The sequence below is a fragment of the Geotrypetes seraphini genome, chromosome 10, assembly GCF_902459505.1.
Source record: "Geotrypetes seraphini chromosome 10, aGeoSer1.1, whole genome shotgun sequence".
NCBI lineage: Eukaryota > Metazoa > Chordata > Amphibia > Gymnophiona > Dermophiidae > Geotrypetes > Geotrypetes seraphini.
In genome coordinates, this window is record NC_047093.1 from 34,886,039 (window position 1) to 34,958,127 (window position 72,089).

At 44.2% G+C, this 72,089-nt stretch overlaps 1 long non-coding RNA gene across 1 annotated transcript; it reads right to left on the reverse strand.

The window, feature by feature from the left end:
- Nucleotides 1-6,255: 6,255 nt before the first annotated feature.
- On the reverse strand, nucleotides 6,256-43,057 carry LOC117368184. Its single transcript, XR_004540917.1, has 3 exons — nucleotides 42,972-43,057; nucleotides 14,562-14,691; nucleotides 6,256-6,960 (listed from the first exon to the last, which is right to left on the reverse strand). It is a non-coding gene; the product is annotated as an uncharacterized LOC117368184 (long non-coding RNA).
- Between the last annotated feature and the right edge of the window lie 29,032 nt (nucleotides 43,058-72,089).

Here is a 72,089-nt window from a genome sequence, read left to right on the forward strand (position 1 = left end):
CCATACCTTCTCGACTTGACCCCCTCTACAACTTCACGAAGATCAATGGAGAAGAAAGGAATTAAAAAGCTGAAATTCTGACTGTTTTGTAAAAGAAAATTAAATGCCTTTTAAAATGAATACATAAATCTTCTAAAGCCACCATTGCTCTGAAATCCAGAACAAACAGAGGAGACTATTTAAAGATAAAAATAGTTTCCTATTTGCTTTCCCGTTCACTGCAGTTAAAAGAATGTTCTTGTCACTGGAAAGTTTCAAGTTTATTAGGCTTTTATATACCACCTATCAAGGTTATCTAAGCGGTTTTACAATCAGGTACTTAAGCATTTTCCCTCTCTGTCCCGGTGGGCTCACAATCTATCTAACGCACCTGGGGCTATGGAGGATTAAGTGACTTGCCCAGGGTCAGAAGGAGCAGTGCGGGGTTTGAACCCCCCAAGCTCAGGGTACTAAGGCTGTAGCTCTAACCACTGCGCCATACTCTCCTCCAATACAATATTAGCAGTGAGCCAAGAATAGAACAATGAAGCCATTGTGACATCACTGATGAGGTTGGCTTTTATTGGTGGAATGAGGCATTATGACATCAGGGAAAGAGATTGGGACTTGTATACTGCCTTTTTGTAGTTTTTACAACCACATTCAAGGGGGTTTACATACAGGTACCATAGAAACATAGAAATAGATGGCAGATAAGGGCCACGGCCCACCAAGTCTGCCCACCCCAATAACCCTCCCCTAGCTTTCTCTGTGAAGAGATCCCACGTAGCGATCCCATTTTGACTTAAAATCAGGCACGCTCCTGGCCTCGACCACCTGCGGTGGAAGATCATTCCAGTGATCAACCACCCTCTCGGTGAAGAAGTATTTCCTGGTGTCACCGTGTAGTTTCCCGCCCCTGATTTTCCACGGATGCCCTCTTGTTGCCATGGGGCCTTTGAAAAAGATGTCCTCTTCCACCTCGGTACTTCAAGCATTTTTCCTATCTGTACCGGTGGGCTCACAATCTAGTGTACCTGGGGCTATGGAGGACTGAGTGACTTGCCCAGGGTCACAAGGAGCAGTGCAGGGTTAGAACCCACAACCCCAGGGTGCTGCGACTGTAGCTCCAACCACTGCGCAACACACTCCTGCTAACAGGTTGGGGTAAGTACTAGTGATCTTTGAGTGCTGCCGTCAGGGTTTCAGGATATCCACAAAAATATTCATTTGCATACAATGGAGATAGTACTTGCAAATGTATTTCATGCATATTCACTGTGGATATCTTGAAAATCCAATTGGCTTGCTACATTTGAGAACCAAAGTTGTCCATAGGTTGCAGGGCTTCTCAAACCTGCCCTGGGGATCCAAGTTTTTTCAAAAAATTTGATAAAATGCTTATATAATTTTGAAGCGATTTACATTAAAATGATATTTACAAAGAAGACATATAAACAATACTAATGTTAATACTGACTTACAAGAGAAACCAGGAAGAAAAAAGGGAGAGAATTACAAACAGCTAGATGGGTTTCAGTGTAACCTGACCAAAAATGTATGAGATAAATATGCATATATTGTTTGTTCAATGCATTCAGTTTTATGTTATGTATATTTATGGTGGATATGCTGAAAACCCAACTGGCTGTGGGGTCCCCAGGTCAGTTTGGGAAACCCTGTACTAGATGTACAGAGGAAGGGATTGTAGATGGTACGGATGGGCACTTAAAAGTGGCCTCAGCGTGCCCTTACTCAGGTCTTTACCACACTCTAAGATCATTTTTGGTGCAGCTGGAATCATTGGAATTGTCAGACAGCCAATTTTGGGTGGGCTTGAGCCCTCTCTCTCTTTCTCTCTCCCTCCCTCCATTCCTACTCCCCAACCTGTGCAGCATCTCTCTTTCCCTCCCCCAAACCTGTGCATCTCTCTTTCTCTCCCTTCCCATCCTCCCATCCCATGCATCTCTCTTGCCCTCCATTCCTACCCCCAGCCTGTGCAGCATCTCTCTTTCCCTCCCTTCCCTCCAGCATGTGCAGAATCTCTCTTTCCCTCCATTTCTACTCCCTAGCCTGTGCAGCATCTCTTTCCCTCCCTTCCCACCCCTAAGTCCGTGCAGCATCTCTTTCCCTCCCTTCCCTCCCCCAGCCCATGCAACATCTCTTTCCCTCCATTCACACCCCCATAGCCTGTGCACCATCTCGCTTTCCCTCCCTTCCCACCCCCAGCCTGTGCAGCATCTCTCTTCCTTCCCTTCCCACCCCAAAGTCCGTGCATCTCTCTCTCCCTCCCTTCCCCCCAGCATGTGCAGCGTCTCTCTCCCTCCATTTCTACTCCCCAGGCTGTGCAGCATCTCTCTTTCCCTCCCTTCCCACCCCCCAACATGTGCAGCATCTCTCTTTCCCTCCCCAAGCCCATGCAACATCTATTTTCCTCCATTCACAGCCCCATAGACTGTGCAGCATCTCTCTTTCCCTCCCTTCCCACCCCCAACCCATGCAACATTTATATTTCTCTTCAGGTCACTGGCAGTGGTTCCTACATGCTGCAGGCAGCTGACCCAGAAGCCTTCTCTCGGATGCAAAATGCAAGCATGTCAGAAGGTAGGTTTCCAGGTCAGCTACGGTAGCATGTAGGAACTACTGCCTACAACATGTGGCTGCTGGGTGGGCAGGTCTGAGCCTAAACTGGGTGGGCCAGGCCTACCTAGGCCCACCCCATGGCTATGCATCTGGCTGAAAAATGTCTGACTTTCCATTTTCCAAAGTAATGGCTATGTGCTACTATTTCGGTTTCTACCAGGTACTTGTGACCTTGATTGGCCACGGTTGGAAACAGAATACTGGGCTAGATGGGCCACTGGCCTGACCCAGTAAGGCTATTCTTATGATTTGTTTCTTGTGACTGGATGGACTGTCACTTTAACTAGTTTTATTTTCTATGTTTACTTTTCCTGTAGTTGCAAAATAGGAAAACACTTTAATAAACATCTGATCCCCCTAGTTCAATAGTTCCTCACTCGGCCTTTGAGGTATATGCAACCAGTCCGTCTTCAGAGACTCCAGGACTAGCCCAACCATTAGGGATGATCAGGCAGTCACCTAGGGTGGCAGATTTTGCAGGGTAACAAAGAGCAACTGTAATCAAAGCAAAACCAGCCCCACAAACTCAAAGAACCATCAGTGCATACTTTATTGTATTTACAGTACATACCACTTATAACCTAAGTGGTTTACATTTAGGTACTTAAAGCATTTTCCCTATCTGTCCTGTGGGCTTACACTCTATCTAATGTACCTGGGGCAATGGGGGGGATTAAGTAACTTACCTAGAGTCACAAGTAGCAGTGTAGGATTTGAACCCACAACCTCAGGGTGCTGAGGCTGTAGCTTTAAAAACTGTGCCACACACCTCCCTTGCATTTATATAGGATTTTTGCATGATGATGATTACTGGGTTTAAATATCATAATCTTGGGAGCTTCAGGCTAGGAACATGAAAATTAATGGGGGTGGGGGGGAAGGCTGAAGGTGTGCCTGGGAACCCACTGTGTCTGTAAGGAAAATACATTAGATAGATTTTCAGGCATTGCCATCATTATCTGAAAATACATATTTATTGTAGATAACCTGGAAACCCAACTAACTGGGGGGATGGGGGAGGACAGGTTTGGAAAGCCTTGTCCAACTGCCTTTTAATTGCATCATAGTTACATTACATTACATTAGTGACTTCTATTCCACATATACCTTGCAGTTCTAGGTGGATTACAGAAGAAGATAACTGGACATTTCCAGGAAAAGTTACAGGATAAGGTGTTAATTACATAGCTGAGAATTTGCTTGGAAAATTACAAGATTGGGAACAATTAAGGAGATGTTTTAGTTTTTCTTGACAAATTTTCTGAATAGCAGGGTTTTAATTTCCCTTTGGAATATTTTGTAGTCGGACGTAGTTGTCAGTATGTTTGAGAGCTGGTGGTCTAGTTTCGCTGCTTGCGTTGCTAATAGGCTGTTGTATATCTTCTTGTGCTGTGTGCCTTTGACTGGGGGGGTGAGTAAATGGGGTCTGAGTTCTCCTAGGTCTGGTTGATTTGTTCCAGTTTAGGCGTTCAATTAGGTAGGAGGGGGCGGTGCCGTTCAATATTTTGAATAATATACAGTAAAATTTGAAAAATATTTGTGCTTGTGTGAGGAGCCAGTGTGAGTCTTATGCGGTGGAGATGTGGTCATATTTGCTTAGTGAGTCGATCAGTCTGAGGGGCTATGTTTTGCACTGTTTGTAGTTGTCTTGCCATTCTTGCAGGTAGAGGATGTTGCAGTAGTCCAAAAGTCCCAGGACTAGGGATTGAATTATGAGTCGGTATTGCTCCCTGTCTAAGAATTTTCTTATTTGTCTCAGGTTGCGCATGACTCCAAAGGCTTTCTGGATGGTCATGTTGATCTGAAGTTGCATGGTGCAGCATCTGTCTATCATTACCCCATAGTTCCATCTTATATGAAATTTGAGAAGAAAATTTTAATATGTATGTCTTGATTTTATTTTGTTAAGATTGTGTATGTTTTTGTAACCCGCTTAGGTTTACGTGGGCTATACGTTTTATAAATATTTGATTATTTGATTGTGTTTAAAAGATTTCTGAAACAGCATGTTCTGCTTCAGGTATGATATCACAATGACTGTGGATAGACTCCAGATGGTTCTGTTATGTATTGTTTGTTATTATCAGAGGTCCTTTATTTTAAAATTTCTATTCCGTTTTGAGCTTAAGAGGATTACAGTAAAAACACACATAAATCATTACATACAAACTTCATAACTCATATTGCTTTATGGTACGGCCATACCTCAAATACTGTGTGCAGTTCAGATCACCATATCTAAAAAAAGATATAGTGGAATTAGAAAAGGTACAAAGAAGGGCAACAAAAATGATAAAAGGGATGGGACCACTTCCCTATGAAGAAAGGCTAGGGCTAGGGCTCTTCAGCTTGAAGAAGAGGCAGCTCAAGGGTGATATGATAGAGTTCTATAAAATAAGGAATGGAGTGGAAAGGGTAGATGTGAATCCCTTGTTCAAGCTCTCCAAAAATACTAGGACTAGGGGAAATGCGATGAAGCTATTAAGTAGTAGATTTAAAACAAACCGGAGAAAATATTTCTTCATACGATGTGTAATTAAACTCTGAAATTCATTGCCGGAGAATGTGGTGAAATCAGTTAGCTTAGCAGGGTTTAAAAAAGGTGTGGCTACTTTCTTAAAAGAGAAGTCCATAGGCCATTATTGAGATGGCTTGGGGAAATCCATTGCTTATTCCTAAGATAAGCAGCATAAAATCGGTATTACTACTTGGGATCTAACTAGGTACTAGGTACTTGGGACCTGGGCTGGCCACTGTTGGAAACAGACTGTCCTAGAATGGCAATTCTTATAATAATAACAGCAGCAACACTTCATCTATCTCCTCATCTTCTTCCTCCATACAAATATCTAATTACACGAATCTCATGGACATTCCACTCTAATAAAATGCTTGCACAAATAAATGAGTTTTCAATTCCTTTTCAAAAGGCCTGAAATCCTTACTCGATCTCAGACAACCTGGCAAACCATTCCACAATTGGGGGCCTGCTACCGAAATTGCCTTTGCTTGAATTCTTTTGTCGTATGTTTCCCTTACTGACTCAACGGACAATCTCATTGCTGACTGTGAGCGTAATGGCATATACCACCTCAGTCTGCGCCAAGTACCAAGGTACAATTCCATAGATTACCTGAAGGATAATGGTCAGAACCTTATATTCCAGGGGTGTCCAATGTCGGTCCTCGAGGGCCGCAGTCCAGTCGGGTTTTCAGGATTTCCCCAATGAATATACATGAGGTCTATTTGCATGCACTGCTTTCATTGTATGCTAATAGATCTCATGCATATTCACTGGGGAAATCCTGAAAACCCGACTGGACTGCGGCCCTTGAGGACCGACATTGGACACCCCTGTTATATTCAATCCTAAACTTAATTGGTAACCAATGTAGTTGCTTTAGCACCAATGAAATATGCTCTTGCCGAGCTACCTCTGTGATCATTATTGCCGCTGTATTTTGCACAACCTAATTTACCTAATTTATCCCCCCCTTTAAAAAAACCCCCATAGTATGGCTTATAGCGCCGGCCACGGCGGTAACAGCTCCAATGCTCAAAGTGGCCAGTGCTAAAATAATAATAATAATAACTTTATTCTTGTATACCGCAATACCATGGAAGTTCAATGCGGTTAACAATAGAAGAGACTGTACGTATACAGCGATGTTACATGTTATAGCGGGGGTAAAAGCCATGCTACGGTTTTGTAAAAGGTGGAGGGGGGGAGGGGGGTTACTGAATTTATTATGCATGCTTATTTTTGTAATCCACTTTGGAGAAAAGTGGAATAAAAGTTGAAATAAATGAAAAAATGATAAATGAGCGAAATGAAATGATTAACAATTTGTAGATTTTGAAACTTGTATTAGCTGTTTGGAAGTTTATCTACCTGAAAGATTAGACTCCTTTGGAAACTTTTGTATTAGTGAAATGTAATTTTTAGATTGTGCTTTTAGACTGCAAACCGCCTTGAACCTACGAGGATAGAATTGGGTTAGAAATGCTGAAACCAAATGAAATTAAATAAGCCTCTGTGCGTTTGTACCAATTTCCAGTGCATACTGACAAAAACTCAATTTTTTTTTTATGAGTCCAGTTATGAAGTTCAGCTTCAGTCCTGGGATTATTCCCCGGAATCTAATTATATATGATATGATTCACTTGTTAAGTCCGGATTCCATCACAGACTGTGATAGCTTTAGACAAACTGAAAAATGATCCAGACAATGGTTTCTTCTTCACCTACAAAAAGGGCTCACGCAGGATGCTGAAAGGTCATGTATTTTCAATCATTTCTGGGCAGCTCTTCTGTTAATTCAATAAAGGGTACTTCAGCTGGTTTAAAAAAAAAAAAAAATCCACTTTATCTGCAGGAAAAAAAACTATGACGGCGCATTTGCAAACATGAAATAGTTAATACATCTTTGAGGAAAATACCCTTCACCTGAGTCATGTACTCCATCATAGAGTCCTATCAAATGAGCTTTACTAGCTCATAAATTACTGAGCAAACCATTCCAAACAATAAAGGCAACTTTACTTACTGAACCATTAAATTTACATACTTAAATTAGACCCAACCAGACATCTCAGAGCCAGACAAACAATGAATTTAGGGAAAGCACTACAGTGTAGTACCCCACCTCTCACATTAAATTAATGAAGTGCTTCAATTTAATCATCATTAAGATTACATCTTTATTTCGTTACGTAGCAGAGATTGACCTGCAGCTCAGGCGAACACACTGGCCTCCTGACACCGCTTTCTTACAAGGAAATAACGCAGAGAGGATTTTTTACAATGAGGTCTCCAAAGTTCTTCTTGAGAGGCAAGGCTGGCTGGGATTTTAGTAGTTTCAGTTTCGCCAACTGGAATGAGCAGCTCTTGCACTGGGTGCCATTTTATTTTACTTTCTTGCCCCTGAAAGTGGGGTGAGATTAGGGTTACCAGATTTTTTACTTTAGACCCGCCCCCCCAGGCCCGCCCAGTTTCACCCATCCCAGCCCTGCCTCGTTACGCCACAGTCCCTCCCCCAATCCCATCCTAGTCCCGCCCCCCCACTGCCTCTTGTCCGACGTGATTTTGAGGAAGCTTTTCAAAACCCGGACAAAGTGCTGGGTTTGGTAAAGCTGTCTGTACCCCCCCCTCCGGACATGTCCTCGAAAAGGAGAACAACTGGTAACTCTAGGTGAGATGGAGGTTAGATCTTCAAAGAAGCTTTAAAAGAAGGCTCCTAGTAGAGCTTAATACTATACTCCCCCTCTAGATCTCTATGTTCTGCCGAACAAAATCTTCTATGAATCCCTTCGATTCATCACATATTCTACGACACCTCCGGGAAAACAATCTTCTCTGTTACAGCCCCCAGTTTATGAAATGCTCTTCCCACTTACCTTAGAAAACACTCTCTAGTATTTAAAGATGCTTTCGCGACTTAATTCTCAAACAATTTTTCCCATTCTGCTCAGACATAGTCTCCCTTCCAATTGTCTCACTTCCTTTTTTATTTTTTAATATTCAAATGTAACTAGTATCTCCCCCCCCTACCTCTATGTCTATTATACGTATTAATTAAGCCCCTCAACAACTATGTTAATCTTTTAATTTTGTATGTACACCGCCTAGATAGGTTGATAGGCGGTATATCAAAATTAATTTAAAAAAAAATAAACATTGTTAATGTAGTTCTAATACATTCAGGCCTGGATTCTATAAACACCGCTGTCATTGTTGGCTGCCTTGCAAATGGCCGTCAATCGTGTGTCAATCACGTGATGGCACAATTTACAGAATCACACCTTCATGAAAGGTAGGCACCGGAAAGGTGGTTCATAGACATAATTGCGGAAGACAAAGGCACGCGCCGACAACTGAGCGCAAGACGGAGGTGCGCGCCGAAGAAAATTACTGTTTTTAGGGGCTCCGACGGGGGTTTTTGTTGGGGAGCCCCCCCCACTTTACTTAATACAGATCGCGGCGGCGTTATGGGGGGTTGTAACCCCCCACATTTTACTGGAAACTTAACTTTTTCCCTAAAAACAGGGAAAAAGTGAAGTTTTCAGTAAAAAGTGGGGGGTTACAACCCCCCAAACCCCCTCCAACGCCCCCACAATGCGGCGCAATCTGTATTAAGTAAAGTGGGGGGTTCCCCCCCCCATGCCCCCCGTCGGAGCTCCTAAAAACAGTAATTTTCTTTGGTGCGCGCCTCCGCACTGCACTCAATTGTCTGTGCGCGCCTTTGTCCCGGCGCGCTTTTGACCTGACACAGGAAAGGTAGCGCACCTTAGCAAAAGGAGCCCTTAATCTCTTATTCAAAAAAAACCTCAGATATCAGGCCCTACATTAAAGATCCCTTTTATTCCTTTTGTTTTTTTACCTCCCCTTTCTTTTATTTTAAGCAATGTATCCTCCCCATCTGCCCATGTGAATCATGCTATGTCTGTAGCCTAAATGTGAATTTGTTCCCTCTATTTATATATATTTAAACATTTTAATACTTTGTATAAATTGGAAACCACTTTGCTTATAAAAGCGGTATATCAAGACCCAAATAAACTTGAAACTTGAAGGGAAAGGCAGACAGTTTCTGGAAGAGGCATAGAAAGAGAGCAGATGCCATATGGAAGAGGCAGAGAGAGGGCAGACAGTAGAGGGAAGGAAGAGAATGATGAGAAGAGGAAAGCAGAAACCAGACAACACAGGTAGAAAAAAATTATATTTCTTTTATTTATTTCTTTTTGCTTTAGGATAAAGTATTATTGTAACTGTGTTGATAAACGTTTATAAATAGAAATGGAAATAAGGTGATCCTTTTTATTGGACTAATTTTTTTTTTTTTTTACTAATTCAGAGACCAAAACTCCCTTCCTTAGCTCAGGACAGGGATACTGTAACAGCAGTATAGTTTACTGACCTAAAGAAAGAGGTTTTAATCTCTGAAAGCTAACTGAGACATGTATTAGGCCAATAAAATGGCGGGCACTAAATTTTCTTCCCGCCATGCCCCATGCCTCCTATCCATCTGCAAAATATAAATTGGTGGGCTTCCCAAATCCCTGCCGACTGAAGATCTCTTCCTCTGGGAAGGAAGGGGGGATTTGTTCAGAGATGTTTTTGGGAGTTGCATAGAAGAAAAACTGTACATTGGTAACCTTTGTTATTTGTTTTGAATTTTAAAATAAAAGAAAAAAGAAATCAAGTGGAAATAATGAAGTAAATAAGAAAACAGGTCAAAAAATGGGAGCGGGGCAGGGGGAAGGGCAGGGTGGGGTGAGGTGGAGCAGGGGACCCGGTGCACTTGTGTGTCTAAAGGCCCTTGAAGAATTAATCCTGTCCTGATCATGAATATTCATGAGATTATTTTGCATACACCGTCTCTATTGCATGCAAATTTCTTTCGTGCATATTTGTTGTGGATATCCTGAAAACCTGACTGGCTGGGGTTTCCCCAGGAGAAGTTTGGGAACCCCTGATATAAGTGCATGTTTACCAAGATAGGCTAAGCAGTCAATGTGAGGTGTAGCATGAGCTAAACTGGTAGTGCTAACCCATGCTAACGTCTAGAGCAGGGGTAGGCAATTCCGGTCCTCAAGAGCCACAGGCAGGCCAGGTTTTCAGGATATCCACAATGAATAAGTATGAGATGGATTTGCATGCAGTGCCTCCTTGAGATGCAAATCTATCTCATGCATATTTATTGTGGATATCCTGAAAACCTGACCTGCCTGTGGCTCTCGAGGACCGGAATTGCCTATCCCTGGTCTAGAGAGTTAAAACAGTCAATGTACAAAAATGTCCAGCACCAACTACTTAGCGCAGGATGGGCCAAGGTCTGGGAAGGGAGATTGGGTATGAACTTGAAAATTATTGGAACCAGACGTCATGACATATTTTCAGTAATGGCCCCTCTTATCTGGAATGCCCTGCCTTTATATATAAGAGAAGTTAAAGACCTCAAAATATTTAAAACCAATCTAAAAACTCTTCTCTTTAAAGCTTCCTTTAATCTTTAAACAAACTCTTTTTTAACAATTTTATCCCAATCCTTATGTTTTTCCCTATTTGGCTTTTCTTTTCTTCTCGTCTGAAGAACAACAATTTTGTAACTTTATCCCTCTCTTTTTCCTTCCCTTATGTACCTGAGTATGTCTGTTTTGTCAGTTTGTTTTTCTCCTCTTTTAAAGCTGTATAACGTATATTTTATTGTTACTCGCTTAGTATGTAATAAGCGATTTATCAAATTTGATTAAACTTGAAACTTGAACTGCATTTTGCAGTCAACACGCATTAGGTGCCATGCTCTGTCAAATGCATAGTTAACTGGGGTTCACCTAATGCCACCTCGGGCGGGTCTAGGGGGCCCAGATTTCCCATTTGGAAAATCTGGTAACCCTACTCTGGTAACCCTACTCATAGGGCCTTTAAGTAATGCGTGTTAGAGAACGTGTCTGTGCAGGGTGAAAGCTGGACACCTCCCCAGCAATTACTATAGAGCCTTTGCACTTATGGCATGTTACTTTTGGCTTTTAACCCACATGAACTGCAAACACTTAACGCTTTTTTTTAGAACACGTGCTCGGGAATGAGGGGGCACAGGATGAAGATGACAGGGGACAGACTCAGGAATAACTAGGGTTACCAGATTTTCCATCTGGAAAATCCGGCCCCCCCCTAGACCCGCCCACAGGCCCACCCCGTCCCACCCATCCCTGCCCCGGTTACACCCTGTCACGTCCCCAAGCCTGCTCAAAAAGAGGACATGTCTGGGGATGTCTGGTAACCCTAGGAATAAGGGTGGTGAATTCATGGAGCAGCCTCCCAGTGGAGGTGGTAGAGGTGAAAAGTGCATCTGAACTAGAGGTCTGCACGGGAACGGGGATCGCGGGAATCTCGCGGGTCCTGTGGGAGCCCCGCGGGAATCCCTCCCTAACCCACGGGACTCCCACGGGGACCCCCCAGTGGCCCATGGGACTCCCACGGGAACCCCCCTCTGGCCCACGGGACTCCCACGGGGATGGAAGACTTTGGAAGAAGAGTTCGTCCATATAATATAATGGACACGTCAGCCTTAGTAAAAGAGGGGGTTTATAAGTTAATTACCTGAACAGAAAACAAAAAAAGGGTTACACCTAAGAGATTCCACAAGGAAAACAGCAGCGCAAACACAAAAGAAACTGTGGAATTGATGATCCTGTCAGAAGTAATTGCTGCTTTTTATGGGGACGGGCGGGGATGGAGGTAATTCCTTACGGGGATGAGTGGGGACGGAGAGGATCCTGGCGGGGACGAGTGGGATTTCTGTCCCCGAGCAACTCTCTAATCTGAACTCGAGGAAGCATGAGAGAGGTACATGGGATCTCGAGGGGAGAGGCAGGGATCGTCGACAGCATGGATGGGCGGATTGGATAGGCCATGTGGTCTTTACCTGCTTTCACTTTTCTGTTTCTATATTTTGACTGATAAATGCCTTGTTTTCAATATCTGATTACAAAAACACAGGAAGATAAAGGGACTTCACAATGGTTGCATCAAGAGTCAGTGGCAGAGGCAAGTCATAAGGCATGACCCAGGTCAAGGTTGGTATTACAGCTCAATGTTCTAAACACCAAACTACTTTATACCTTTGCCTTTTTTTTAAAGTTAAAGTATTGATTGCTATTCTGGACCCCTAGACCCGCCCCCAGCCCCCCCCATACAGTTCTGCCAATCCCCGCCCTGTAATGCCCTAATCCCGCCCCCAGTCCCATCCTAGCCCAACCCCCTGCTCTTGTCGGGCAGGAAGGAAGTCCGCGTATGCGCAGATGCCATGCAATGATGTCACGCATGCGTGTGACATCATCATGAGACATCCACGCATGCGCGGACTCCTTCCCTGCCCGACGCGATTTGAGGAGGCTTTTGAAAACCCAGACAAAGTGCCGGGTTTTGAAAAGTCGTCCGGGGAAATCCAGACGTCTGGTAACCCTAGTTGTGACAGTAGCAACACATATATGCTCATCAGGCTCTCTTTGTCTATTTGACAGGTTTCATGATGCCCACTTTGAAGGGTGTGAGTGGGGGGGGGGGAAGGGAGGAGAGAAGAGAGGATATATCCTAGGGATCAGGAAGGAAGATATGTCCAAATAAGAGATATAATGTTTAGTGTACCCTATATGTCATGTCTGTCTGTCCAAGTTAGATTGTAAGCTCTTCCGAGTAGGGACTGTCTAAAAAAGTCAAAATGTACAGCGCTGTGTACGCCTTTCAGCGTTATATAAGTGATAAGTAGCAGTAATAATGTGGTCCAGAACAGTGGCAGAATTTGTAAGCTACATAAATTCCAGATACATGAAAGAACCGAGATACACAACACCCCCACAGCCATATTCTTTTAAACATAAAATGCAAATATTTCTATCCCCAGCAACCCATGAGCATCTCCATGCATACATTTTCACACACCTATGAATTTCACAGAATTCAGCCTACTGTGATTAATGACTGCGTGTATATATATATACTAGCTGATGGCCCGGCGTTGCACGGGTATTTAATTATAGAAATAACACTGTAAATGGATTCAAATAAAGATACTTTATAGTGGTGAATGAAAATATTTTTTTACTTTATAAAAAGTACAATATTCAAATTATAATGTGAAATATTTGACAAAATGAATACAATACAACTAACAAAAAACTTGATTATAAAAAACATTTTTAGTTTCACCTCCAGGAGCAAGAACATGTACATTATTGGGTGAACCCACCCTTCCCACGTGTGCAGGTGGGCCGCGAGACCCCCAGAACATATCACCCCAGGTAGTGAGGGATCTGCATACCAAGTTTCGTTCAAATCGGTCCCACAGCTTTTTACATTTTTTCCATTGACTTGAATGGGTGAAATCTGATTTTCTGTTTGTAGCTCCACCCACGTGTGCAGGTGGGCCGCGAGACCCCAAGAACATATCACCCCAGGTAGTGAGGGATCTGCATACTAAGTTTCGTTCAAATCGGTCACAGTGAGAATGGCAGCTTTTTACATTTTTTCCATTGACATGAATGGGTGAAATTTGATGTTCTGTTTGTAGCTCCGCCCACGTGTGCAGGTGGGCCGCAAGACCCCCAGAACATATCACCCCAGGTAGTTGGAATTACTGTGAGAATGGCAGTTTTTTACATTTTTTCCATTGACATGAATGGGTGAAATCTGATTTTCTGTTTGTAGCTCCGCCCATATGTGTAGGTGGGCCGCGAGACCCCCAGAACATATCACCCCAGGTAGTGAGGGATCAGCATACCAAGTTTAGTTCAAATCGGTCCCACAGCTTTTTACATTTTTCCCATTGACTTAAATGGGTGAAATCTGAAGTTCTGTTTGTAGCTCCGCCCAGGTGTGCAGGTTGGCCGCGATACCCCCAGAACATATCACCCCAGGTAGTGAGGGATCTGCATACCAAGTTTCGTTCAAATCGGGCAAGCCGGTTTTGCGTTGGCAGCTGTTTTACATTTTTTCCATTGACATGAATGGGTGAAATCTGATTTTATGTTTGTAGCTCCGCCCACATGTGCAGGTGGGCCATGAGACCCCCAGAACATATCACCCCAGGTAGTGAGGGATCGGCATACCAAGTTTCGTTCAAATCGGGCAAGCCGTTTTTGCGTTGGCAGCTCTTTACATTTTTTCCATTGACATGAATGGGTGAAATCCGATTATCTGTTTGTAGCTCCGCCCACGTGTGCAGGTGGGCCGCGAGACCCCCAGAACATATCATCCCGGGTAGTGAGGGATCTGCATACCAAGTTTCGTTCAAATCGGTCAAGCCGTTTTTGCGTGATCGCGGCACATACATACATACATCCGATTTTATATATATAGATATATATATAAAAAAGCTATCTAAGCCCCCCTATCATTTTGGATACTGACAAAGTTATAAGAATGCTGAAGGACATACATAATAAAGGCATTACTCCTAGTTCCTCTGCCAGCATGGTTAACCTTGAGGGCACGGCTCCCTGGAAGACCACTGATCCATTTCTAATCGCACCGCTACAACTCAAAGAAGTTGTGGTTGCCAGTTTTTCCTATCAAAGAAAGACAAAGACACACATCATGGGATTTTCCACAATACCAAATTAAAAATAACATTCTGGACCATGTTCTGAACGCCAGATGGAACATCTTGGTCAAAAAAAGCGATATCCACCAGGGTAAGAGCTCTCTGATAATTAGGCTGTTTATTGGATCGCAACCCTACACAGTATTATCTTAGTTGTTTATGGGTTTATTTATAATGAGGGCAATATTCAACCAGTGGTCAGTGTTTCATTAAGCGTTGAAAGTCACCTGCTAAATTAGCCCTGGATATTCAGGGCCAGTCCTTATCTGGAAAACCAGCACTGATTATCTGGGTAGCTGGCAGGAGTTACCCAAGTACCACCGATATTCAGCTGCGCTACCTGGATTAGGATTACCATATGGCTCCAGAAAAAGGAGGATAGATTCAGACATCCGGGTTTTACTTCCATTACTTTCAATGGAAGTAAAACCCCGAAGTCTCAATCTGTCCTCCTGACTTCCATCGCTTTCAGTGAAGTATATCCTGGATGTCTCAATCCGTCCTCCTTTTGCTGGAACTATATGGTAACCCTAACCTGGAGAGCTACCCGCATAACTTAGGACAGCCTTTCTGTTCTCAGCAAATATATGCAGTATGCTGGGTAACTTCCAGCTCTGCCCGGACTGAGTGGCATAGCGAGGGTAGAGGGTGCCCAGGCCACACTCACGCCCTCCCTTCTCCCCCGTGACTTTTTAAATCTTTGCCGGCATGAGCAGCTTCTTCGGCCTGCTGTTCACGCCAGTGCTGGCTTCCCCTCTGCCCTCACTTCCTGGCCCCGTGACCCAGAAGTGATTTCAGAGGGAGTCAGGCTAGCACTAGCAGCAGGCCAGAGTAGTTGCTCGTGCTAGCGACGATTTAAAGAGCTACGGGGGGGCAGGGAAAGAAGGGTGTGGGCGTGTCATGGGAGGTTCAAAAATGTGCTGGCAACCCCACTAAGACAACACCCAGGGCGGGTCGCCCCCCCCCACCTCCCCTTTCCATTCCACCACACTGACTCTGCCCCTGATAATTACCCGATAATACTGCAGCAGTGTGCCTGAATAATTGGCAGTACTCTCTGGGCATGTGCAACTGATTATCTGGGTTTGGATCGGTCTGTGTGATTTATCTGGGCAGGATCCTTTACTAAGCAGTATTAAGCGCTAATTCATGCTTAAAGCAGAAAAAAAAATAAATAAATAAATTCCTACCATGTGATGCACTAAAGCATTCTTCATTGGTTTGGGGTTGTATGCGTGCTAACCTTGCTCTAATTAAATTTTCCTAATAGTTTTTCAGGGGGTGTTTCTGTGCTAACCAGTTACTGGCAAATTCTATATCAGGGGGTGCCCAACCTCAGTCCTGGAGGGCCACAAACCCAGTTGGTATTTCAGGATTTCCTCAATGATTACGCACGAGATCTATTTGCACGCACTGCCTCCATTGTATGCAGATAAATCTCTTGTGTACTCATTGTGCAATTCCTGAAAATCCCAACATGGTGAAGGCCAAGGTTGGACATCCCTGTCCTATGTAGTCCACCCAGGACAGGATTAATTCGTCGAGGGCCCCTAGGCACGCAAGTACACTGGGCCCCCCTGTCCCGCCCCACCCCACCATGCGCCCAGGCGGAAACAGGAAGCTGCGTCAGAAGGAAGCTTTGGGCAAGCAGCACCGCTTGCACAATTACAGTTCCCGTTGCCTTTCTTACCCGCATTGCTTGCTTGTCTTACTTTCTGTTGATGGGGGGGGGGGCTACGTTGTTGATCGGGAGGGGGGGCGTGTTGGCGATCGATGCTGGAGGGGCCCATCGCCATTTGGAAAAAACAATGTTGATGCCCTCCTTCATCAGGCACCCCTGACCATTTCGGGCCCTAGGCACGTGCCTACTGGGCCTACTGATTAATCCTGCCCTGAGTCCACCTAATGTTAGGTGCCTAAATCGATGTGCCTAGCTGATAAAGACACTTAATTGGATAATAGGCTTTATTGGCACAATAATTGGCACTCGACCCCTCATAATTACCGTTAATTGGGCTTAATTGAAAGTTAGGCGCCTAACTCAAAAAACGTGATTCTATAAAAAGTGGACGCCTAGTCCAAAGCGCCTATCAAAAACTAGGCGCAGTTATGGGCGGATCATGGATGTGTTTTCAAGTAAGGAGCCTCGTTTTGAATTAGGCGCCATTAGGCGCCTAACTTACCCCCCCACCCCTTTTTTTACTAAGCCGTGGTTGAGGGTTCTATCATGGCCTGTAGGGCTAAATGCTCCGATGCTGCTCTGATGCTCAAAGAATTCCTACGAGCGTCGGAGTATTTAGCGCCCTGGGCCACGATAGAAACTTCTACTGCGGCTTAAATAAGAGGGCCTTGGCGCAGGAACTTATTTATTTATTTTTAACATTGCTCGACCGTCTATAACTAAGCGGTTAACAAATACAACATTTACAATGGTTCAAAGGCCAACATAAATTAAAATACTTTCAATACAACACAATCATATAATTTCAGAAAACTATTAAAGACGCAGTTATTTGTTCATGCATTTTTCTAGGAACTGATCTTTGCGACTGTTCTTTTGATGGGAACTTTACGTGATTTTCTGATGATTACATGTTAATGTTCGTTTGATTTTATTTGTCTTACCGGATTATGTATGTAACGATATATAAACCGTTTAGGTTTAAACGGTATATAAATTTTTAAAATAAATAAATAAATGAATTAATTTCATTAATTATAGAACAGCAATCATAGTTCAAGTTTCTCGTTAGGCATCCTCTACAACAAAGCTTTTAAAGAAAAGCCTCCACATATAGTTGGGTTCTAAACATTTTTTTAAACTGTAACCGGTCCGAACAAGTCCTCAAGATGCCAAGCATAAATACAGTGCGCCTCAAGTGGGATGCCTAGCGAAGCCTAACTTCTTTCAACATTTTTATAAGCAATATTATGAAAAGGCTATCGGGAAAGGCTTGCCTCCTTGAGGATAATACTTCTCCCTTCTGTCTGTGCTGCATATCTCCCCCTTCCACTCCCCCCCTTCCCCCCACACACACATTTGATACTTGGCCTAACAGCAGAATCGCTTCTTGCAATAGTTAATAAATCAACCCAATTCCATTCTCCATACTTCCTCTCTCTTTCGATCCTAGTTCAGTAGCATTTTGACCCAGTAACTCCAACTGTAAAGCTTATATCTACTTAACCAAGATGAAAATAATCAGTATTAAAAGGTCTTTGAAACAGTCACTTTGCAAATTCTGGATCAAGTGTTAGGAGAGCTCTCAAGGGCACCTTTATATTGGCATATAGAGAGACTGGCCATCGCAGGCGATCTTGAATTTATTGCTGGAAGAGACGGCTGACAACTTTTGAAAGCCTGACCCTTCTGTTTTCTAAGATAGACAACATGGTTTTTGCTTCTGGAAATGTTTCTTGCAACATTTATGGGAGTGACAGCACTGGAGCTGATAGCATCCAAGATATTAAATATATAAACATGCTAGATAGCTTTCTTTGGGATGAAACGAGGAGCTGCATTTCTATTTGTGGTAGTTTGTGCCATTAGCAATCTGTGCTTGCATGCAACACAGCTGTCTTTGACAGACTTGATGTATGCCGGCCAATCAAAACATACACAGTGCGAAGACAGACGGCTCCAGTCTTTAATTGTCTAATGGCAGTGTATTAGAGAAATATCCTCCAAATGCTATTTTTGTCTTTTGGTTCTGATTCTTCATAGATTTTTCTATGTTTGGACATAAAATGAAGCTGCAAGGAGGGAAATCTAAAAGCAAGATCAGGAAATACTTTTTCACTGAAAGGGTGGCGGATGCTTGCAGTGCCTTCATGGTGAATATGGCGGGGACAAAAACAGCGATGGAATGCTAAAAAGCATGACTAAACACAGACGACTACAGGAGGATGGAATATGATACGGGACATGAACCATTCTCATGCAGCTTTGAAACTGTGGATTGGCTTTTTAAAGATGTGATTAGCAGATCTGTGATCGGTAGGGCATGCGTACACCCTGTGCGTACACCCTGTGCGTACACCCTGTGTTGGAGGCAAGAGGAGGAGGTACCAGTCTTTAAAGGCTCAGGCTTGTGAAATAACCTCATGCATCTCCCAATTATACTACCTTATATACTCAAATATAAATGGAGATTTGGGGGCCAAAAAATGGCGCAAAAATGGGCATCTTGGTTTATATTTGAATCTTCTCCTCTCCACAACCGCCAACCTCCCCAAACCAGCAGACTTCAAACCATACATATGCCCCCTACCCCCACCCCCACCGGTGACGGGACAAAAGCACGCGAGGCAAACATGCGCCGACAAACGAGCACCGACAATTCAGCGCAAGACTTTAGCGCGCCGCAGGAAAACCTTCTTTTAAAGGGCTACGATGGGGTGTGTGTGTGGGGGGGGAATCCCCACTCTACCGAATAGGGATCGCACTGCCTCGTGCTGCCATGTTGGGGTTGTGTGGGGGGTGTAACCCCCCCCCACATTATACTGAAAACGTAACTTTTTCCCTAAAAAATAGAGAAAAAGTTAAGTTTCCAGTATAATGTGGGGTTACAACCCCCCAACGCCAGCGCGATCCTTATTAAGTAAAGTGGGGGGGAGTTCCCCACTGACACCCCCCGTCGGAGCCCTTTAAAAGAAGGTTTTCCTGCGGCGCGCTGAAGTCTTGCGCTGAATTGTTGGCGTTCGTTTGTCGGCGCGCGTTTGTCTCACGCACTTAAGACTATGAGCCCCCCCCCACCGGCTGGTAGCTAGTGTTCTCTCCCGAGAAAGAGTGATTTCTCACAGGCCTACTGTGATTTCCTGGTGGTCTAGCGGCTGTTAGAGAGGAACGATTCTTACTCGCTCCCGCCCATTCTTTTTACAAGCCTGAAACTTGGAATTACTCTTGCTCCAACATGCTGCTAGACGGCCAGGAAATTATGGTGGCCTGGGGTGGTTTTTACTATTGCTTGGAAAGGAGGGAGGGAACACTAGCTACCGGTAGGTGGGGGGGTAGGGGTGAGGGTGTGCGCTGAAGTCTTCTTTCGGGGGACTTAATGGTGGCAGGGGGTTGGTGGAGGTAGAAGGGGAAGATTACCAGGAGGGTGGGAGGGAGGATAGTAGGGCACCACAGGGAAGGCAAGGGGAGGAACCCTCCAGGTTTATATTCGAGGGACCATTTTTCCCCTAAGAAAGGGAGGCAAAAATGGTATCTTGGTTTATATTCTGATAGTTTTATAGTTGAGTACATATGGTCAATGTACTACTGCCTAGAATAGATGAAAGCCTTTGACAGAGATTCCTAGCGTCCCAGTCCCAGGGAAGAGGCTTGAGGCCAGTCCTTGGCTTTCTGACAGCCTTTTCATGACACACTGTGGGACCACCCGTACTGATTTCAACGGGTAGAATGAGGGACTACAAAGACCGTGCTGCTAGCCCAAAAAAGTCTCCCTCCTGGAACTGTGTAACTTGGCAGCGCTGCTTATGTCAGGGTACTTCACTCATTTCTTTATTTATATGCAATTATTTATAGTCCACTCATCCAGGAAAATGTTCTACCCTCAATGGATTGCAGAAGCCTATAACTGATGTGATTAAATGGTCTGGCATACAGCGCATTTCAAGCTAGTACATTCCATTCAGCAAATGAAAAGGCAAAAAGGCCATGAATTCTACAAAAAATATCACATCCAAAAAATATGCATACACTAGGGCTTTTTTTTTCATTAATCATTCTCTGGCCCAAGACATCCTTTGGAGTGGGGTTTTCCCCTAGTCCAAGAGGAAGATGCCAACTTCATACAGGCTATGGATTCTTCTCCTTGGAAAGTACCTCCTGATCCAGCACAGCTGAGTTCCTGCTGACACACTTTTAACAGCAACTCTGAAGACCTAAGATGGCGTCAGACTTGCCACCCACTGAATGAGCCATTTTTATCTCTTTGCCCTGTTCTCTTGTTTTCTTCATGTTGGCAATGGGAGAAAGGAAGGAGAAAACTCAGGTTTATCCTCCTGCACCTAGTGGAATCCCACCTCCAGTGCAAGCTACCTTAGGGAGCTTTATTCAGTGAGTTGTAGAATCTTATAGCTCTGGGATCAGCTTTGGAGACTTGTTCGCTCCAGATGGATTGGGCTCTAAAAACAGTGAGCCTATTCAGGTTGAAGATGAAAAGAGTCCAGAGAACACTGGTCCTGTCCCAGATATAGAAACCACATTGTTGGCTTAGACCAGCAGTCTCAAACTGGCAGTCCCCCAGGTCCCGTGATCTGTATGCGATTTTGCACACTGGGCAGGAAGAGATGCTCCGGCGCCAGCGTCAGCTGACTTGAAATTTTCTACTGCCGTCGCGTATGCCGGGACTCCTGCCTTCACATATCTGCTGGGACTCATTACCTCCTTTCTCTAGCCTGCCGCTGCTGGTCCGGGGGTGCGGAGACAAGATGAAGGCAGGAGTCCTGGCAAATGCGACGGCAGTAGGAAGTTAAAGGAAAGATTTATAAACTATAAAGAGTTGTACCTCATGCAAAATTGACATTTCTTTAATAAGACATCTACTATTTTTTTCTGAGGCCCTCCAAGTACCTACAAATCCAAAATGTGGCCCTGCAAAGGGTTTGAGTTTGAGACCACTGGTTTAGACTGAAGGAGGAGGCACCATAGGTACCAGCTCTGTAGGTGCCTGAGCACCTTCAATATTTTTGGGACCTCACTTGACCAGGGTTGGTGTGCAGTCCAGGCATCTCTTTCCCTTCTGTCTATATTCCTCTCTCCCTCTCTTTCCTTCATCTTCCCAGTCTTCTTTCAAAATCTTCTTTTCCAGAGAGCTCCGGCGCGGCAGTCATTCTCTCAGGCTGCTGGTGCTACCTCAAATCTTTCCATCATACCAAGAGTGTGTGTGGGGGGGGGAAGGGGGGGCAATGTCATGAACTCCTTCTGGCAGCAGTAGCATTCACAATTTGCTGCTCTTGTTGGCCTCGGGTATTTGTCTCTGCCAGTTCTACCTTTGTGGAAACAGAAAGTAGGTGGCACCCAGCAGAGGAAGGCCTGATACCAGCAAGATCAGCAAGTTCTGAACGCTGTGCTGCTGGCTGGGGAGGGGGTGACAGAGAGAGGGAGAGGGGGAGAATTTCTGCACCTAACTGGCTAGGGAGGGAGAAGGAAGACTAGGGAATGGAGAGGAGAGGAAGTAATGAAGTGAGCGAAAGGAAAAAGGAAAGGAGATGCCAGACCACGGAAGGGGAGGGAGATATGCCAGGGCATGGAGGGAAGGGAACAGAATTGCCAGATCAAAGGGAAAGGAAGGAGGGCGGGAGGGAAAAGAAGGAGAGGAGATGCCAGAGCATGGAGGGAGAGGGATAGATGGATGAGAAGGAAAGGAAAGAGATGTCAGGGCATTGGGGGAGGAAAAGAAGGAGACAGATGCCTGACCAAGGGGAAAAGAAGGAGAGGAGATGAACATGGGTCAGTCGGTCCTAAGAGATAGGCGAGCGCCGTTCGGAAGGGACGGGCGATGGCCTCCGTCGCCCTCGGCCGATCGAAAGGGAGTCGGGTTCAGATCCCCGAACCCGGAGCGGCGGAGACGGGCGCCGCGAGGCGTCCAGTGCGGTAACGCGACCGATCCCGGAAAAGCCGGCGGGAGCCCCGGGGAGAGTTCTCTTTTCTTTGTGAAGGGCAGGGCGCCCTGGAATGGGTTCGCCCCGAGAGAGGGGCCCGAGCCTTGGAAAGCGTCGCGGTTCCGGCGGCGTCCGGTGAGCTCTCGCCGGCCCTTGAAAATCCAGGGGAGAGGGTGTAAATCTCGCGCCGGGCCGTACCCATATCCGCAGCAGGTCTCCAAGGTGAACAGCCTCTGGCGTGTTAGAACAATGTAGGTAAGGGAAGTCGGCAAGTCAGATCCGTAACTTCGGGATAAGGATTGGCTCTAAGGGCTGGGTCGGTCGGGCTGGGGCGCGAAGCGGGGCTGGGCGCGCGCCGCGGCTGGACGAGGCGCCGCCCCGCGCGTTAACCGCACGCGGGGCGGCGGCGACTCTGGACGCTGGCCGGGCCCTTCCCGTGGATCGCCCCAGCTGCGGCGGGCGCCTCTCCCCCCGCCTCACCCCCTCACTCCCCCCTCCGACCTCTTCCCTCGCGCTCGCTCTCTTCTGTCTCTCTCTCTCGTGCTCTCTCTCTCTCCCTCCTCCCGCCCTTCGCAGCGCGGAGCGTGGTGGCGGGGGGGTGCGCGCGGAGCAGGGTGGGGAGCGTGGGTGCGGCGGGGAGGGGGCGAGGGCGTGGGGGGGCGGCGGGGCGGGCAAGGAGGAGGAGGGAAGAGATTGAAGGGGATGAGAGGAGAGAGATGCCAGGACTTTGGGGGGGGGAGAGAAGGGAAGAAGACAGAGATGCTAGATCATGGAATGGGGAGGGGGAGAAGATTAATGAAGGAAAGGAGAAGAGAGAGCATAGGGGAGGGGGTGGAAACAGAGAGAGCAAAATGGAAAGGGAGTAAAGCTTAAATGAATCATGTACAAAAGAGAGAAGGTGCAGAAGACAGACAGTTTTTGGAAGGGACATAGAAAGAGGGAAGATGCCATATGGAAGGGGGAGAGGGCAGAAAGTGGATGGAAGGGGTACAGAAAGAGGGCAGATGCTGGATAAAAGGGGCAGATGCTGCATGGAAGGGAAAGGACAGATGCTGGATAGAAAGAAGAGAGTGAAGAAAAGATGATTAAAGCAGAAACAATAGAAGTTAGAAAAAAAGATTTTTTTGTTGCTTTAGAATAAAATAGTATTGTAGTTGTACTGGTAAACGTTTATATAAAAAGAAAATGGAAATAAGGTAATCTTTTTATTGGACTAATTGTAATAAATTTTTTACTAACTTTCGGAGTCCACATCCCCTTCCTCAGGTCAAGACAGGATACGGTAACAGCAGTATAGTGTACTGACCTGAAGGAGGTTTTGTTCTCTGAAAGCAACTGAAAAATGGTATTTTCTTATTTCCATTTTTTGTTTTATTTCTATTTGCTAATTTGTAAATTGGTGATTATTATTTGTCAGTTTTTTCATATTTACATGTGCTATTTTTATATTTTGCACAGTATTAGGGGTCATGTATCACCTGAGTTTGAGCTCCACGTTCCTCAAGTTATTCAAGTTACCTGCTGATGCTTCCTATACCCCAATGGGGAAGAGGAAGGGAAAGACTTGGGGATTCCTCCTAACTCCAGTGAAGTTCCAATGACAGGTCAGATGAGATTAGAGAAATTTGGAGTTTGACCAGTGGGAGAGTCTTGCAGTTTTTCAGCGGGGTCCGTGGAGTTTGTTGAGCCCACAGACCACAATGAGGAGGAAGCTTCGTTGAGCTTTCTGGTTAAAGTGGCCCTGCTGAGACCCAAAAGCACTTTGGCTGACATGTGAACTCCGGAGAGGGGAGAAGCCATATCAGTCATTTCTTCTTTGACTGCCGAATCAACAGATATGCAGCCCAGAGACAGTTCACATTGAGCGGTGAAGGCATTGGTGCAACAGTGAGTCGAGGCAAGTTGGAAAAATCAGCCATACTGACTTTAGAGTCAGTATGGAATTCAATCTAGGGCGTACAAGTTTAATGTGATTTTAAAGCTTTACAAGTGCACGAGGAACAATTACACTGTGCTATTGACCAGCAAACTATTAATATATCGTCTGTTGAAGATTCCTTGAAAAGTCTTCGAGATTTTCAATTATCTACTATAAAAGAAAGGGATATAATAATGCAGAGAATGGAACGTTTGGAAAATCAGACAAGGAAAAATAACTTAAGGTTTTTGAACTTTCCTAAGTCCCCATTGATTCCAGCAATTGAAATGCTTAAGAAGTATCTCCAAGAAGTTTTGAATTAGAGAAAGACAAGGGGAAAAAATTTCTCCCCTTCCCCACGGGAACTCATTCTCGCATCCTGTCCCTTCAAATTCTTTTCCTGTCCCTACCCCATTCCTGCAAGCTCTGTCCTCACCTGCACAAGCTTCAAACACTTTAAAATCCTAAGTGCAGTTAAGGCGGAGCTTACAGGAATGGGGCAGGGGCAGGGACAGCGACAAAACTCGCTGCGACGGGGAAATTGAGTTCCTGCAGGGATGGGATCAAATTTGTCCCCGTGTCATTCTTTATTTTGAATATTCCATCTAAACTTATACCTCCATTAGTAGTAATAATAATTGATATACAGTATGTGTCTGGTATTAAGAAAGAGGGGGACCAGGGCTGGAGGAGAATCATCTAATATACAGCAAGTTATGAACCTTACAGACTTTTTAGAGAGTTCCTTAGAAGTTGTTACTGAAGAAACAACCCTTAGGGGTCCTTTTACTAAGGCGTGCTAACCGATTTAGCTCGCTAAATATAATGGGTGCCTTACCATGTAACACGTGCTAAATCAATAAGCGTACACTTAATCGATTAGCGCACCTTAGTAAAAGGCCCCCCTTATTGTGTCTTTTGCTGTAGAATTGGATAGAAATAACATTCTTCGATTATTATATTTCTGCTTTATGAATCTTTTGATTTGTGGTTCAAAAATTCAAATTTTTCCTGATTTTTCTAGAGAAACCCAGGGAAGCGCAGGGATCGCCTTGCGCTGTGGCCTAGGGTTTTAGCCCTAGGGGGTACGTTTCTTTTAAAATTTCCTTGTAGAAATTTACCCGATCTTTTACTAAGGTGCGCTAACCGATTAGCGCGTACTAATCAAATTAGCGTGCGCTAAACGCTAACGTATCCATAGACTAACATGCAAGCATTAGCATTTAGAGCGCACTAAATCGATTAGCGCACCTTAGTAAAAGAGAGCCTTAGTAGTATTACATGGTTCTACTTATATCTTTATGGACCCTAAACAATTATTACGTTTTGTGATTGTGCAAGAGGGGAGTATGGGGTCTCCTAGGAGTTCACCTATTTAATCCATTGTTGCGCTGCCTAATGCTGGTTTGTCTCTTCTTTCTTTTCTTTATATTTCCTTTTTTGGCCCCTAGTATTGTGGTTTATGGTTTATTTTATTTAATATACCACCCTTGCTTATGCAATAATAGAACGGTTCACAACATTTATAAAACATACAGTAAAAATAACTATCCTCCCCTTTTTACAAAAGTGTAGCGTGGTTTTTTAGCGCCGGCCATGGCGGTAACAGCTCCAACGCTCAAAGGAATTCTGTGAGTGTCGGCACTAGGAGGAGTGTGTGGCGCGGTGGATGAAGCTACAGCCTCAGCACCCTGAGGTTGTGGGTTCAAATCCCGCGCTGCTCCATGTGACCCTGGGCAAGTCACTTAATCCTCCATAGCCCCAGGTACCTTAGATAGATTGTGAGCCCGCCGGGACAGATAGGGAAAATGCTTGAGTACCTGATTGTAAAAACCGCTTAGATAACCTTGATAGGCGGTATATAAAATCCTAATAAACTTGAAACTAGAAACCATGCTACACTTTTGTAAAAAAAAGAGGGGGGGGGGGTATATTTCAAAAAGGAGAAGAAAAAAATGTAAATAAAATTAAAAACTATTAAAAATTAAAATTATAAAGAAAATGAATAAAATTGCAGGCTACAGCGTTAGTAAATCCTAACCGTATCGGAGCCGTCCAACTGAATAGAAAAAGCCTGTTTGAAAAGATATGTTTTTAATAGAGTTCTAAATCTTAAATATGTCAGTTCAAGACGCTCGGAGGATGGAAGAGAATTCCAAAGAGACGGTGAGAGACAAAAGAACACTCTCTGCCTGGTAGGTTCATAATGATTTGAACATGGAGAAGGAATATAAAGACATATTTTCTTTTTCTTTTATGCATAATTTCAGTTAAAATGGGTGTTATTCCCGGTGCTATTCTTAACATGTTATTTTAATGCACGGTTAAAAATGTAACTCAATAAACAGAAATTTATAGAAAAGAACACTTGCTTTCTGTTCATTTTTTAAGCACCTCACGTTTGGGCATCCTTTCTTGAATCTACCCTACAATGAGAACATTTTACAAAACTCCTTTACCCAAATAAATGGCTGATTTGAAAACCGCTCATGCTTAACGTGACCATTTATTTTTTTCCCTCAAAACGGGACAGGACCCCTTGGACCCTGGATACCTCCCCCCCCCTCCCGGAACTCCCCCGGTACCTTTTTAAAATCCCGGCGGCTGCCTCCTGTCCTAATGTCTTCTGGCAGCAGCAGAGTGGCACACAACGCAGGTGCGAGCTTTTCGTGTGCCTGCCTGGTCCCGCGCCGCTCGCTGAATGGCTGCCGTAAGTTCTTGTGGGGCTCGTGAGAACTGACGGCAGCCAGTCAGTGAGCAGCGCGGGACCAGGCATGCGCGCCGCTCTGCCGCTGCCGGAAGACATCAGGTCAGGAGGCAGCCGCTGAAATTAAAAAAAAGGTACCGGGTGGGGGGGCTGTATTCGCTATGGTACTTGTTTCTTCAGCGGGCCTCTGAAAACGGGACATTTCGGCGTCCCAAAACTATGCATGGGGACAACCTAAAAACGGGATGGTCCCGTTCAAAACGGGACGTATGGTCACGTTACTCATGCTCCTTGCCGGTTACACTGATACTTGTTTGAGTTGCTGTAGCTCCCAAGTTCTATTGTTATGCTTTGGCTGCAGTTGCCCTGCCCTAGAAGCAGAAACCCTAGGCGATTGCCTAGTCTTGTCTAGTTGGACTAGCCCTGTTTGCAGCCGTTGAGCGCTCTGCCTTGATATCAGCAGGGAACCAAAGTTCAGATTTGGCTGTGCTCTGGCTTTGAATGCATTTTACGCATTTGATTTCAGCCTCTGCCTTCTCCATTCTCTGCCTAGCTCCTTGTGGAGTAAAGGCGGAACAGCGGTATTGTACAGAAAAAGCGCCCTGCAGCCTCTGGTGAGCCTAAGAGATGCTGGGTACGCTGAGCATCCTAATTCCTAGGAAAACATCAAACACAAACACTTTGCACCTCGTCGGGGAAACTTTGTTATGCTAATTAGAATTTTTGTAAACTGTTTCTTCTGCTGATCAACTGAAAAGTGAGACCGATTAAAAACATAAAAGACAGAAAGAAAAATATTCATTACTTATGAAAGCAGCTTCATAACCTAGTCATTACTTTAATGAGATTCTGATAATACAATTAACTCCTTAAAACGTGGCATGAAAGCATTTCTCCTGTAGGCAACCTTGACTTTCAAGGGTTTATTTTTATAAATTTCAATTTTATTCCTTTTCACCCTGGTTCCAAACACGCCTCCCCAAGGCTCTGTCAGCAGCAACTAAACAATAATTCAGAAAAATTTCAACTAGCAATAATAAGAACAACCAACAGCTTTAACAAAGGTTTTTATCTGGCAGCGGCACCTGCTGCCCATAAAAGTGCCGCTCACTGAGGCCAGTTGGTAGTCTCGGTAGCATTTTCCAAATCTCGGTAGCATTAGCCAAATAATGTTGCTGCGAATCTTTGCAGACCCTCTCTGTGCTATCCACAACCGTTTGGCAAATGAGGCAGCTACCTAGAGCGGCAGTTTCTGGGGAGCAGTGCAACAAAGAGGAGTTGTAGGCAAAGAAACAACAGGTTCTCGCAGCCGCACAAGTGCAAAGAGTCATCAGCACATACTTTTTCTGCACGAAGAAAAAAATCGATTTCAAGCTGACCTGATCATTTTCAAATATGTAAGGGGTACATATAAAGTCTGCAGTGGTCAGTGTTTTGTTGGGGGTTTTTTTTTTTCAACGCTGGCAGCTACGGGTCAAATTAGCCCCAGATATTAAATGCCAGGCTATGTCTGGGCACTGGCACTGAATATTGGGGACTAAGGAGCTCATAATCAAAACTTAAATACGTCTAAAAACTCGCCCAAGTCGGCACTTGGACGGTCTAAAAGACAGGTCGTCCCAAGTGTCGATAACAATCGAAACGGCTTTTTGGACGTATCCAGGGACATTTTAGGTCTCTGAAGCCCGCTGTGCCCTCAGAACTGAAAGGGGCATTTTTGGAGGAGTGGTTAGGATGGGACGTGGGTGGGATGTGGACCAACCTGGACTTAGAGCTAGATTTACTAAGCCCGCTGATCAAGTCCCGACCACTTAGCGACCCCTTTGCGACCTCGTGGATGATCATCCTCCCATCCAATCCGATCCGCGCATGAAAATGAGGGGAAATGGCGTGCAAAGTAGGCAGGCAGTGGTTTATTAAACAAAATCTGGAACACCGACTGGGCTGGCCGATCAACAATGAAGCAACTGCTGGGGACCAGTCGCTCACGTCCTTTACGAATGCCCTCTCCTGCTCTCTACCACCCTGCTCAGTAAACTACTCTCTGCCCCGATTAGAAATGAAATATCTAATTCGTACTTACCTAGTAAACCTAGTACCTAGCAGGGCGGGGCCTTTTCACACTGAGAATGGCCTAGTGACGCGATTCTCAGCTGATCAGGCTCCTGCCGTTAAAAACTTTAATTTCAGACGTGCTCGCCATCTTGAATGTAAAGTGGTCAGGAAAGAGGCAAGAAAAAAGTTTACTAGGTAAGTGTGAATTAGATATTTCATTTCTAATCGGGAAACTGACACAATTCAAACTTGAAAATAAAACCATTTCCCCCTATCTTTGTTGTCTCCCTCCCTTCATGCTGTGCCTCCCTCTGGCAGGTGTCTAACCTTCTGGCTGGCTCCAATCTGGCTGTTTTATGCGGCCCGTGGTCCAATACCCCCTGGTGTCATCATGTGGCCGGCTCCCTCCTCCTCACAGCTGCAGTGTGCACGGAGCCGCCTGCACCTGAATCGGAAGCCTTCCCTCCGATGTCGCAATGTCAGAAGTAATGCTTCTGGATGAGATGTGGGACTCGCGAGGAGCCGTTGCATGCGGCTCCGTGCACATTACAGCTGTGAGGAGGAGGGAGTCGGCCACAAGGTAAAACTGGGGCATCGGACCGCGGGCCGCATAAAACGACCAGGCGGGCCGGATTTGCCCCACGGGCCTTGAGTGTCACCGGTGCTGTGCCGTTCCTTGCAGGCTGCCATTGGCCTCCGCAGCATGTTCCCTTTGCCACAGTCCTGCCCCTCCTCTGATGTCAGGGCAGGATCGCGATAGAGGGAATGTGCTGCCGAGGATGACAGCAGCCTGCAAGGATTGCTACAGCACCGGCAATCCTCTCTGCAGGCTGCGGTAATTATCTGAAGGTAAGAGCGGGAGGCCGGGGGAGGGGGGGGTAAGCTGGAGGACGCTGCAACGAGCGGGCAGCACTAGTACAGACCGTGGAGTACCTGGCGGACCACATGTGGCCCCTGGGCCGCGCGTTTGAGGCCACTGATTTCAACCATTTGTTTTCTAATTAGAGATTCTGTTTATCCCACACCTTTTTGAATTCCATCACCGTTTTTTCTCCATCACTTCCCTCAGGAAGGCATTCCAGGCATCCACCACCCTCCCGCAACCTCAATTCATCCCCAAGTTCATAACTTCTCCTCTAAGTATCTTTTTGCAGTACACTCCCTATGGGCTCCTTTTACAAAGGTGCGCTAGTGGTTTTAGCGCACACCCCTAATGACTACGCCCTATAGCGTGTGCTAGCAAAATTATTACCGCCTGCTTAAAAGTAGGTGGTAGCGGCTAATGCGCGTGGCAATTTACTGCGCGTTAAGTCCCTATGTCTCCCCCATCAAAAAAAAAACTGCAACAAATCACCACACGAGGAGCATTGCCACGTATTCCTTGTAATACAGCTCAGGAACTGGTTTCAAAGTCCTTGACTATATAACATGCTATATTACCTATAACAGCCCACAACAGATGCCGGAAATAAAAAGCATCAAATGCCAAAGCCTAGTTATTATTCTTAAATTCCAACTCCTCCAAGCTCTCTGGAAGCTAACATGATTAAGCTGTTTACACAATTTATTAGTGACGCACTTGAACTCCAGCAGTTATATTGCAGGCTGAGTAATCCAATTAGGAAAATGTATTTATTTAACTGGAATATTAGCCACACAATTTAAACGGAAGTAAAGCCTTATGGATTGTAGGCTCCTTCTCTTTTAACAATTACATTTATTGGGCTGGTAGAGGTGGTTTAATCTAATGAAAGGGGAGTTCAATGGCCATTATTCAAAGATCAGCTCTGGCCAGATTGCAAATGAACAGGCAGCGTTCGGAATTCGTCCTTAATAGAAGACTGTTGGGTAAATAAACAGAGTTATTTTACACAATACACAGATGGAGAAAATATTGTTGACTGTCAAAATTTAATAGAAAGGCATTTTTATCTCATTTGAATGCAACAGAAAGCAGGAGATGCCTTTGAGCAAAATGGCATTCCTTGCAGTATATTTTAATTTTAAAAGCTTTAAAACTGAGGGGGGAAAATGCCTTTGATCACCACAGGGAGATACTATGATTACAAGCAAAGAGGAAACAGAGCCTGTGGCATAGACATATTAATATTTCCACCCCCCCCCCCCCCAAGAATGACTGCTCCTACTTAGAAACTGTTCTCGTGCATTTAGCACGCGCTATTCTGCGCATTAAGGCCCTAACGCACCTTTGTAAAAGCAGCCCTTAGTCTGGTCAGAATTCAAAGCAATTTAAGTGGGCAGGAGAAGCTTCTACCCACTTAAATCATGCTCAGTGGGCTGGCTCATGATATTCAGCAGCAATTAACTGGGCAGTGCCACCAAATATCAACTCTGACCAGCCATTTTTGGAGTGGGCCAGAGAGGGGGGTGTTCCACGGGTGGGGTTAGAGAGGCACTAACAGCTATGCTAGCGCTGGCAATGTTCAGTGGCCGGTGCCCACATAGGAAAGTGACCAAATAGGACCATATAAAAAGAAGTCCTAACTCTGGTCGCTTAGCTATGTGGGCCATGACACTGAATACTGCCAGTATCCACATAGCTGTCAGTCAGGCCGAAGTTCATCACTCTCCCTCCCACTCCCCTAAAGCAGCTCTGGTCATAAGAACATAAGAATAGCCTTACTGGGTCCATCAAGCCCACTAGCCCGTTCTCACAGTGGCCAATACGTTCCCCCTCCTGATCCCTGAAGTGGCGCTGAACTCCCTTCTATCCCCTGAAATGGCTACCAGGGACTGTATGTAGCCCTGAGGCTTGGGGGAAAGGTGGCAAGAGGGGGGATTAGAGGTCCTGGGTAGGTGGGAGGAAGGATCAGAGCTACATTGTGGGAAGGCAAGATTAGGAAGTAGGTTCAGAGTTACCTTAGGGGATCTGGAGGGGGTTCAGAGCCACTTTTGGGGTAGGAAGTAGGTGATGTGCATCGGGATATATGGACAAAACTGATGAAGGTCCAGGCCAATATTCAAACAAAACCAGTATAAGTATCTTATTGGGTGCCAGCTGAATATCGGACTGGATCTATATAGGGTTTGGTGTCCACTAGTGGTTCACTCTAGATATTCAATGCCAGTGCCCACACATGACCCAGCATTGACTATCTGAGTTAATTTAGCCGACGACAGCATTTAAAAACATACTGACTGCTGCCAACTGAATATTGACCTGAGTACTTCTTCACTGTGTTTTTATTTTCACATAAGTATTTCTTCACAGAAAGTGTACAGAATACAGGGAATAGTCTTCCAGTGAAGGAAGAGGAGGCTAAAACAGAAAGCAGAATCTTGGTTCAATCAATCATTCTAGCATGTCTGGACTACTACAATTCAATGTACGTGGACTTATCCAAAGCTAGTCTGCAGAGACTCCAGCTGATACAGAACACTGCTGCCAGACTCATTTTTGGCAAGAGTAAGTTTCACCATGTGTCCCCGTTGCTCAGAGAACTACACTGGCTCCCGGTTCACTTGAGAATTCAATTTAAATGCATCTGTTTTGCATTTAAGATTTTATTTGGCTTCTTTACTACTCTTGTCCCTTTGGACTGGAATGTGTGTAGATCTCACCTGGCCAGAAGCTCTCAGAAATTAAAACTCTCCTTTCCCTCTCTTAGGGGTAAAAGTAAATCTATTAAGCAATTTAGTCATTCTTTCTCCTTCAAATTGACAGAGCTCTGGAATAATTTGCCACTTTCGTTAAGAAGCTTAGGCTCCTTCTTATCATTCAGGAATGGCTTTGAAGACAATTCTGTTCGCCAAGCACTTTGGAAATTAGCTACTTCTACTTCTCCTGCTTTAGTTCTTTTCTCGTCTAGTTCTTTTTTCTTTTCTTTAATGTTAACCGAGTTGAGCTCCAAATTGGCTGATAACCCAGTATATAAATCTAAAGCCCTCTTTTACAAAGGTGCGCTAAGCACACACTAAATCAACAAGTGCACTAAATGCTAATGTGTCTATAGGATAATATGCACGCGTTAGCGCTGCTAAAAAGCATAGCGCACCTTTGTAAAAGAGGGGGGTAAGTTTTAGTTTAGTTTAGAGAAAGCCAGAGGCTGAGATCTGGTAGGTTCTTCAGCATTAGAAGAAATAGACAGACTACAGTAGATGGGTCTTTATGGCCGCTGCTGTCCATGGTTCTGTTTTTCTTTCATGCTTCCTTTTAGCTTCCTAATATCAATTGATTAGGATAAGTGCTTGTGACCATATTTAAATGAGGCTTAGGATTTGTTAGCGTAGCAAAATTTGTCCTTACTTTTGAGTTGACATTATGGAACATCTTTTGTAATGCTAATCCTTAAAAGGGGTCTGCAGTGATCTACAGACTAGTAAGCTTGATATCAGTGTTAGGCAAAATGGTAGAAACCATTATAAAGCACAAAAGGAGGGGCATCATCAAAAGATACATCTAAGTCCGATTTGGACATAGGGTGCTAGTCGCCCAAAATCGGCAGCGGCAAAATGTCCATTCTCGAAAAGTACGTCCAAAATAATTAAAAAAAAAAAAAAAGTCGTCTATCTATACGTTCAGGCGTTCGATCGTCCAGACCACCACTATGTTTATCTTTATAGGACATCCTCGACCAAAAATTCATCCAACTCCCAAATGCCCAGAACAAGACCTTTTGGACATGGGAGTGTCCAGCATTGTGATAGACTGGCCACCCAGACATGGCAACAGAGCAGTGGGACACCTTAAAGGGCACTGCTGTGAATGTCACAAAAAGGGTGCCACATAAATATCTCACCAGAACTCCCTTATAGGATAAGGTGAGCCCCCCAAAACCCACTATACCCAAAGTACAGTAGGGTTTTGGGGGGGTTGGTGGGCTCATATTTTCCACCATTAATGTAGTGGTTAGAGGGGCTTATGGGCCTGGGTCCTCCTCTCTGTGGTTCACTAGCCAACCCCCCAGACTACATAAGCCAGCTCTGTGCAGCTCTACTAGGCTTTCTTATAGCAAGTGCTGATGTTCCGGAGGCAGGTATGTATGTTTCCTGAACTTTGTGGGGGTGCGACGGGGTCAGTGAACACGGGGATGGGGGAGTGGTGTGTGTGGGGAGGATCTTTAACTTTGTCCATGCAGTGGTTATCTGGTCACTTTGGATACCTTTTGGGCACTTATACATGTCTTTACATTGTCTAAGTCACAACATATAAGTTCCATCTAGGCAGTCTCGTCAAACCTTCGGTTATCCCTGCAGGATGACTAAGTCTAGCCCCCTGTTTTACTAAGGTGCGCTAAACGTTTTAGTGCGCGCTTAGTGCACGCTAAATCTACACGCATGTCAACCACTAACACGTCCGTAGACTAACATGCACACGTTAGCGTTTAGCGCGTGGTTAGTGTTTGCTAAAAAGCATAGTGCTCCTTAGTAAAAGGAGCTGTAGGTCAGCCCACATTCCGCCCACATCCTACCCTAACCACTCCTCCCAAAACGCCCCTTTCAGCTCTGGAAGGATTCAAAGGCCTAAAACGTCCTTGGATACGTCTAAAATGCCATTTCGATTATCGGCGCTTGGATGACCTGACTTTTAGATCATCCAAGTGCCAACTTGGGCGGGTTTTTAGACCTATTTCAGTTTCGATTATGAGCCCCATAGATAATCATGTTCTAATGGACAAAGTCAACATGCATTTGCTTCACTAAGCTGCTACAATTTTTTGAAGTTGTGAATAAACAGATGGATAAAGGTGAGCCAGTTGATGTAGTGTATCTGGGTTTTCAGAAACTTTTTGACAAAATCCTTCATGAGAGATTACTGAGGAAATTAAAAAGACATGCCTGTCACCTCTATTATATGCAAATCTGCCTCATGCATATTCATTAAGGATATCTTGAAAACTGACTGGCTGGGGGTTTTCTGGACATGTTTATGAACCACTATTCTAAGCGACTTTTCCTATTTTTTTTTTTTTTAGCACAGAACATCACTTTTTTGAATCCACCAAAGTCATAGGGATAAATTCTACAAATGGCACTGAAATTTAGAAGCCACGAAAAATCAGTACTATGCACTATTCTATAAAAGTATCCTGGGCTAAGTGTCCTTTGTAGAACCACACTTAGGCCCTCTTTTGCAAAGGTGCGCTAAGCGTTTTAGCGCGCATTTAGCGTGCGCTAAATCAACACGCGCGCTAACCACTGTGTCCATAGGATAACATGCACGGGATAGCATTTAGCACGTGATTAGCGCATGCTAATATTTACCACGTGCTAAAAAAAGCATAGCGCACCTTAGTAAAAGAGGGGGTTAGGGTGGATTCCTGTGTCCAGCTTTGGGTGCGAAGACTTACACCTGCTAAAACCTCATTTAGCTCCTGGATGCAAATGAATCCCTCCATTTTACAAAGCCGCATTAGGTTTTTTTTAATCACCGGCCGCGGCGGAATTAGCTCCGATACTCATAGGAATTCCATGAGCGTCAAAGCTAATACCACCGCGGATGGCGATAAAAACGCCTAATGCGGCTTCGTAAAAGGGGAGGGGGGTAGGCGTGTTACCCCATTGCACCTAAATAATTAGAATGCCCCAACCTGCTTCTGCCCCTCCCATGGCCCCTCCCTTTTGGGTTATAGACGAAACACTTTGGGTGCGCAGCATTATAGAATAACACATAGTGGTTAGCTTGAGAACAGAAGTGAATCTTTTCTTTTTCTCTTTTGTTTCTTTAGATTCAATGCTGAGAAAAAAGGATGTTAGAGTTCCTTATAATAGGGAAAGGTTAGGATTCATTTATATGAATCAAACCAATTTCTTTGTTTTCCTTTATTTTAATATGGTTGTAAGTAGCATGACTCCCCAATATTGTGGGCTTGAAAAGGATTATTTTGTGTTTGTAATAATGCATAACTTTGTATGTGAGCCTTTTTCCTTGGTAACATTTGATATTGTAAATCATTAAATTTTTCAATAAAAAAAAAAAAAAGAATAACACATAGTCATATGCTAGCATAGATCCAAATTGAAGGCCAATTAACTCCAATTAATGCAAATAATTGGTTGTTGGCACCCAATTGACTAATTGGGCGACCTATATAAAATCCGAGAGAGAGCACATTCCTGCAAGAATGAATTCCGAGCTCATAATTTGAGCCCTTTGTCTGTCATGTGCCATAATGCGATGAGTCAGGATTGGAATCCAAACTAAGACATCCAATGCAATATCCCCCCTCCCCCCAGACTAACAGCTAACAATGTATACCTTCCACATCAATGATGTGCATGAGAAAAAAAGGCCCGCTCACCTGCCAATGTGTTCTGCTGACATTACACTCCTCTGTGTAACCACCAACCTACCCTGAGGCAACACAGCTAGTAATAGGTTCCTTGAACTGCCTTCTACATCAGGCTGGATGCGAAGCACATTTTTTTTTTTCATCCCCCCAACTCACTCCCTGCTTATAACGATACTGTATTACCTCTATTGATTTTGACTTTAAAAAATATTAGCGTGCTATCACAGGTCTGACTGAGGTCAGCAGAGCATGAGTCCAAAGAGGAAAGAGAGGAAGCGAGAGTGGTAAAGATAGCGGGTGAACTGCGGCAGCTCATGCGCTTGGGGGGGGGGGGGGTTGGCTGCGTGGTCTTTCCGTGCATTCCAGCGTTTCGCAAGCAGCAGCAGCAGCAGGACAGTCTGCCGTGACGAGAAATTAAAATGATTTTTTTTTTTTTTTTTTTAGGTTTGGCCATGCTTTTTGTGCTTCGGGGAATGAGGCGTGAAAAATGCCCTTCCCTATGCCAGATCCATCCCTGTAATTCATGAGAGCAATCGCCTCCCAGACAAAGCCTGTTTCTTTCATTCCTTTGTGCTTGGATCTTCAAGGCTAGGTTAGACAGACCTTGCCTTCCACGCACTAAAATATACCCATATACACAAACATCTGATGCTTTTAGACTTTGATGGGTAAGATCGTTCCTTGTAGGCAGGGGTACGGCATAAACAACGACAGCATTCTGTCCACTCCTGCCTTTCAATCTTTCTTATCCCATCTTCTTCCAGATAACCACTCATATTATACGTTATGCTCTTTTTTGTTGCTAATTTTCTCCCTCCTCTCCCTTTCCCCTTTATCTTACTTTACTAGACTGATGTGGTGTTCATCTTAGGCTTCCTAGGATGCAGAACAAGACGTATAAGCAGCAGAAAACATGAAGTGATAATACTATTGTGTTCTGGAAACTGTGACTCCAAGAAGATATAGGTAAGCCAAAAGTGGTCTAGTGAAAAGGGTTCATAGGCAACCCCGCGAAAGACAAAGGCGCGTGCCGACAACTGAGCGCAAGACGGAGGCGCGCGCCGAAGAAAATTACAGTTTTTAGGGGATCCGACGGGGGTTTTTGTTGGGGAGCCCCCCCAGTTTACTTAATAGAGATCGCGCCGGCGTTATGGGGGGTTTGGGGGGTTGTAACCGTCCACATTTTACTGTAAACGTAACTTTTTCCCTAAAAACAGGGAAAAAGTGAAGTTTTCAGTAAAATGTGGGGGTTACAACCCTCCAAACCCCCTCCCAACGCCCCCACAACGCGGCGCAATCTCTATTAAGTAAAGTGGGGGGATTCCCCCCCACGCCCCCCGTCGGAGCCCTAAAAACAGTAATTTTGTATGGCGCGCGCCCCCGCACTGCGCTCTATTGTCTGGGCGCGCCTTTGTCCCAGCACGCTTTTGACCTGACACCAGAATGGAGCAGTGCCTGTTTCAGAAATTATACGTGATTAAGCCAGCTATAATTATGTATGGATGAGAGAAGAGGAAAGATGGTATATAGTACAGATATTCAAGTACCTCAAAATGATAAATATGGAAAAAAAGAATGTTCTAGAACAGAGGTTATCAACCCAGTCCTTGACACACATAAGAATAGGGTTACCAGACGTGCGGATTTCCTCAGGCATGTCCTCCTTTTCGAGAACGTCCGGGAGTCTGGACGGCTTTTCAAAACCCGGCACTTTGAAAAGTTTCCTCGAAGTCACGTTGGACAGGAGGACATCCGCGCATATGGGAGTGTGTGGTGCAGTGGTTAGAGCTACAGCCCCCAGCACCCTGGGGTTGTGGGTTCAAATTCCGCACTGCTCCTTGTGACCCTGGGCAAGTCACTTAATCCCCAAACAAGTATGCAGGAATAAGAGAGAAATAGATCAACATCAACAACTAATGCTTCCCTTTTAAGATGCTTTCAAGTCTTTTTGAAAATGTTCCAAATATGAAAAAATGTCTACTTTACTATCAAAAACCATTTAAATCTTATTAAACATCACTGCAAAGAGAAAAAAGGAGGAAAAGGCTTCAGATCCCTGTATGCTGAAAGTACAAGACTGAAAAAGCATACTGGAAAGGGAAACCACCTCATCGGCCTGAGAAACCTCTAAGAACCTCCGTAACTTAAGCAAATCTTATACACGAATACAGGATGTCCGGCGCAGTACTCGGAGAGACCTCCCAGGAAAGAGACTTGGGAGTACTGGTAGACAAGTCAATGAAGCCATTTGCGCAATGCGTGGCAGCGACGGAAAGGGTGAACAGAATGTTAGGAATGATTAAGAAGGGGATCACGAACAGATCGGAGAAGGTTGTCATGCCGCTGTACCGGGCCATGGTACGCCCCCACGTGGAATACTGTGTCCAGCACCAGTCGCCGTACATGAAGAGCGACTAAAATGGTTAAGGGGCTGGAGGAGTTGCCGTACATTGAGAGATTAGAGAAACTGGGCCTCTTTTCTCCCTTGAAAAGAGGAGACCGAGAGGGAACATTAGTAGATAAAGAGTGAACAAGAGGGCACTCTCTAAAGCTTAAAGGGGATAGATGCCATACAAATGTAAGGAAGTTCTTCTTCACCCAGAGAGTGGTAGAAAACTGGAACGCTCTTCCGGAGGCTGTTATAGGGGAAAACACCCTCCAAGGATTTAAGAAAAAGGTTGGATAAGTTCCTACTGGAACAGAACGTACGCAGGTAAGGCTAGACTCAGTTAGGGTATTGGTCTTTGACCTAAGGCCCACTGTGGGAGCAGACTGCTTGGCATGATGGACCACTGGTCTGACCCAGCAGCGGCGATTCTTATGTTCTTGTTTTCTTAAATGCTGACACAACAATTTAATTCTGATATTTCTTCAGCACTAAAAAAGTTATAGCAGCCAAACTTGTAAAGCCATCAATAACAACATGAACGACACTCACAAACGTGACTGAGACTTATCTTGCTCAAATTACTCTTTATCCCCACGTTTTAGATGCACTGCATGCCATCTCTGCTGTGCCCCAGTCCACTGCCGACGATGGCTCGCTGGCGTTTCGCCGAAGGGCTGCTTCAGGGCTCCTTTTTAGTGCTCAAGAAACATCAGAATTAAATTGTTGGGTCAGCATTTGCTTAAGTTACGGAGGTTTGTGGAGTTTTTTCAGGTCAAGTCACTTACTCCCTCTTTTACTAAGGTGCGATTACCAATTAGTGCGTGCTATTCGAATTAGCTCACTCTAAAAGCTAACGTGTTCATAGACTAACATGCACGCGTTAGTGTTTATCACGCACTAATTCAATTAGCATGCGCTAATCGGTTAGTGCAACTTAGTAAAAGAGAGCCTTAATGCCCCAGGTACATTAGATAGAGTGTGAGCCCGCTGGGACAGATAGGGAAGAATGCTTGAGTACCTGAATAATTTGTAATTCGCATACAATTGTAGGATATGCAGAATATAAATAATTAAATTTTAAAAAAATATATGCATGATATAAATTTGCATATGCTGTCTCTATTGTATGGCAACCTGTCTCATAAATATTCATTGCGGGTATCCTGAAAATCTGACTGGCTGGGTGTATCCTGAGAACTGGGTTGTTATAGCAAATAATAAGCACATAAATACTCTATAATGTATATACCATAGTAATTTAGCATATTACAGTGAGATGATATATGTGGGTATAGCATGGGTGGGCCATGGATATGTAACCAAGGCCTGGATTCCCTATATGGTGCTGATATCAGCGGCCGCCTAAAAAGTGACCACTGATTGCGTATCAATCACATGACGGCGCCGTATAGAGAATCGCGCCTCTGGAAACGTGATTCCAGCGCTTTTTCTTTAGGTACCAGTAGGCGCTTTAAATTTAAAGTGATATGCAATTTCAAAAGGTGTTTCCCTATTAACTTAGGCGCTGGTAGGGAGCCCGTTGCCACCTAAGTTAAGGCACCATTTGTAGAATTTTCCCCCATGTGCCGCACGCAACTTAGGCCCTCTTGTACAAAGGTGCGCTAAACGTTTTAGCGTGTGATTAGCATGCGCTAAATCAACGCATGCACCAAATGCTAACGCATCCATAGGATAACATGCAAGCGTAAGTGTTTAGTGTGTGTTTAGCGTGCGCTAATATTTAGTGTTCGCTAAAAAGCATAGCGCACCTTTGTGCATAGTGCACTTAAGCACAGCAACTTACAGCAGCCATTGACATGTCATAATGGACATGCTAGTATTATACAACGGCTCTGAAGCTGTTATAGAACCGGTGCTAAGTGCACCCCATTGTGGTACCTACCGGTACTTCTAGATAACAAGTTATAGAATTGCCCCAAATATATGAATAGTTTTATAACTGGGTGCCCATAAATTGCCTTTTCAACATAGGAACAAAAGTGTTTATTTTCTTTCGTAGAATATTAGCATAGTAAAAATGGTTCATGGTCAAATGCACACAAGACAAATGTGAGCGGCCAAATGCACGAAGACAAGTGAGTGCAATATGCCTGAGCGCAAGACATCTGAGCGCAAGATAAGTGAGCATGATATCTGAGCGCAAGACAAATGAGCACAAAACAAGTGAGCGCAAGACATCTGAGCGCAAGACAACTGAGCGCAAAACATCTGAGCGCAAGACATCTGAGCGCAAGATAAGTGAGCATGATATCTGAGCGCAAGACAAATGAGCGCAAGACAACTGAGCGCAAAACATCTGAGCGCAAGACAACTGAGCGCAAAACATCTGAGCGCAAGACATCTGAGCGCAAGATAAGTGAGCATGATATCTGAGCGCAAGACAAATGAGCACAAAACAAAGGAGCGCAAGACATCTGAGCGCAAGACAACTGAGCGCAAGACAAGTGAGCACAAGACATCTGTGCAAGACAACTGAGAGCAAGAATTTTCTTGCGCTGAATTGTCTTGCGCTGAATTTTCTTGCGCTCACTTGTCTTGCGCTCAGTTGTCTGCGCGCAGTTGTCCACGCGCAGTTGTCTTGCGCGCATTTGACTTGCCACCAGTAAAGACACGTGTCTATAAATTTTATAAAGAAAGCTGCCCTTTTGTCAATACCACAGCCTTAAGAGAAAGAAAAGACTTTTGACGCATCTGGGTAACTCGAGAAATGTCCAGAAAGGTAAAAAAAAAAAAAAAATTAACTGAATTATTAGGGGTGTGGAATGGGTGGCGATAATGTCTTGTGAATCCTCAAGAAAATCTACAAGTGGACACATCAAGAGACTACATTTGCTCCGCCATATCCATTTCTCCACCCACCAAGTTTCCAAGTTTCCAAGTTTATTAGTTTTTAATATACCGACCATCAAACAAATGTCTGGCCGGTTAACAATAAAATTTAAAAAATAGGAGAAACAAAAATATACAATGATAGACATTTAAATAAAAGAGGTGAACATAGATGACAATAACTGGACAAACTTGAAGGTGAGGGTGGGGGGGAAGGGAGGGAAAAGTTACATAATTGAGAAGAGAGGGAGATAGTGGGTTTGGGATAGAACATAATGGATAGGGTCGCTTTGTTGAGCCAAATGGTAGCTTGGAGTATAGAAGAAGTAAGAAGAGAGGAAAGAAGAAGAAAAAAAAAAAGTAAAGCGAAAGAGAAGAATTGAAATATGATTAATCTAATTACTGTTGAATGCATCACGGAATAGAAAAGTCTTTAGGCTGATTTTAAATTTTATTAGCTGTTGTTCATCGCGGAGGTGTTGTGGTAGGGAATTCCATAACGTAGGGGCAGTTACTGCGAAATTTATTTTCCGAGAATAGTAAGAATCTTTTAGGGAAGGGATGAAGAGAAGTTTTTGATCTGTTGATCTAAGAGTGCGTGGGGAACATTGTGGAATGAGAAGTTTATCAAGGAATGAGGGTTGGTGAGAAAGTTTTACTTTAAAGGAGAGTAAGATGATTTTGTAAGTAATACGGTGAGTGATAGGGAGCCAATGAGCCTCTTTTAGAAGAGGGGTGACATGTTCGAATTTGCCTAATTTGTAAATAAGTTTTATTGCAGTGTTTTGTATCAGTTGTAGACGTCGGATTTCTTTTAGGGGGAGGCTGTTAAAAAGAGAATTACAGTAATCTAAGTGAGAAATAACTAGGGAATAAATCAGAATATTAATTGAATCAGTTTCTAGGATGGAGATTAGTGACCGGATGATACGAAGTTTAAAAAAGCAGATTTTTACGACCGAGCTAATGTGGTCATGAAAAGTGAGATCCCTATCAATGATGATACCTAAGAGTTTTATTTTGGTTTCCATTTGTAATGGGATTGATTTAATAGAAATTGTTCCCAATAATGATTCTGATGATTTGATAGGAAGAAGGAGTCCATGGGATTTATCAATATTGAGGGAAAGTTTATTTGAGTATAGCCAATCATTTATGATGTCCAGTTTATTGTTTATATCTGATTCGACCAACTGCAAATCTGAAATAAGTATTTTCTCATGATTGTCAATTTTCAGAACATCTGAAATTTTTTTTTTTAATTAAAATTTCAAAATTACATACAAAGCATTGTATTGCTATTTTTCTTAGGGTAAAGCTATATCCCACTTTCCCTTCCCCTCACCAGCTCTCTGACTGGGAAAATTAATAGCATACACAGATGACTGAAAGCATAATATAGGTTTATTCATACAATTTTATAATAATGAAATCATGCAGTAAGGAATCAATAATTTGTTACCATATATTGCATCATCACTCTGACATCGGAGGACAAGCGATCATCAGAGGCAGCGCATTCATTTCATCTCAGCATCACACGGTTTGTCAGCAGTGGAGAAGTCCTGATTCCACTGAGTTCTGCCTGTCCTTTTTATGCTCAAATTATGGTCAGGATCCGGTTTTGCATACGTGTTCAATCATGAACATGTCACAAACAAGTTAGGCACTTTTTTGCTCAAATTATTATGGTCAGGATCCGGTTTTGTCTATGTGTTCAATCATGAACATATCACAGACAAGTTCACTAACCATGTATGCACATCCTGTCTTCCCCCCCCCCTTCTCTCGATTGAATCATCCATATCCTGTCTTGCCAGGTGCAAGTTATCTTTCTGAACTCTAGTTCCCCTTTTAAAAAAAGAAAGTTGTTATTTGGTATTAGGATCCTTTTTTTGCATGGCAGATGGTTTCTTAAACAGCCATTGTTACAAACAAAAAAACTCTCAGACTACAGGTATGTCCCATACGTATCACAAGCATAAACTCTGAAAGAGAACTAAAGTCATTTTACAGCCAGTTTTCCACTAAAAAGAAGAAAGATAATCCACTCTTTATACAGTCCTCAATTCAGAGCGGCAAGAAAGAAAAATCCTTCAGGAAAAGGAAAAAAAAATACAAACAATTTAAACAGAAATAGCGCAGTTCAATTCAGCATTATTACAGATTTGATTATTATACTGCATTTTCCTGGACTGCGAATGAAATCCCCTTCCCTTATAAAAAGAAAGAGAGAGCTGGGCTGGACCATAAAAGATATCTCTGTTCTCTTGAGAGAGAATAAAGCATTTAACATTGTAACATAGTAGATGACGGCAGATAAAGACTCGAATGGTCCATCCAGTCTGCCCAACCTGATTCAATTTAAATTTTTTAATTTTTTCTTCTTAGCTATTTTTGGGCAAGAATCCAAAGCTTTACCCGGTACTGTGCTTGGGTTCCTACTGCTGAAATCTCTGTTAAGACTTACTCCAGCCCATTTGCAGGGGAATCTTAATTGAGACAGAGCTCCTATAGAGATAACTTTGTCACGATATAATAGAAATTCTTTCCTCCTGGCTTGGGTCCATTTTGAAACATCTGGAAAAGCATATATCCTTTCTCCTAAATTAGGAGACTTGTTTCAAATGATAATATAACTTCAAAACCATCTCTTTATCAATAATGTAGCACAACTCACTAAGTCTATGGGCTCTTTTTATCAAGGCGCGCTACGGGGATTAGCGCGTCAGACATTTCATCACGCGCTAACCCCCGCGGCAGCCTAAAATCCTAACGCCTCATCAACGGAGGCATTAGGTACTAGCGCGGCAGGCGGTTTAACGAGCGGTATTCCGCTACTGCGCCTTTGTAAAAGGACCCCTATATCTGATGATTCCAGTACAGCTGATACTCCTTGTTCTTCTCCAACTTCCTTCATATCTTTTAATGTCCTTTTCAAAAAGTGAGGGGTCCTTTTACGAAGGCGCACTAACTGATTAGCGCACACTAAACGCTAATGCATCTATAGACTAACATGCACGCGTTAGCATTTAGAACGTGCTAAATCAATTAACGCATGTTAATAGGTTAGCGCACCTCAGTAAAAGAGGGCCTTAGCATGTGCTAAAGATTCGCGCGTGCTAAATGATAACATGCCTGTTATAATCTAGTTAAATGACCCCTATATTTTTTTGTAATGGAGGAAAATTAGGTTCAGGAACCTTCAAAACAGTAATCAAGAAATTTTTGAAAATCTACCTCAGAGTTATAAATTTAGGCACCGGAAAATTCAACATATTCCCAAATTCAGACTCCTATTTTGATTTTCTAACGGCCTCTTTTACAAAGCCGCGCTTGTGGCTGCGCTGCGCTAACGGCTCCGAAGCCCATAGAGATTTAAAGGGCTTCGGGGCTGTTGCCGCGCGGAAGCCGCTAGCGTGGCTTTGTAAAAGAGGCCGTAAGTTTTCAATTTTTCTTAAACACAAAGCTTTATGCATAGTTTGCTGTTTCCTTACGTTTTTCATCTCAGAGGTAGATTTTTCAATTTCTCCTTTCTTTTCGGTGTGTTTCTGAACTTCAGTCTCAAGTTGCGTGATTTTTGTTGATAAATTTAAAGTTAATGATATGAAGTTACTACCTCCCATGTGCCCAATTGCTGCCCAAAGAGAATCCAGTGTAACCACTGAGGGTTTAACAAGTGGCTTGAGTTCGGGTAAACTGGACTGATCTTATTCAAGTCATAGGTTTTCACCTAGGCCCATGTCTCCTCTGGACTCACCACCACTTCTCCTCGGAGTACCTCCCTCGCTAGACTGCGATGCAGCCAAGAGCATCGAAGTTTCCCCTTCCGGGATTGCAGCCGGCAATTCCTTCCCTCTCGGGAAATCATAGGAGTCCTCCACACGAAGGTATGTCTCAGCTGCCTCTCTGGGAGCTGGCCAGTTCCAAGAGAGATACAGGTGCTTTTGACCTGACATCTCAAAGCATTATGGGGTTTGTAGTTCTTGATTCTACCCACTGAAATCATTACTGAAGATCCTATAATGATTAGGGTTACCAGATTTTTCGTTTGGAAAAACCAGAACCCCTAGACCCACCCATCCCTACCCCATCACGCCTGGGTTCCGCCCGCGATCCCGGTCCCAAGTCCGCCTCCAATCCTGGCCCAGCCCCACCACCCACTGTCTGTTCTCGTCGGGCAGCACATTCGCGCATGTGTGGGTGAGACGCAATGACATCACACACACGTGCATGTGACATCATCGTGTCATATCGGCGCATGTGTGGATGCCCTCCTGCACGAAAGAAAGCTTTTCAAAACCCGGACAATGTGCCAGGTTTTGAAAAGCCGTCCAGACCCCACTGGACATGTCTTCAAAAGGAGGGCATGAACGGGGAAATCTGGACTTCTGGTAACCCTAACCAGGATAGGTTGTCATAAATCCAGGTCTGGACTAAACTCTCCCTCCTGAAACTGGGTTATAAAGCATCTCTTTAGTGGGAAGAGACTAGAGGGGTGCATTTGAGATTGATGGAAAGAGACCGAAAAGAAAATCTTTTTTTTTTTTTTTTTTATAAAGGGAATATTGGTGAAAAATATTTTTTATGGCTCCTGAAAATATTGCTACAATCCTGATGGCAACACACCTTCAAAACCCAGCTGGCAGTACAAAAGCCATACCATTACATGTGAGGGTGGGGGGTGGAGCAGAGACTAGTAAAGGAGAGAAACAGTAAATCTCCCCGTGATAATTCTGTTGCGAAGATCTAGACTTCTGACTTTGCTTCGTAACATAGGTCCCTTCACCGCCATCCCGCCCTCCCCCTCCCAACCCTTCACTGGCACATATGGGACAAGCTGGATACAGGATATAATTACACAGTAGTGTTCTGGGTAGGCTTCAGGCAAGGTTGGCTGTGGCTGGAAGCATTAAACCATTCCCAGGTTTCTCAGGCATTAATGGTTGTAATTAATCTCATTCCTGTCCGACCATTATTTAACATATTTTTTTCATTGTCCGATTCTCTTTCGGTGTGTGCCATTTCTAGTTCAGATCTTGTCTAGCCCTGCAAACAAAGCCAGAAGGGTCTCGTGTGTGAACTTTGCTATAGAAGAGAAAGAGCCACTTTTGCTCTTCTTGAATTCACTCTCCTGTCAGATACAGAGATCTCTATTTTATGAGCCTCGCTTTTTCTTTTGTGTGGGCGTGTTTTAACAGTGAATGGCTGTTTAGGTCTTTGGGAAAAAAAAAAAAAAAAGGCTGGCTGACAGTACAATCAGAGTAGAAAACCTCAATGCATGGAAACATAGGGCTCCTTTTACTAAGGTGCGTTAGGGCCTTAACCCACGGAATTACGCGCGCTAAATTGCCGTGCGCGCTAGACCGTAACGCCAGCATTGAGCTGGCGTTATTCTAGAAGCGTACCGCGCGGTAATGTGCGTGCGCTAAAAACGCTAGCGCACCTTAGTAAAAAGAGCCCATAGTCGTATGCCAGGCCGTACAGGGTGTTCTCTGAGGACAGCATGATGGCACCAGATTGGGTTTAGCTTCTAAAGCCCGGAGAGTTCTAAAACCTTTGTGAACCTATACAGAAATTCCCACATTGTATCAGTGTCTGCTTCAAAGTATGACAGCACCCAGGATGGGTAGGGAGGAAATGTGTGGCTGTGAAAGATATCTGTCATGGCCTGCAACTAAGTTTAGGGTTGAGAAAAACATAGAGCCTTATTCAACCAGCAGTGATTAGCGTTTTGTTGAGTGCCACTGACATTAGAATATAACAGCCTTACTGGGTCGGATCAACGGTCCATCTAGCTCAGTATCCCGTCTTCAGAGCGGCCAATCCAGGTCACAAGTACCAGGCAAAACCCCAAAGAGTAGCAACATTCCATTATCTCAGAGTACGCAAGATTCCAGAACCCCAAATAGTAGCAACATTTCATACAGAATCCACAAAGAGTAGCAAGATTCTAGAATCCCAAAGAGTAGCAACACTCCATGCTACCGATCCAGGGCAAGCAGTAGCTTCCCCCACGTCTTTCTGAATAGCAGACTATGGACTTTTCCTCCAGGAACTTGTCCAAACCTTTCTTAAAACCAGCTGCGCCATCCGCTCTTACCACAACCTCTGGCAATGCATTCCAGAGCCTAACTGTTCTCCGAGTTAAAAACATTTCCTCCTATTTGTTTTAAAAGTATTTCCCTGTAATTTCATTGAGTGTCCCCTAGTCTTTGCAATTTTTGATGGAGTAAAAAAAAAAAAATCGATCCACTTGTGCCCGTTCTACTCCACTCAGGATTTTGTAGACTTCAATCGTATTTCCCCTCATTATACCTGTTAATTGAATGCTGGGCCTTGTTCGGGCTCTGGCATTGAAATTTTAGTTATATGGAACCGGCCAAAATATAGACAGTTAAGTGCAACCTTTAGCAATTAACCAGCTATAAAGAACCACAAAAAGTTAGGAATGACTTTTTTATGCAGTCCTATTTATGCATTATCCGGTTAAGAACCGAATATCACACTTAACCGGTTAAGTGCTAACTCGGCACCCAGAATGCCCCCAAGGTAGCTGGTTTCAGCTGGGGCAATAACCATTTTCAGTGGCAGCTGTTAAGTGCAGCTGAAAATGCCCCGTTAGCCCCAAACTGGTGAATTAATCAGTCAGGAGCTTCTCCTGGCCATTTAAATCATTTTGAATATCAGGCATATATATATATATATATATATATATATATATATATTTATTTATTTATTTTAAAAAATTCTATATTGTTTTATATCAAAACGGTTTACAAAATGATTACATACATAAAATGTTAAAACAAATCAGGACAAGTAGAAACTGAAGAATTCAATTCTTACAATAAAAATAAAAAAATGTTCAGAGAAATGCATCAAGAAATAGTTGTGTTTGTAACAATTTTCTAAATGAACTCCTATCACTGCATTCCGAATTTGCCCAACAAGGGTATTCCACAATTTTACTCCTGCACATGAAAAGGTCATTGCATTGGTTTCCCCATATTTTGGATTGACATTTGTTTTCAACAATGCAGAATTTTTGGAACGCAATGATCTTATTGGTTGACCAGACATCTTGCTCTTAAAGAATTCTGGGATTGAGCCATATAAAAATTGGTGACAAATTGTAATTGCTTTGTCTTGGATTCTAAATACAACTGGCAACCAATGCAGTTGTCGGAGATAGGGTGTAATGTGCTCATATCTTGGCGTTCCTGTTATCAATCTAGCTGCAGCATTCTGTACCGCCTGCAATGCCCAGTACCATCTGCAATGCCCTGCACCTGACTTTGGTTATTCCCAGGTACAGGACATTGCAGTAGTCCAGACACGAAAAGACCATTGCCTGTACAACGGCACTAAAGTCAAATGGTGAAAGTATTGGTTTCACACGCTATAATAAATGTATCTGTGCGAAACATACTTGTATTGTCATTGCCACTTGGCAATTCATCGTAAGCCCAGGATCCAATCGTACTCCCAGAATTTATTACCCGCAGTATTCCACAATTCTGTGTGGAGTACAATAAAATATACACAAAAAATCAAGACATACAAAAAGCACAGAATCAACAAAAAAAATAATAACATAGCATTCAAGAAAAAGCTTGCTTAAAGAAAATTGTCTTCATGAGTTTCCTAAATTGTAACATACTTGAAGATCCCTTAACATTTAGTGGGTAGCGCATTCCATAAAGATACACCCTCACATGGATTTGCCTTTCTTGTACAAGTGCATTGCCACAACTGCCACATACTGTGTAAATCAGGGGTGTCATAGTCCCTCCTCGAGGGCCGCAATCCAGTCGGGTTTTCAGGATTTCCCCAATGAATATGCATGAGATCTATTAGCATACAATGAAAGCAGTGCATGCAAATAGAGGAGGGACTTTGACACCCCTGATCTAGGGGCTGATTCTATAAACGGACATCCCGATTGTAGGCGGTGGTAGACATCCTACTGCCATCTGTCAGCCAATCGGGAGGCACGTTTTTAAAAAAAACAGCAAAAAACTGAGGCAGGATGCCTATACTGTAGGTTTATGTCATAGGTCTAGGCCAGGGGTAGGCAATTCCGGTCCTCGAGAGCCGGAGCCAGGTCAGGTTTTCAGAATCTCCACCATGACTATGTATAAGATGGATTTGCATGCACTGCCTCCTTGAGATGCAAATCTATCTCATGCATATTTATTGTGGATATCCTGAAAACCTGACCTGGCTCTGGCTCTCGAGGACCGGAATTGCCTACTCCTGGTCTAGGGAAACGAGCTTAAGTGGCCCTAGGTGTCTCCCTAGGGCTGCTACAGATGCCAAAGTTAAAAGTAGATGCGGCCAAGCTGAGCTGATCACGGCAAGGCAATCCCCAATCAGCTGAGCAGGCAGGACTCCTTTGAAGCTGCAGATTTCGGGGAGGCCTGCTGGTTCAGCTGATCGGGAATTCCCTTGCCGCGAACTGCTGATGGCAAGGGATCCCTCAGTCAGGCAGATGTGATTCCGCATAGGATGCCAGTGTGCGATTCTCAGCTGCTTCTTAGGCAGCTGCTGAGACCGGCGTCCTATAGAGAATCAGTCCCTATATGTCCAGCTGACAGAGATTTGTTAAACTGCGCTGGGGTCGCAAAAGATTTTCTTTGAATTCAACCTTCGACACAGTCCCTTTTCTTTGACAGTCTCCCCATTTTTCCTGGCTATATTTTCAACGGAAGAGATCCTTTATCCCCAGTCTCCTGCTAGGGCTAGGCTTGTAGGTGGGCAATTAGAGCGTCCCTGACTAATGGAACTGTCTCCCGGCCCATTCCTTTCTCCTCCATTGCACCATATTCTTGGCACTAAGGGACAATCTATTTCTGTAGACTATGTTGCTATCATCTTAGCCATCAATCAGCTTCAGACTTGATTAGGACATGGCTGAAAGAGTTACTTTATTTCCCATATGGACGTAAATTTCTTTAGAAAAATAAAACCTCGCCTGTCTCTTCTTGTACCTCTTGCGATTGATTTCTCTTTTCAAAGCAGCAATATTACTGACAGTGTTCATTTCTCCTTTTTCTATTGTTTGGTTTTTTTTTTTTCCTCTTTGAGCCAGAAATACTTTCTTTGACTGCATTTCGACAATTTCCTCCGCCACTCCCAGATAAAAATAAAAAAAAAGAATAAGACATTATAGATTTGAAAAGAAATAAAAATCAAACATATAACTAAACGTAGAACAAAATCTTTTCCAGAGAAAGGAAAATGGTAAAACCAGAGAACATAATTTGAGGTTGAGGGGGTGGCAGATTCAAGAGTAATGTTAGGAAATTCTTCTTTATGGAGAGGTTGGTGAATGTCTGGAATTTGCTCCCGAGAGAAGTGGTAGAGATGAAAATGGTGACAGAGTTCATAAAGGCGTGGGATGAACACAGATGATCTAGAATCAGAAAATAATAGTACAGTATTTGCCGGCGTATAAGACGACTGGGCATATAAGACGACCCCCCAACTTTTACAGTTAAAATATAGAGTTTGTTATATACTCGCCATATAAGACTACCCCTTCTTCCGCACACCTTCTGCACAACAAATAAAACTTAAAAGAACATCAGAATTTATTTCAACAATTTTAATTAATTCACTAAAGCTGAATAGAACAATAAACCCATGGGAGCTGCCATGCTATTTGTTTTCTAAACTGTTAACCAAACTGAAACTGTCAATGATAGAAGGAAGATAACACATAGAGGGAGAGAGCAAGTGCCGGGCAAGTCCCTAGCAAGTTTGCTGGCATGACAGTTTCCCTTTAAAAGCCTTCAAAAGCCTCCTGTTCGCCCCCGCAACTTCCTTAAGGGCTAGACTCCACACACGGCCGCATGTGCGAGAGACGTAGTAAAGAGAAAAGGGGTGGGGCCAGAGCGCCGCTGCTTCCCGCTGCGCAGGATGAAGGAGATGGCACCCTTATCACACTGATGTCCCGCCATGGCCCCGCTGATGTCCCGGCAGGTTTACTAGTACCGTAAGCACCGTAAGGAGGTAAGGAAGGAGATGTTAGGGCATGTAAAGTAAGGGCACGTAAACAGTACCCGGCGTATAAGACGACCCCCGACTTTGGGGAGGATTTTAAGGTACTGAAAAGTCGTCTTATACGGCGGCAAATACGGTAAATATTGAAGAACTAAGGCCAGTAATGGGCAGACTTGCACGGTCTGTGTCTGTATATGGCCTTTTGGTTGAGGATGGGCTGGGGAGGGCGTCAATGGCTGGGAGGGTGTAGATGGACTGGAGTGAGTGAGCTTTGATGGAGACTTCAGTAGTTGGAACCTAAGAACAGTACTGGGCAGAGCTTTGGATTCTTGCCCAGAAACAGATAAGAAGAAGAAGAAAATTTTTTTAAGAAAATTGAATCAGGTTAAGAACATAAGAATTGCCGCTGCTGGGTCAGACCACTGGTCCATCATGCCCAGCAGTCCACTCACGCGGCGGCCCTCCGGTCAAAGACCAGCACCCTAACCGAGACTAGCTCTATCAGCGTACGTACTTGTTCAGCAGGAACTCGTCCAACTTTGTCTTGAATCCCTGGAGGGTGTTTTCCCCTCTGACAGACTCCGGAAGAGCGATCCAGTTTTCTAACACTCTCTGGGTGAGGAAGAACTTCCTTACGTTTGTACGGAATCTATCCCCTTTTAACTTTAGAGAGTGCCCTCTCGTTCTCCCTACCTTGGAGAGGGTGAACAACCTGTCTTTATCTACTAAGTCTAATCCCTTCAGTACCTTGAATGCTTTGATCAAGTCCCCCCTCAATCTCCTCTGTTCGAGGGAGAAGAGGCCCAGTTTCTCTAATCTTTCGCTGTACGGCAGCTCCTCCAACCCCTTAACCATCTTAGTCACTCTTCTCTGGACCCTTTCGAGTAGTACCGTGCCCTTTTTCATGTACGGCGACCAGTGCTGGACGCAGTACTCCAGGTGAGGGCGCACCATAGCCCGGTACAGCGGCATGATAACCTTCTCCGATCTATTTGTGATCCCCTTCTTTATCATTCCTAGAATTCTGTTCACCCTTTTCGCACATTGCTTGGACGGCTTCATCGATTTGTCGACCAGAACTCCCAAGTCCCTTTCCTGGGAGGTCTCTCTCCAAGTTGGGGCAGACTGGATGGACCATTCGGGTCTTTATCTGCCATCATCTACTATGTTACTATGTAGCACCATGTGGTCATTTTAGAAGTCTTATTTATGCACGATGACCCAGGTTCTGTAAAAGATGCCTAAAGTTAGGTGCCAAGATCACCCCTTCAGATAGCGTTGAGTTCGCTGGCTATAACGCACATTAATGCTAATGCATTTGGGGATTTCAGACCTCCACCCGAGTAGCATAACTCACTATGGTAAAGATCCTCATTAGTCCCAGCACAGCATTTTTAATACTATCGTGCCCTTTATGTATATTTTATATATGTTTCTGTTTTAGGTACATAAGTTAAATAACTTACTCTCTTTTACTAAGGTGTGGTAGCCGTTTTAGTGTACTCTAAGGCGTGCTGACGCGCCCATTATATCCTATGGGCGCGTTGGCACGCCTTAACATTTAGCGCACGCTAAAACGGCTACCACGCCTTAGTAAAAGGGGGGGGGTAAGTTATTTAGCTTATGAGCAGTTTAATCTCCTTGCCAACGCTTTTCGCTGAACTTTATCAAGGGCAGGGACAACTAAGTTCATCTTTGCCTAACTTGTTCTGCCCCTGGCCATCAACCTTTAACCCAGCGATCTCAAAGTCTCTCCTTGAGGGCCGCAATCCAGTCGGGTTTCCACGATTTCCCCCATGAATATGCATTGAAAGCAGCGCACGCACATAGATCTCATGCGCATTCATGGGGGAAATCCTGAAAACCCAACTGGATTGCGGCACTCAAGGAGGGACTTTGAGACCCCTGCTTTAACCTATGTACCTAAAACAGAAACATATATAAAATATACATAAAGAGTACGATAGTATTAAAAATGCTGTGCTGGGAATAATGAGGATCTTTACCACATCGAGTTATGCTATTCGGGTGGTGGTCTGAAATCCCCTAATGCATTAGCATTAATGTGCGTTATAGCCAGTGAACTCAACGTTATCTGAAGTGATGGTTTGGTACTTTAAATCATTTTTTGAGAAGTTGACAAATATAGGGAAGATGGCTTTGGGTCAGATCAATGGTCCATCAAGCCCATTAGCCCGTTCTCACGGTGGCCAATCCAGGTCACTAGTACCTGGCCAAAACCCAAGGAGTAGCAATATTCCATGCTTCCGATCCAGGTCAAGCAGTGGCTTTCCCCATGTCTTTCACAATAACAGACTATGGACTTTTCCTCCAGGAACTTGTCCAAACCTTTCTTAAAACCAGCTACGCTATCCGCTCTTACCACATCCTCTAGCAACACATTCCAGAGCTTAACTATTCTCTGATTGAAAAACTATTTCCTCCTATTGGTTTTAAACGTATTTCCATGTAACTTCATCGAGTGTCCCCTAGTCTTTGTAATTTTTGACGGAGTGAAAAATCGATCCACTTGTACCCATTCTACTCCACTGAGGATTTTGTAGACTTCAATCATATCTCCCCTCAGCCATCTCTTTTCCAAGCTGAAGAGCCCTAACCGTTTTAGTCTTTCCTGATATGAGAGGAGTTCCATCCCCTGACTAGGCACCTAACTTGGACCCTGATGCAGAAAAATCTGTCATGCATGTAAGACTGATCTTAGCCTGTCTTATTTGCAAACTTATTCCAAAACCAAACAAGGGGAAAGCAGCTGTTAGGCACAGGGCATACACTCACATATCAGACACACAAACTGCTATCAGCAGCTCCCGACCTTCCAAAACATTTTTACCTGATAAGAGGTGGGCGTGCAAGATCAAACCCACTCCTCATATGCTATAGCTCCGAAGCAGCAGCAAATAAACAAAAAAAAAACCTTACAGCCTCAGATGTCTTTTTTTTTTTTTTTTTTTTTGCTGCTGCTTATCAGAGTTCAAACACAACCCTATACAGCCTGGAGAAGTGGCATAGTGGCTAGAGCTCCTGTCTCAACAGCCTGGGTTTGTGGGTTTGATCTTGGGCAAGTCAGAAATTTTTTTTAAAAATTGCTTGCCAGCAAGTCACAAATTTAAAAAAACAAACAAACTGCTTTGAAGCTGTACTGGGTCTGCACACAAGGCTGATTTGTCTTCTGCATAGGCACAGTTTCTCCCCTTTTTACCAGACTGCTCAGCACAAATAGCGTGCATATATATTTGCATGCTATTTGTGCTGAATGTAGTCTGAAAAAACAAAATTGCTCCCAACCTGGTATTTTTTACCGGATTGCCGGACTTTTGTGCATCTGGCCCTTAATTATTTAAAAAGCTTAATCGGCGCCGCTATCAAGCAATTAATTGTTTTCTAGGCGCCTAACTCGGTAGTTCAAGGTGCCTACCAGAAAGTGGGCATGGTTAAGGATGGATCATGGGCAGAACGTGGACATGTTTTGCACGCAGGTGCCCAAATTGTCTTAGGCCAAGAAAACCCTGGCACAAAATAGGGGGCGCCTAAGGTTTTGATGCCCAGCGGTGCCTACATCCAATTTAGACGCGATTCTATAACCGGCCCCTAAGGCATGATTGACTTGTGCTATGTGCTGCGTTCCTCGGTGCCAATGTTTTAGACACTGTTTATAGAATCGGGGCCAATGTGCAGAAATAGATGGTTATATACAATTGCTCAGGAATACATACTCGGAGACTTATGCACTATCAATGCATTATGCAAACTTTTATTCGGTATTCCCTGGATACTGTATATTGTATCCAAATTCCCATGCCTAACTTTGAGCACACATCAGAGATGTGTGCAAATAAATTTACTAAAGAGCTCAGAAACATCAGTAATTGGGTGCCAACAACGAATTTGGACTTGGAGGTTCCAATGTAATGTAACTTCCTGGAAATGTCCAGTTATCTTCCAATGTAATCCACTTAGAACCGCAAGGTACAGGCGGAATAGAAGTCACTAATATAATGTAATGTAAATGTACAGCGTTGGCATCTATGAGACAAACTTGGTTATTTTTATTAGACAGGATTTTTTGGACCCCAGTTCTTTTACAAAAACTAGACAGTTCCAAGTCTAATAGAGGCTGGCATTGTCATATTGATATAGGGACTTTGGATCATCTGTTATATTATTGTCCATTGATACTTAATTTCTGGAAGTCAGTTTGGGGACAAATTGATCTTATTCTTGAATCATCCATTCCGTTAACTTATGAAGCCATAATTTGTGGTACGCTATTACTATAAAAGCCGTCTTTTCTTGATTATGACGCGAATAGCTATCCAGATGGTTACACGAAACTGGAAGAATTACGACAGACTTAATTACACATTTTGGTGGGCAAATGTTTGTACCACGTATAAGTATGAGAGAATGAATGCGGAGTGTTTGGGGTTTATTAATACATTTAATAGGGTGTGGTGCCCTTTGACTGCATTTCTAGAATCGCACTGTCATGTATCTCTCCTTGTATTAGATTTCCTTACACATCCAGGGTGGGTGGGTGGGTGGGGGGAGGGAAATGTATTCTGGTTACTAAAATTGCTTAATTATAATATTGTAATTCCATAATATGTCTTCATCTATCAGTTATGGGAGGGTGGGGAAATGATTGTTTTATGTATTAATTGTATATTTAAAGTGTTTATGTTAAATTAATTGTATTGCACTGTCAAAGTTTGAAAATTAATAAAGATTTATAAAAAATAATAATAATAATAATAATTGGGTGCTAACAACCAATTATTGATTTGCGCATACATCTTGCTGCATGTTGTCCTATAAAGCATGGTGCTTAACTTCAATCGCACAGGGCAGAGCTGGAGGTAAAATGGGGCGGGGCTGGGACGGAATGGGGCGGGACAAGGTATCCTTTTTTTAAAAATTTTTTTTATAGAGGACCCTAGTTAGCATATGCAGGCTGATCCTGAGGGCATTCAAAAAAATTGAAAGGGGACAGATTCAAAACGAATGCTAGGAAGTTCTTCTTTACCCAACGTGTGGTGGACACCTGGAATGCGCTTCCAGAGGATGTAATAGGGCAGAGTACGGTATCAGGGTTTAAGAAAGGATTGGACAATTTCCTGCTGAAAAAGGGGATAGAAGTGTATAGATAGAGGATTACTGCACAGGTCCTGGACCTGTTGGGCCGCCGCGTGAGCGGACTGCTGGGCACAATGGACCCCAGGTCTGACCCAGCGGAGGCATTGCTTATGTTCTTATGTTACCTGTGAGGTCCCTAGAGCAGATGTGAGAAGCTCTGGTGCATGCCTGACCATTATAAACTAGAGCAGGGGTGGTCAACCTCGGTCCTCAAGAGCCACAACCCGGCTGGTTTCTCAAGGACTGAGGTTGCCCACCTCGGAACTAGAGAGACTTAAAACTCATCTTCAGCGCAGTCCCTGCTGTTCACGTTTAAGGGCCGATTATGTTATGTAGGGATGAGGCTGTATACGCCTTTATAAGCTAGACATAATATTTGACTATTATTACCTTCACAGCCTAGGCACCCTCTTATAAATGACCACCCTTATGGCATTTCCGGTTGCCCTTTATCTAACTATTGTCGTGTGTCTTCTCTGATTAACGCAGCCTAAGCCTTCTGCCTCAAGATAGGTGTCAGTATCCGGGGAAAGCACTCTCCATCATACTTTAATATTTAATGGCTAGACTATGCTGAGAGGAATTTATTTCTGAGAATTAACATATAATTAACTTCTTATAAACACTTTTGCAAGAACATTTCATGGAATCCAACACCCCATAACTCCAGCCTGGTACCTGGGTACTGTCATGGCTGGAATTGTCTCATTACTTTAATTAAAGCCTATAGATCAGCAGTTCTACATTCCCTGGAGCCTTTGGGACACACAGTCTGACAAAGTTCTTTCTCTTACACGGCGGAGATTGGAAAGGAGAACAAATGGATATGCAAATCAGTGGAAGCGCTGCTCCGTGCATTTGTTCAGCAGCTGGGGGAGATTCTAAGCTCTGCTTCAGTTCTTCTTGATATGTTAAAATTCTGTGCAGCGTGAGCCATTTTTACTTGCAAGCTAGCCACCCATCGTCATCCTACAAATTTTTTCTGGGTAGGGAGTTGCTGTGACAACTTTCAGCGGTTCTGCTGAGGTCAACTAAAGCAAAGGTACGAGGTATCTTCAAAAAGTTTCCGCACTTTTATTTATTTATTTTTTTTAAACTCTATTTATCAAATTTCTCAAAAGTAAATGGCGAGGTGAGCCGGCTTGCCTGACTAACTGGCCACATGACATTGCCTGACACGCCCTCTTACCGCTTCTCCCTGCCCCCAACCATTTCCCGCATAAATATGAATGTGCAGAAATTGTTTAAAGAATCTTCGTAGTTTGTCATTAGGTATTGTCATGCCACCACCCTCAGCGCCCTGGGAATCACGTTCACGTCTGACCGCATGGTAATGTGAAATGATGGTGGCGCCCAGTGGTGCGGGGTAGTGTGGTCTGCTCCAGGCACGGTCTTGCTAAGGGCGCGGTACCCTTCCTCTTCTCCGCCTCCGATCCTCTCCTTGCCACACCCACTGCCTTCCCCGTACCTTTTTTTACTTCCCCGATGCGAGGTTGCTGCCCGTGTTGGCATCGGCGTGCTCTCCGACATCCTACCTAGGGACCCGCACCTAGGAAGTGACACCAGAGAGCAGGCTGACACCGACGTAGGCATGCTGCTCACGCCGGAGAAGTTAAAGAAGGTACTGGGAACAGGAAGGGGGACAAGCGCGGCAGGAGGTGTCGGGGGAGGAGGTGCAGCTCACCCTTACTACACCACTGGTGGCTGAGCAGAAAAGTGGAAGACCTGATCTGGAAATGAAACCCAGGTTTTCCAAAATCATCTCAGTTTAATTTAGAAAGAACTTACAACATTGGAATTCAGACATTCAGGTTGGGAAGTGTCGAATTCTGGTACTATTTTAGGAGAGGATCTGCCGACAGTCCTTTTACTAAATTATGTGCAGGAATGGATAAGAATAGCCTCACTGGATCAGACCAATGGTCCATCAAGCCCAGTAGCCCATTTTCACGGTGGCCAATCCGGGTCACTAGTACCTAACCAAAACCCAAGGTGTAGCAATATTCCATGCTACCGATCCAGGGCAAGCAGTGGTTTCCCCCATGTCTTTCTCAATAACAGACTATGGACTTTTCCTCCAGGAACTTGTCCAAACTTTTCTTAAAACCAGCTACGCTATCCGCTCTTACCACATCCTCTGGCAATGCGTTCCAGAGCTTTGGTATTCTCTGAGTGAAAAAAAATTGTGATGTGTGCGGCGGGAGCACCCTTTTTAAAATGATCAAGGTCTAGAATATCAACAGAGGCAACATGATGTTTAAGTGTTGGCATGCACCTGTGTACATTTGGTATTTCAGAACATAAGTGCTGATACTCAGACTGGAAGAGCATCACCAGCGGGGTGCCGCAGGGCTCGGTGCTTGGACCCTTGCTCTTCAACATCTTTATAAACGATTTGGACATTGGTACGACAAGTGAGGTGATTAAGTTTGCGGACGATATGAAGTTATTCAGAGTAGTGAAGACACAGGGGGATTGCGAAGATCTACAAAGTGACATATTCAAGCTCGAGAAATGGGCAGCGACATGGCAAATGAGGTTCAACGTGGATAAGTGTAAAGTGATGCATGTCGGTAACAAAAATCTCATGCACGAATACAGGATGTCCGGGGCGATACTTTGAGAGACCTCCCAGGAAAGAGACTTGGGAGTACTGGTAGACAAGTCGATGAAGCTGTCTGCACAATGCGCTGCAGTGGCACAAAGGGCGAATAGAATGCTAGGAATGATAAAGAAGGGGATCATGAACAGATCGGAGAAGGTTATCATGCTGTTGTACCGGGCCATGATGCGTCCTCACCTGGAGTACTGCATCCAGCACTGGTCGCCGTACATGAAGAAAGACACGGTACTACTCAAAAGGGTCCAGATAAGAGCGACTAAAATGGTTAAGGGGCTGGAGGAGTTGCCGTACAGTGAGAGATTGGAGAAACTGGGCCTCTTCTCCCTTGAAAAGAGGAGACATGACTGAAACATTCAAAATACTGAAGGGAATAGACTTAGTAGATAAAGACCGACTGTTCACCCTTTCCAAGGTAGGGAGAACGAGAGGGCACTCTCTAAAGTTGAAAGGGGATAGATTCCGTACAAACATAAGGAAGTTCTTCACCCAGAGAGTGGTGGAGAGCTGAAATGCTCTTCCGGAGTCTGTTGTAGGGGAAAACACCCTCCAGGGTTTCAAGACTAAGCTGGACAAGTTCCTGTTAAACTGGGTGAGGCTGGACTCATTTTAGAGCACTGGCCTTTGACCTGGGGGCTGCTGCGTGAGTGGATTGCTGGGCACAATGGACCACTGATCTGACCCAGCAGCGGTAATTCTTATGTTCTTATACGTAGTTTGGCAGCTGCAATCTTTGCTCCTGGTTAAGTCAGCTTCTATTTCCCGCCCGTACGATTTTTCCATGACCGCTGATGACTTCAGTTTGAGGGTTCTAGGGTTTCACAAATGTTGTGACATTGATATTTCTGCACCAACTTTATTTTGTTGTAAATATGTTGGCCTGGAACATTCCATGCCAATAAAACTACAATAACCCCAAACGTAGTTAGGTTCCTGATATAACACGAAAAGGAAAATGTAAAATTCTTCCAAGTAATGACTTACTCAGGCTCTACTTTCTTGCAAGCCAGAGAAAACGAGAGAATCACTTGGTCATGGAAGTAGGAATAGAAATTTCTGTGAATTCACGACAGGTTAATTTTAGGCCCATTTTCTTTTATAGAGATAATTGATAGGAGTTGCCATAGCAATGCAATGAGTAGCACATGTATAAGCCAGAGCAGGACCAAATAACGGTTCAAACCATAGGATACTGAAAGAATAGAAAAATATCTAACAGGCATTTTCTAAAAAGAAGAATCTCCAGGTATGCACATTTGTTCTGCTGATGAAATGAGAACAGATTGATCGCACCGGTAATGGAAATTTCCCCCTTATCTACAAACTTTCTCTATACAGTACTCCCCCAATATTCACGGGGTTTCCGTTCCACGAATACGGTTTTTATTGGGGGGAGACTGGAGAGGGCAGCGGGAGAGGCAGGAGAGAGCAGCCGGAGTGTCGGCGAGTGCAGGAAATCACTCGCTGTATGCTCCGACCACCTCTTCCTGCACTAAGTCGGGCCTTACCAATCAGGAGCTGCGTGTCAAAGCAAATCCTGATTGGATAAGGCCCGACTTAGTGCAGGATGAGACGGTCGGAGCATACAGCGAGTGATTTCCTGCACTCGCCGGCGCTCCGGCTGCTCTCTCCTGCCTCTCCAGTTGTCCTCTCTTTGTTGGCGGTTCGCGGTCGGAAAATACCACGAATCACTGACTGCGAACGACCGGGGGAACACTGTACTCACAAATGTGCCACTCCCCAATATATACAAGGAATTTTACTTTACATTACATTACATTGCTTATATTCCACGTATATCTGTTGAGTTTAACGCAGATCACACTACAAAGAAATTTAGGAATAACCCAGAGAATTAGAAAGCAAGCTAAATAATGAAGAAATGCAGAGTATGCAAAAAAGCTTATTATTATGCAACATATACAGTATAACACAGCTCACAGTGAAAATTGCAAGATTGCTCTTGGAAAGATAATACCGGTTTTAAGTTGGTGCCTTTCCCTTGAATATTGAGCGGAATTCTTAAAAAAAGATAATAGTGAAATTATCTTAAAAAAGATAATAGTGAAATTAGAAAAGGTACAGAGAAGGATGATGAAAATGTTAAATGGGATGAGATGTATGTCCCAATTAGGAAATGTTGACGTGGCTAGGGCTCTTCAGCCTGGAGAAGAGATAGCTTAGGGGAGATATGATAAAAGTTTATAAAATACTGATGGAACTGGCAAAGTGAGTCACTTGTTTACTCTTTCCAAAAATACTAGGGGCCAAGACATGCAGTATCTACTAAGAAAAGTCAAAGCCGAAAGTCATAACATGGGATTAGAATGGAACATAAACAAGACAAAGATAATGGACAGGGAAAATGATAAAGATTTTGAGCTTCAAGGCGATAGAATAGAAGTTGTAAAGGATTTCAATCTCCTGGGCTCTTTTGTAAACAAGGAAGCAATTAGTAGGGAGGAAATACTCCTCAGAATAGCACTTGGTCGCTCTTCAATGAAGACTCTCGACAAAGTATTCAAAGGCAAGGAGGTAACACTCCGAAAGACTTGTCCACGCACTCATTTTCTCAGTGGTCAGTTACGGATGTGAAAGCTGGACACTACGGAAACAAGACAAAAAGAAGACAGACTCATTTGAGCTTTTAATGCTGAGAAGGGTTTTACACGTGCCGTGGACTGCCAGAAGAACTAACAAATCAATTCTGGAAGAGATCAAAATGGCTATGTCACTCAAAGCCCAAATGGTGAAGTTACGACTGTTTTATTTTGGTCACACCATCAGTAGAGAGAGATCACTGGAGAAGGACATCATGTTTTAGAAGATCGAAGGAACCAGGTGAAGAGGCGACCTGCAATCAGATGGCTGGACACATTGAAAACAACCCTGGGGATGACACTGGAGGACCTTTCTGGACTAGCACAAAAATGATTTCTTTTTAGATACGCAATTCATCAAGTCACTAGGACTCAAGCACAAGCTGATGGCACCTAACAACAGGGGCTAAGCAGTGAAGCTACTAGCTAATAGATTTAAAACAAATCAGAGAAAATACTTTTTCATGCAGTGTGGAATTAAACTATGGAATATGTTGCTAGAGAATATGATGAAAGCAGTTAGCCTAGCAGGGTTTAAAAAAAAAAAGTTTTGCTAATTTCCTAAAACAAAGGTCCAAAAGCCATTATTAAGATAGACTTTGGGAAATCCAGTGCATATTCCTAGGATATTAGGATACGCAGCATATAATCTATTTTACAGTTTGGGAACTTGTCAGTTACTTGTGACCTGGGATGGCTACTGTTGTAAATAGGATACTGAGCTTGATGGACCTTCAATCTGTCCTAGTATGGCAATTGCTAGTTCTTCTTATGTTCTTAATATGGAGCCTGATGCTCCCTGGGAATGCAGGGTGACTCTCTCCTCCCCCCTCCACGTTCCAAGCACCATAAGAACATAAGACCGAAAGTCCATCAAGCCCAGTATCCTGTTTCCAACCGTGGTCAACAGTGGCCAACTCAGGCACCATACCCCCAATCAAATTCCTTCCCCAGTCCTCCATTCCATGATCTCTTTGGCAGCAGCCAATAACCATTTTTGCTACCTCTCTGGTACCTCTCAACAGCCAATAACTGGTCCCACCCTCTTATGCACCCAGCATCTATTGGGTCTTCATGGTGACTAATGGAGGGAGGGGAGAGCAGCAGCGATGCCTGAACATTCTAACCCTTTCAACACCTTAGTTCAAATAGTGGTGCAACTGGTAAGGCTCAAACTGCAATATAAGGCAAGCAATTATTTTAAATATCAGAGCAATAGGCACAGTTGCCCCTCAATCACTCATGCAAACCTCCAGTCCAAATAAGTAGCTAGCTAGCTCAGAGCCGGTGTACTAAACTAAACTAAACTAAGCCTTAAATTTATATACCACATCATCTCCACGGAAGTGGAGCTCGGCACGGTTTACAAAGCTTAAAAATATAAGAAGAGAGAGGAGAAAGATTTACAAAAGCATATGAACAGAGGGAAAATAAACAGGAGAAGAAATGTTATATGTTAGAAAAAAGCCAGGTTTTCAGCTGTTTACGGAATAATTGGAGGGAGCCCAGATTCCGCAGCGGGATTGTGAGATCGTTCCAAAGGCCCGTGATTTTGGAGAGGAGGGAATTTCCCAGTTTGCCTGCGTAGAGAATACCGCGTACAGAGGGGAAGGATAGTTTATGTCTGTGGGCGGATCTGGTGGTAGCAGGCTTCGAGGCGTTAAAGTAAATGCTGATGTCCAAAATTTTTTTTAGAGTGTGCATCTATCGCCGTGGCAAAACCAGTAATATGTATATACTTTTCAGTCCTTCTCAAATCCTGCTCTCAACATGGTCCCTACAATGTGTTTCAAGTGTATTTAAATTTAATATACAACCTCTTAGAAACCTTTCAGAGTGGTTTACATTAGGGCTGTACATCAATTAAAATTTTTAATTGTACGATTAATCGTGATTAAAATTTGTAATTGCGTGATTAATCACATAAAGCGCCCCCTCACATTTCCTCCTGTATAGTGTGATATATACATAGCAGGCATAAATTCTCAAACTGACACGTTTCAATTTAATTGCCCTATAGAAAGGCACTATATCAAATCCCATTGCCCCCCGCCCCTACTAAACTAAAAATAAAATAATTTATCTTACCTTTGTTGTCTGGTGATTTTCTCTTTCTAATCATCTGGTTCTGCATCTCTGGTTCTGCTTCCCTGTGCTCTGTCTATTCACTCTTTCTTTTTTTCTCCTCTTAACTTTCTGTCCTATATCCATCTTTCAAGATCAACTTTTCTTCAACCTTTTCAAGTCTGACTAGTTTCCATCTCTTCTCTTCCTTTCCCTGCCATTCATGTGCACAATCATCTCCCTCCCTTCCCTATTCCTTCCCGTTTCCTTCCGTGGGTACCCTCTCTTCCCTCCCCTCCCTCTGACTACCACTCTGTGCTCACCATTTCTTTCCTTCCCTTCTTTGTCACCATTTCTCTTGTTTTTTTTCCATCCCTATACAGTTTAATCTCGTTATAACAGACTTCAAGGGACCTGGAAAAACAGTCCGTTATATCCAGAGTTGCATTTTTTAAAAAAACTTTATTTAGGTCAACTTGAAACAACGTACAATCAATGAACAACAGTCATTGCACAAGCATATCAGTGACATCAAGAACAAGACTCAGCAAAACATTGGTATGGCATGAAACGATTGCAAAACCAGAACACTAAAAGATGTTCTAAAGCATTATGTTGTACTGTACTGGAAAGAAAAATAATCCGTCATTTTCTTCTGGGCTGTATTTTGATACTGTATCACCGGCATGCCACGCGCCTGCATGTCCGTTATAGCCGAACAAAATTACAGCTAAAAGCGTCTCTGGGGACCAAATTGGTTGTCCGTTATATCCGAAAGTCCGTTATATGCGAATCTGCTATATGCAATGATTTTCTGTATGTTTATAAAGGTGCACGGCCGGGACCAGCAGACCTCATCCGCTATAGGCGAGGTTCCGTTATAAGCGAGTCCGTTATAAGGAGATTATACTGTATCCAGAATCTAGCCCTCTCAAAAATCACCCTATCTCCCCTGTCTGCCCCTCTTTCTCCTACCAAATCTTCTTATGATCCTATCCTCTCTCCCTCTATGGGTGGGTCTCCTCTCTCTCCTCCCTCCCTCATGATTGGGTCTCCCTCTCTCCTTCCTCCCTCCCCTGGTTGGATCTCTCTCTCTCTCTCCTCCCTCCCTCCAAGAATGGGTCTCTCTCTCCTTCCTTCCTCCCTCCCTCCATGGTTGGGTCTCTCTCTCCTCCCTTCCTTCATGGTTGGATATGTCTCTCTCCTTCCTCTCCCCCTCCTCCCCCCGTGGTCAGGTCTCTGTCTCCCCTTCCTCCCTCCCTCCCCCTGGGATTGGGTTGGGTTGGGAGAAGCTTCAAGGTAGTGCGCCTTGAAAGTGATCCTATGGAGAAGTGGAAGTCAGTGCTCTTCCCAGAGAGCGGTGAAATGTATCTGCACAGGTAAGTTACTGCTTTTTTGTTTTTTTAAAGGCTATCTGCATATAGATGTACATGTGAAAATGATGCACAAGCCTTCTGAAACAGCCTACGTAACCCAAAAACTCCGGCTGCCAGACAGCCTGAAGAATAAAGATATCGTTTGATGAACCCTTGAAGTCCAAAGCATAGAAATAAAGAATGCAAAATAGAATAGGAAAGCTTTTTAAAAAATTTCCCTGTTTGCCTCTGGGTTATCTCTTTAAACTTTCCTAACTGCAAGATTTCATTGCTTGGCTGGTATATCTGCTCCAGTTTCAAACTGTCTATGCCCCTGGAGATAAACAAGCAATTTGAGAAAGCCAAGTTATTGTCAGCAGTGAGCAGGCTGGTAGAGAAATCTGAAAAAATAAAAAGTGACAAGGTAGGAAACGTTCCTGTTATAGGAATATAGCTGAACAGCAATTAATGGAACTCTGTCAGTCAATACAGAAACTATAATTAATATCAAAACAAACTCAAAGTTCTCAGAATGCCTTCATGTTGTGGATCCTGTTGTCTTTGACCTCCATCAACAATATTATTTGGACTCCGACACTGGCATATTGCCTTCCAGAATGAAATCTTCAAAGATGTACTTTTTAAAGTACAGTACTCCCCTGATATTCACAGGGGTTCCGTTGCAGGAACCCCCCACGAATATCGAAAAACCATGAATATGTTTTTTCGCCTGGGGAGGCAGGAGAGGGCAGCTGGAGTGCCGACGAGTGAAAGAAATCACTCGCGGTATGCTCCGACCACCTTTTCCTGTACTAAAGTCGGGCTTTGACATGCAGCTCCTGATTGGTGTAGCCCGACTTTAGTACAGGAAAAGGCGGTCAGAAAATACCGCGAATCGCAAATTCACGGGGCAACACTGAATATCATTTCTCTTCTTGAAGAGAGAAAGATGATTCTATAAGTGGCGCCTGAAATGGCAGGTGCCTAGAAAAATGGTGTCTGCTGTGTGTCAACCATGTTCAGGCGCCCATTTAGAGAATTGTGACCATTGGCGCCTAATGATAAACTCAGGTGCTGGTAATGTAGGCCAGGATTTTAAAGGCCTACATTTCTGGTGCTTAGGTTTATTGTAGAATAGCAGCTAACGGTGCTTAGTGATGCCTAAGGCCAATTCTGCCCCTAAACACTCTTACTTCCTGTGTGGGATTGGAAAATTTGAACATGTTATAAGACATTACAGCAGACCCTCAATATTCGCGGGGGCTAGGGGCAGAGCCGGCCCGTGAATATTGAAATATCGCGGATAACTTTCAGGGCCAGCTCTGACCCACCCCTGCCTCCCTCCTGCGTCCCGGACCTTTCCCAGACCTTACCTGGTGGCCTAATGTCAATGCGGGGCAGGATCGATTGTCCTACGCTCTTGCCCCCCATCATCAAAATGGCTGCCGCGAGTTCCCGTTGTAGACTCGAGACTACAACAGGAATTCGTGGCAGCCATTTTGATGATGGCTCTGCATGGGGCAGGAGCGTAGGACGATCGATCCTTCCCTGCGTCACCGCTAGACCACTAGATAAGATCTGGGGAAGGTCCGGGATGCAATGCTTCTGTTATTAAAAACCACCGGGCAAAAATCGTGAATAACCAAATCCGCGGGTACTGAAACCGCGGATTCAGAGAAGATACTGTATATTGTGATATACTGACTATGGAGTTTCGAGTAAAATATATGCAAACACAGAAGAAACCGAAGACGAGGTAGGAGACAACCGCACACCAGGAGGAATAGTGAGAGCACAGGAAGACATCGCCCCACCCAAAGAACAGGAAAAAATTTCAAGAGTATCATTGGAGGAAGAAGACTGGCCCTACTCCAAGGACGTGGACCAACGCCCCCCAAGGAACTCCCGAATAAAGAAGATGGGGATCATCGTAGGCGACTCCATCATACGACATGTGGACAGCTACACCGCAGGAGGAAGAGAGGACAGAGTCGTCACCTGTCTGCCTGGAGCAAGAGTGAAGGATGTGACCAACAGGATCTCCAGGATCATAGATGGAGCAGGGGGAGAGGACACCGCTGTACTTATCCACGTGGGAACAAATGATGTGAGCGGGCGGAAGTATGACAGGGAAGAGCTGAAGGGCCAGCTCCGCTCTCTCGGAAGACAACTGAAGATCAGGGAGGTGAAGGTGGCCTTCTCTGAGATCCTCCCAGTACCAAGAGCGGATGGAAAGAGACAAGGGGAATTGCAAGTAATCAACGCCTGGATGAGACGATGGTGCGAAGAAGAAGGCTTCGACTTCGTGCGCAACTGGACGGCGTTCTGGGGAAAAAGCAAGTACTACAGAAGGGACGGACTACACCTCAACAAGGAAGGAGCAAGAGTTTTGGCAGGCAACATGAAGAAGGCAATCGAGAAGGCTTTAAACTGAAAGACAGGGGAAAGCCGACAGTCGACCACCGGTCGATGGTACGGATAGCAGGATGCCCCGACGAAGAAGCCAAGGACAACTACACCTACACAAGAGAAGACGACCTCACAGCCAATAAGGGAGAAAAAGCAGGAAGGGACAACTCAGACACAGGAGGGGACGACCACACAGCAAACAAAGGTGATAACACAGGAGCAGTAAAGGATACCGTAATTGAAACTACAGGGAAGGCCAAGAGTAGAAGGTCCAAAAAGGTAACACGAAGGGAACTTAGATGTATGTATACGAATGCTAGAAGTCTGGGTAACAAAATGGGGGAACTAGAGACAATAGCAAGACATGACATATTGGATATCATTGGCATAACAGAAACATGGTGGAATGAAGAAAACAAATGGGACACAGTACTACAGGGATACAAACTGTATAGAAGAGATCGAGTAGGGCAGAAAGGTGGAGGTATTGCTCTATATGTTAAGGAGGGAATAGATTCTGTTGAAATGGTTACAACAGAAATGAAAGAGAAGCTTGAATCACTCTGGATCAAAATTCCTGGTCAATATGGCGCAGATACGAAAATTGGCCTTTACTATCGTCCACCAGGACAGGCGGAGGAAACTGACTCAGAAATGATGGAGGAAATCAAACAAGAATGCAAGACAGGCAATGTAATTATATTGGGAGACTTCAATTTCCCAGGGATAGACTGGAAACTAGCAACCTCCAACTGCGGCAAGGAAGCCAAGTTCCTGGAGGTGCTAGGGGATTGCTTCCTGGAACAAATGGTAAAAGAGCCGACAAGAGGCAACGCCACCTTGGACTTGGTCCTAAATGGCCTCACGGGACCGATAACAGAAGTGGAAGTCATAGTTCCACTGGGAACGAGTGATCACAATGTAATCAACTTTAAACTTGACATCGGGAAAGGGAAACATGCCAAAACCTTAACCACCACCTTGAACTTTAAAAAGGGTAAATACGATAGCATGAGAGCCATGGTAGAAAAACGACTCGAGAAGATGGTGGACAAACTTGAAACGGTTGATCAGGCATGGACCCTACTGAAAAATACTATCACAGAAGCACAAGATCTCTACATTCCGAGGATTTCCAAAGATCGGAGAACAAAGAGCAAAAGAGAACCGGCATGGCTTACCATACAGGTGAAGGAAGCCATAAAAGAAAAGAAGGACTCTTTCAAAAAATGGAAATGCATAAAGACAACCGAAGCCTGGAACAAACATAAAGATGATCAGAAGAAATGTCACAAGGCGGTGAGGGATGCAAAACAGGAATATGAGGAAAAAATAGCCCAGGAGGCCAAAAACTTCAAGCCCTTCTTTAGATACGTGAAAGGGAAAAAACCTGCAAAAGAGGCAGTGGGACCCCTGGACGACCAGGGAAGAAAAGGGTACATCAAGGAAGATAAACAAATCGCAGACAAACTAAATTCCTTCTTTGCGTCCGTCTTTACGAAGGAGGACACCTCAACAATACCTGAAGCGGAGAAAGTGTTTGCAGGAGAAATAGAAGACAGCCTCACCACAGTTGAAGTGGACTTAGACCAGATATACTATCAGATCGACAAACTTAAAAGTGACAAATCCCCTGGACCGGATGGGATTCATCCGAGAGTCTTAAAGGAATTGAAGTTTGAAATCGGAGAGTTATTGCAAAAACTTGCAAACCTGACAATCAGAACTGGACAGATACCGGACGACTGGAGGATAGCGAACGTCACCCCAATTTTCAAAAAAGGATCGAGAGGGGAACCGGGCAACTATAGACCTGTTAGTCTTACGTCTGTCCCTGGCAAGATGGTTGAAGCACTGATCAAGGATAGCATAGTCCGGCACTTGGACGCATACGACTTGATGAAACCCAGTCAACATGGATTCAGGAAAGGGAAATCATGTTTGACTAATTTACTCCAATTTTTCGAGACCGTGAACGAGCAAATTGATAGTGGGAAGCCGGTGGACATAATATACTTGGACTTCCAGAAAGCGTTCGACAAAGTTCCACACGAAAGACTTCTCAGGAAACTACAAAGTCATGGCATAGAGGGGGATATACAAAGATGGATAGGCAAATGGCTGGAAAACCGAAAGCAGAGAGTGGGCATAAATGGGAAGTTCTCCGACTGGGAGAAAGTGACTAGTGGTGTACCCCAGGGCTCGGTACTTGGGCCGATCCTTTTTAATATTTATATCAATGACCTGGAGGAAGGAACATCCAATGAGATCATCAAGTTTGCAGACGATACAAAACTATGCCGGGCAATCAGATCGCAGGAGGATCGAGAGAAACTCCAGAGCGACTTGTGTCGGTTAGAAACATGGGCGGAGAAATGGCAGATGAAGTTCAATGTGGAGAAATGCAAGGTAATGCATTTAGGCAATAAAAATAAGGAATACGAGTATACAATGTCAGGTGCAACTCTGGGGAAGAGTGAACAAGAAAAGGACCTGGGTGTACTGATAGATAGGACCCTGAAGCCGTCGGCACAATGCGCGGCAGCGGCAAAGAAGGCAAATAGAATGTTGGGCATGATAAAGAAAGGAATCTCGAGTAGATCAGAGAAAGTTATAATGCCGCTTTATAGGGCAATGGTCAGACCACACTTGGAATACTGTGTCCAACATTGGTCCCCCTACCTAAAGAAGGATATAAAGCTGCTGGAGAGGGTGCAGAGACGAGCAACAAAACTGGTGAAGGGTATGGAGAAACTGGAATACGAGGACAGACTTATAACACTAGGATTGTTCTCCCTTGAGAAAAGGAGACTGCGTGGGGATATGATCGAGACCTTCAAAATACTGAAAGGAATCGACAAAATAGAGCAGAGAAGATTATTTACATTGTCCAATTTGACACGGACTAGAGGACATGTAATGAAGCTGAGGGGGGACAGGTTCAGGACTAATGTCAGGAAGTTCTGCTTTACTCAGAGAGTGGTTGACACCTGGAATGCTCTCCCAGAGGAGATTATGACAGAATCGACCATCCTAGGCTTCAAGAGCAAACTAGATGCATATCTCCTTAAGAGAGGCATATAAGGATTTGATGGACTATAAATTACGCCAGGTGTACACCTGGCAGGGCCTCCGCGTGTGCGGATCGCCGGACTTGATGGACCGAAGGTCTGATCCGGAGAAGGCAGTTCTTATGTTCTTATGTTCTTATGTACTAGTGTTTAAGCCCGATACATTAACGGGTGTCTGTCTTTCTGTCTCTTTCCCTGCCCCTGTCTCTTTCTTCCTTTCTTTCTGTCTCTCTCCCTCCCACTGTCTGTCTGTCTTTGTTTCTGTCTCTCTCCCTGACCCCCTTTGTCTGTCTGTCTTTCTGTATCTCTCCCTGCCCCTGTCTCTTTCTTCCTTCCTTTCTTTCTGTCTCTCTCCCTCCTGCTGTCTATCTTTCTTTCTTTTTTTCTCTCTCTCTCTCCCTCCCGCTGTCTATCTGTCTTTCTCCCTGTCTCTCTCCCCCCCCGCTGTCTGTCTCCCTGGCCCCCTTTGTCTGTCTGTCTTTCTCTCTCTATCCCTGCCCCTGTCTCTTTCTTCCTCAGCATTCCCTCCCCCTCCATTTTCCTGTGCAGCAGCATTTCCCTTCCCCCATCCCACTTCCCTGTGCAGCAGCAGAATTCCCTCCCCCTCCACTTCCCTGTGCAGCAGTGGTATTTCCCTCCCCTTCCACTCCCTGTGCAGCTGCAGCAGCAGCATCCCCCCCTTCCCTGTGCAGCAGCATTTCTGTTTGTTTCTGGTCGACTCCCTTACAGTCCCTTGCCGAAGTTATTTTTGAGTTTAAAGCTGCCGTGGTGGCTCCTGTCATGATCTGCGCCTGCATCGAATCTCATCAGGTCATCTACAATGACTAATATAGACCCCTACCGTGTATAAAAAAAACTTTACCACACAGCCACAAAATGAGAAAAGATCTCTTGACAATACAACCAGGTGTTTGGTTGTCGGTTGTGTTCTATCTCCTTTAAAGGAAAATCCCGTTTGTGAAGTCTATGATTGGAATCTTTGCTGCTTACCCGCTCTTTGTTCCATCTTCTTCACAAATCGGTTTGTAAAAAAGGTCTATTTGATAGTTTGTTCTTTGCTGAAAGATATAAAAGAGAGAATACAGAGAACAAAGAGTGTAGTGATACTACCGTTTTCCCCGAAAATAAGACAGTGTCATATTAATTTTGGATTTAAAAATGCATTAGGGCTTATATTTGGGGGATGTCATTTTTTTCATGTACAACAATCATCTCTCCCTTCCTCTCCTCTACCCCAATTCTCCCTCTTTCCTTTCTCCCCACCCCCCATATGCAGCATCTTTCTATTCCTCCCTCCCT